We start from the raw sequence: 72,089 nt of genomic DNA on the forward strand, positions 1-72,089 counted from the left end.
TCATTGCCCTTCCTACTTTTTGCTAATTATTTCCCAAAGCTATTTATTTGTTATTTTCCCATTAACATTTTCAGTGTCATGCTCCACGAGAAACTTTTCTATAATTAGTGTATAAATCAGACAGGATCACTCACCTGGTCCTTGTGCCTCTCTCCCTTTTTTAGTTATCAAATTTAAAAAGTGAAATGAAATTTCTTCTTTCTCAAAGCCAAGTTGAAGGCTCTATGAGCTTTACAAAATTGTAGCAGTTTGGAAAAAAGTATCCAACATATATTCCTATTCTACAAACTTGGAGAAAATATAGAAATCTTCCCTTAGTTCTCTACCAAAGAAAAATTGCACGGAACAGAATTAATCAGGCAAGAAAAGACTCTATTCAAGACAATTTCCACAGGGGTTAAGACTATTGCAGTAAAGAAGACAGATTAAACTCCAGCTAAAGCAAAGCAGGGAAATTTTTAGTTGCTGGGCTGAGCTAGTGGAAAGTACTGGAGGACATTAGGAGTGAAGTTGGTCAATGTGTTTAGACCATCTGTGTATGCTAATTGGATGTATCTAAGGTAAGTTCTTACACTCCACAGAGCTTGGGAGATAGGAGTGCTATTTTTTTCTTTTTTCTTCTTTTTAGCTTTACTGAGGTATGATGGACAAATTATATATATATATAAGATGTGCAATTTCACATTTTGATAAATGTATACATTGTGAAATGATTCCCATAGTCAAGCTAATTAACATACCCATCATCTCACATAACTGCCTTTTTTTGTAGTGAGAACACTTGAGATCTGTTCTCTCAGCAAATTTCAAGACATTACATTATATTAATGACAATACATTATCATTAAGTGTAGCCACCATGCTGTATATTAAGTCTCCAGAACGCATTCACTGTATAACTGAAAGGTTGTATGTTTTGACCAATATCTTCCTTTTTCACCATATCCAGCCCCTAGTAACCACCATTCTACTCTCTGTTACTAGGAGTTGGACTTTTTTTTAAGATTCTACATATAAGTCTGATTATGCAGTATTTGTCTTTCTATGCCTGGCTTATTTCCCTTAACACAATGTTCTCCAAGCTCATCCTTGTTGTTGCAAATGAAAAGATATCCTTTTTAAAAAAAGATGGAATAATATTCCATTGTGTGTGTGCATACACACATACATATCCAAATAGCCATATAGCTATACACTGTTTTCACACATGGGATTTTATATATACATATATATCACATTATTTAATCCATTCACCTGTTAGGCTGTTCTTTATCTTGGCTATGTGAATAATGGTGCAACGCACATGGGAGTGCAACCATTTTTGGGGGATATGATTTTATTACCTCTGGATATGTACCCAGAAATGGGATTGCTGAGTCAGATGGTAGTTCTATTTTTTTAATTTTTGAGGAACTTCCATACTGTTTTCCATAGTGGAGCAGTGTATTCTTGATGTTACATTTCAAAGAGTTGGCTTCCAGGTAGTTGAGAAAGACATCTCTGGATTGTACAACTGGCAAGGGATGAGAAGAAGCTTAACATCTCAAAAAGGCAAAGAAATAATTGGATTTGCAACTGCAAGTTTCCCAAGGTAAAAGCTCTGAGAAAAGATAAATTAGGGGCCTATAGTCAGAGGAAAAAAAAATCTATCTAAAGTTTAGTCAACCTGAAGGGAATATCAGTTCCTCTTTATTTCTATCCTTTCCTCTATTTTGGTATGGGGAAAGATGAAAAAATCCCATAGAAAGTATATTTCTTACAAGTATAAAAAAAATGGAGTCGGTTTTCATTTTCCTGAAGGTAGAGTACTTGATTATAGGAGTGGTTGGGAGACAGGGCTTCAGCCATAGCCAGAGAATCCCTTGAACTACTTCTTTGTAAAAAATGATTTGCAAATTACAAATTACACTTTAGACCTACTGAATCTGTAATTCGGAGGGAAGCGACTGTTACGTTATATTTTTAAAAAGCTGCTCTTGTGTTCTGAAGCATCATAATGATGACAGCAATTGCACTATCAATTTTGAACATCTTTCTATAAAAAAGTAAACAGTTGAGAAGATGTTTGTTATTTTTTCCAAAGTGAATGCAAAATGTAGTAGGAAAATCTATGAAATAAGAGTAAGGAGGTTTAAGCTTCAGAGGGCTGGCATATCTTGCCTTTCTTTTCATAAATAGACATACACTTATGGATACATGGTAGTATCTTTATTTTTCAGCAATTATAGTTAAGGAACTACTGCCACAGATGACCACATTTGTGAATGCTATCGATGTAAATGTAAGTGAATTAAAGTAGGCACAAAGAAGTATATACAGTACCATTTCATTAATAACATTTCATAAGCAAACAAAACTAATCTATGCTAGTTACCTTTGGGGATTGATAACTGAAAGTGGGCAGGGTAGAGGCTTTTGAAGTTCTTTGTAATTGTCTATATTTTTATCTTGGTGGTGATTACATGATGTGATTACATTGTAAAATTTCCGAGTTGCTATAAGCTTTAGTATAAGCTTAATATATGTGTACTTTATATGAGTAAGTTATCAATAAATTAGAACACACACACACACACACACACACACACACACACACACACACGCAGGTAAGCTTTAGAGGTTCTTTTCTCAGAGCTCTTTCAAGATCATGCTTGTGTAACTGTGAAGACAACAGATACTTATATGCTTCCAGCTGTAGCACCATTCGGTTCTGCCACAAAATTTGAATGGAGACTGACTGCATTTTTTTCTGGACAGTTCTGAACCAATGACTGAGCATGCTGGAGCTGCTAGGGCCTGGCCATTTCTGCCTGATACGGAAGTCCTATAATGAACAATCTTGATTCTGAAGCTCTCCTCTTGGCTACCCAAAACCTTGTCAAATCTGTATTGCAGTCTGAAGGTCTCCCTGGAAAATTCCACTTCATGCCCCCTTTGTTTTCCCAGCTGTCACATTTGCATTGTGGTCTGAAGACTTTCCTTGATCAATTCGACTTCCTCCTCTTTCCTCTTTCACAGGTACTTCCTTCAGCTGCCCTACCTACCCAATAAAAAATTTGCATTCCCAACTGGTTCTCAATATTTGCTTCCCAAAGAACCCTAACTGATACAATATATATCCACCGGAAGCTCACAGTGCAATAGTTCATTTTTCTAATTATTATCAATTATGTATTCATTCATCCAATCAGTTAATAAATATGTATTGAGCTATTAGTACATTCTAGGCATTGCTATGTTTTCTAGAATATAGCAAGAAAGAAAAGGAAGAAAGCAAGGAAGAAAGGCAGGAGGGCAGGAAAGTAGGAAGGTAGGAAGGAAGAAAGGGAAGAAGGGGAAAAAAAGAATAAAAGATGAAATCAAAGATTAGTAGGGATTTTTGGCCTGAATATCAGTGTGTTATTTACTAAAATGGAGAAGAATGAAATAGAAAAATTTGGGCACAAGAAAAAAAAAACAGAATTTCTTTCTAAATTAGACATGTTGATTTTTAGGTAGCTATTGACCACTAGAGTAGAAGGCAGTTGAATATGCAGTATGAAGGCCAAGTGAGAGAAATGAGATCAGTGCTGGAGCAGGAATTCTAAGTATCATCAGCATGAATTATTTAAACATGTGACGTTGACTTAAAAATAGTCAAAGTCTCTAATTGTGTGTTTTTTAACCCATACCATAATAGTTTCTATAAGAAAAAGTTTGAAATCATATTTATGGTTGGTTATGGTTTTTTTGTTAAATCATATTACCATGATTCTTTTGATACAAATGCAGGATTCTAACTTCCATATGTTAGTTCATAACCTTCAGACTCCAACTACCATTGAAGGACCTCTAATTTCTTTAAAACAAATGTAGCAAACTATTTCTTAGAGTTCCCATGGGTCATATATGCACTCAAAAAGTATGTTGGAGCCAGGTGTGGTGTAATGTGCCTGTAATTCCAGCTACTTAGGAGGCTGAGGATGGAGAATGGCTGGAGCCCAGGAGTGCAAGACCAGCCTGAGCACTATTAAAATATTTCTGTCACTAAAGAAAAAAAGAAGTACACTGGAATATTTTGTGATCTTTGCAATCTTCTGTTCCTACTTTACGTTCTCTTCCATTGCATGATTTTCTTTATTCCTGAATAAAGCATATTATGTTCCGTGAAGTAATCCAGTTCTTACTGTGTCTGCTATCCTTGTAATGACATCTGCCATTGCTATCTGACATCACGGTGCCATGTGATTGGCAAGGCACTTCAAGAAGGGGGAAAAGAGAGTCATAATATTTTTCTTTCTAAAGGCAAAGCCATGCAAACTTCTATATTAATGCAAAAAGTCTGTTTTTCAAATACTGTATAATTGATAGTCTTTTGCTCTGACCATTCGAATGGAATTCTGACAAAGTCTAATTTAAGAGGCAAGAATATTGCTTTTATAATTCTGAATGCAAAAACATAATATGCCTTTTGAAAAATAATTTAGGAGATTTATAAAGATTTATTCATTGAATTTTAATCTGAAACAAGAAATGACAATGGATAGAAAAATAGTGTAGATTAATTAAAAATCAAATAATGTTATATACTGATTAATGTTTTATGTGTCAATTACTATGCTTTATGTAGTTTGCCTCATTTAGTCTTCCCAGTGACTAAAAGATAAGTATTATTATCCTCATTCACACATGAGATAACTGGAAATCATGATGGATATTATTCAGGATTCAAATCCATATTTTTTTACTCAAAGAGCCCCTCTTTCAATAATATGCACCATTCTACTAGAAAATTCAGATATTGGTGTTTAAATATAGAAAAATATAGCAAAGTCTGTATTATTCACAACATAATGAGCTAAAATATGCTATTCTAACTCAATGTGTTAGAAATAATAAGAAGGAATATTAACTTGAACGTTTACCTGACATCACATAGTAGGAGAAATCCACACTGCACTGGAGAGTATCAGGAAATTAATAAAATAGTCAAACTAACCAAGAACAAAAGAGAAGACACAAATTGCCAATATTATATGTAGTAAGAGAAGTGACACTGCTCCAGAATCGATAGATAACTAAAGGAAAATAAGCAATATTATTAACAACTTAATGCGAATAAATTCTATAGCACTTATAAAGTAGGAAAAATTCCTTGAAACACACAATCTATTAAAGTTCACCTAAAAAGAAAAAGATAGCAAGAGAAGTTCTATATCTATTCAAGAAATTGAATTTTAGTTAAAAACCTCCCCATAAAGAAAACTCCAGGCCCATATAGCTTCACTGATTAATTCTATCATATATTGCAGTGAAAAGAAATAGTAATTGTCTAATATTTCTAAAAACTGAAGAGACAATATCAACAGTTTGTTTTTTTAAATGTGCAAAGTATTTGAACAGAGCCCTCATTAACCAAAGATAAATGGATGACAATCGGATAAAATGATGTTCAACCTCATAGTCATTAGGGAAATGCAAAATAAAATTAGATGTCATTATACAACCAATATAATGGCAGATCACACCAAGTCTTGGAGAGAATGAGAAACAACTAGAAATTGTATAATTGTTGGTGAGAATGAAAAATAGTATTAATATAATTAGGTTTTTAAAAGTTTGGCAGGACTAGGTGCAGTGGTTCAAGCCTATAATCCCAGCACTTTGGGAGGCCAAAGTGGGGCAGATCGCTTGAGCTCAGATCCAGACCAGCTTTGGTAACATGGCAAAACCCTATCTCTACCAAAAATTCAGAAATTAGTTGGGCATTGTGGTACACACCTGTAGTTCCAGCTACTCAGAAGGCTGAGAGGATGGCTTGAGCCTGGGAGTTGGAGGTTGCAGTGAGCCACAATCAAGTCCCTGTACTCTAGTCTGGGCAACAGAGCCAGACCTTGTCTCCAAAAGAAAAAAATAAAAGTTTGGCACCTTTTTTCCACCTAGCATACGATGATCATACCACCCATAGGTATTTACCCATGAGAAACGAAAACATACACCCATATAAACATATTACCTGAAAGTTTACAGCAGATTAATTTGTAATAGCCAAAAACTAGAGATAATCCAAATGTCCATCAACAGGTGAATTGAAAAGGTAATTATGATACATTCATAGAATGGAATCTTATTTAGCATTAAAAATAAATGAACTCTTGATATATGCAGCAAGGATAAATCCCAAAAAAAGTACTGAAGGAATGAGCAAGATTAAAATGTGAGCATATGGTATAACATTTATATACAACTCTAGAAAATGTAAATTAATCTAGAGTGACACAAAGCAGTTCAATGGTTGTCTACAGCTGAGGGTAGGGGGTACCTGAGGGGAATTACACAAGGGCAGGAGACAATTTTAAGGGGGCAGACGGTTGTGTTCATTTTCTTGATTCTGGTGATGGTTGCTGACTTAGCAACATGTCAAAACTTGTCCAATTGTATATTTTAAATATGTACAGTTTATGGTATATACATTATATCTGGATAGGATCATTTATATAAAATTCATTTGAAGGAAAACCAGATAGTGTTTAAGACAAATTAGAAAAGACTATAACTTGAAACAATGGCTACCTATAGAAAGATGAACGATAAAAAGTAAAAATAATATCTATCCTTCCATATATTAATGAAAAGACTGACATAAGTTTTGTTTCTAGAAATTTAAATGAAGAAAATGATAAAACTCTTGGAGAAGTTTTATTTCTGGAAGGGGAAGGACTAGAGTCTACTATAATGGGATAGTTTATCTTTCCACCATATATGTAAAAATGCACTACATATACATACTATACACTACAACATTTATCATATCAGTGATCCTCTATACCTGCTGTACTACTCTGACTCCTTTTCCTGTTTAAAAAATGGTTTCCACTTAACATCTGGCTGGCTTTAATTGGTTCCAGGAGTGCTGAAAATGCAGCTAGAATAGCACCTGCTGTGTTCCTTTGGAAACTAGTATATAATAATACCTAATACAATGCCTACACGTTACTTTATTCTCATGGATTCAACATAGTACTTGGCATGTAGCAAATGTAAGTTTTTCTTTTTGTAACTTTGTGAAAAAAATTTTTTGAATACTTACAATCTACATACAGTTGGTTGAATCCATTGATATGGAACTGATGGATACAGAAGGCCAACTACAGTTGAGAAAGAAATGAAAGATTGCTTTAGAAGCCTATGAATGGCATACACATCAGTGAGTAGGACTAGAAGACAAATAAAGAGCAAACATATATGTGCCTAGTGGATCAAAAGTAGATTGTGTTTTGTTTGCACTGTGCCCTCATACTCTGGCAAGTCGTATGTAAGATTTGTGCTTGGTGAACTAAAAAGAAACTGCATGAATTTCCCACTGCTGCTGTAACAAAATTACCACAAACTCAGTGGCTTAAAATAACACGTGTATTTTCTTACATTTTTGGAGGTCAGAAGTACAAAGCATCACAATCAAGCTGGTGACAAAACTGTGTTCCTGCTGCAGGTGCTAGAGAAGAATCCATTTATTTCACGTGTTTTCCAGCTTCCAGAGTAAGCCCCCATTTCTAGGCTCATGGCTACATCACTCAGCCTCCGCTTCTGTCATCACATCACCTGCTCCCTCTTGTAAGAACTCTGCTGATTATGTTGGGCCTATCTGGATGATCCAGGATAATCTCCCTATTGCAGGAGCCTTAATTTAATCACATCTGTACAGTTTCCTTCACCACACAGGGTAACATGTTCTGGGGATTAGGGCTTGAATCTCTTTTTTTTTAAGACAAAGTCTTGCTCTGTTGCCCAGGCTGGAGTGCAGTAGCATTATCTCGCCTCCCTGCAACCTCACCTCCTAGGTTCAAGTGATTCTCTTGCCTCAGCATCCCAGGTAGCTGGGATTATAGGCGTGCCTCACCATGCCCAGCTAATTTTTGTACTTTTAGTAGAGATGGGGTTTCACTATATTGGTCAGGCTGGTCTCAAACTCCTGACCTCAAAGGATCTGACTGCCTCAGCCTCCCAAAGTGGTGGGATTACAGGCATGAGCCACCAAGTCTGGTAGGGCTTAAATATATTTGGGGAGGTCATTAATTTGGCTACTACAGGAGCCATCTGTTTCTCAATTATAACACTGTATTTCTCCCATCTGTTTCTCACTAAGGAGAATACATGACTTCATGTGAAGAAGGTAAGTACATTTTGTATTAAATCATAAGATAAAGGACTACCTTTTATTTCACTTTCAGAATGATGAAATGTCTTGAGCAACTAATCACAGGTCCATTAGAATGGAGGTGGTGAATGGTGGTTGATTAAGCACTGCACTTGAAGTCAGATGACATGGACTCAACTCCTATCTCTATGAGAATTCCTTAACATTGTGCCTGGGAAATGCTAAATAATCAATGAGTATCTGTCGCATGAGATTGAAGGGCAGTATAAAAACCAGCCAGTTTGAGTTCTTAAAAAGGGTGAACACAGTGGGTAGAAAAAGAGATAATGCAAAGTCACAATTTATCTTGTGGCTTTATTAAGACACTGTGTTTCCTAAATTGAGCTCTTCCCCAGTTTATATATTTTCCCAATTATTATTAACTATAATGAGACATTAAGACATAAAATATGAAAATTAGTCTTGTTTTATTATTCAGCATCTGATGAACCATACAAGTTACAGAAAATATTTTTAGAAGTAATTTTCTGTGTATATCAGATAACAGAATAAGATGTGGATCTTAAAGCAAAGCGAGCCGATTTGGAAGGACAATAAAAAGAGATTAACCAATTTATATCATGGACATTTTTCAAACAGAAACATATAAATAGGTTGTCCATATGCTCTTAGATTGGCGTTTGGAGAAAAAATGCAGAAGTAGGTTGAGGATTACTACTCAGGGTAAACTAAATGCGTACAATACAATGTAAGGAATCAAGACAGTGTCAGTATTGATCTACTATGATCAGCATTGCCATCCTCCTTCCCTGACCTCATCCTAACCTGTTCTTGTAAACTACTGCTTTCAGAGATTATTATGGCAGCCTCTTGTAGCTGTTTTTGCCAGTGGCCCAATAGACATTCGAATTTGCATTTTTTTCAAATTACCTGTAAGTGCTTGTACAGGTAGACAGGTCAGCACTGCACTTTCATCGTCATTAAGGTCAGCTAAAGGTAGGTTTCCTGATAAGGCTACTGTAGTAGCTCAAATATATTATATTTGCAATAATTCCTTAAGAATATTGTACAAAGCCTCGGGTTTTCTTCTTTAATATTGAAAAATGCAAATTGTCACATTATCAGTGTCTGTTCCCTCTACATTTTGCAGTACCTGAGGCAAGGTCCATGTCCTTGGGTGTATTTTTTTTTTTGGTGGAGGGGGGATGTAGGTAGGCTCTCTCATTTTTTCCCAGGTCTGTGTGTGTGTGTGTGTGCACATATTCGGGTGTAGGGGTGCATGCCAGTCAGTTGAGGGTGGACTGGGAAGGATACCAGGGTTTTACAATATAAAGTCCCTTAATATCTTCAAGTAATGTCTGATTTCAGCAATCTTGACAGGATCCTCAGCCATGCTCATGTCCACCTGCACCACCAGAGCACAGAGGTAAGTCTAAAAATGAGTTTCCAGGAACAGACCAAGTCTCAATTCTCTGGAACAAATATTCAAGCTTGTATCTATTATATTGGGCAAGTATACATGCATTTATTCTAAATATATTTTAACTGTCAGCTGCCTAATATGTCAATGGTTAAGATTTTATCATGCTTAAAATGAAAAAGTAAACATAGGTTATACAACGGACTATTTCGATTTAAATTTTGAATTTATTCATTAATTCTGTTCAGGTGAGAGGTCAAGCCTGGAAGGGGGACACTTGTTAGTGCAAGAGAGAGTCAGAAAGCAGGAGGGATTAAGGTAAATACTTTTATCTTCCTCTCCTCCTGCCCTTTGATATTTAAATTTCCTCTTAGTACATCCCACTGGACAAACCCAGCTGCAAGTCAGAGGGCAAAGGAGTCTGGGTATTGTAAACCATAGAGGGCAGCCTTCCAGAAAGCCTGAGGTGGACAGGCAAGGATGGATAAGGATCAATAGGATATGGATAAGGATCAACCAGGAAATAAGGAAAAGTTCCTTGTCTTCCCTTTCCCTCAGGTTGTTCCCTAAAAGCAACTACTTGAAACTCTTTAGCTTATTCTTTAGATATTTACTTTCACATCTCTACTAAGCTCACTTATATTACTAATTCCTGGTTTTTTAATACTAGACATTTTCTACTGATGTCCCAATTTCGACCCCAAATCTAATATCATACCAACACACACCAAATACATTTTTTTTTTACCTTCTCAATATTTTATATGATAAGTTTGGTTATATCAGTTTTCTGTTTGTATTACCAAAATTACACATATGCTATGCACAACTAAACATATTTTGCACCATGACTAGTTTTCCTTTCTTGCACAAATCTTTTGGCTGTTGTTCCCTAGGTCTATTAGTATCCATGTTGCTTTTTTTTTTTTTCCCCATTTGTTCAGTATACTAAATATTACTTGTTACTTCCAACACTGGCTTTCCAATAATTATCTAAATTTGCTTTTAAGCCACGCAAATGCAGTAGGTATTGCATCAATGTCTTCTTTTTGGAATCATCCCTCCCAGAGGTTCTGACATATTCCAGTTTTGTCTGGTTGCTCTGTGAGATAGGTGCATATTTGCTTCCCTGGGATATCCCTTCACCTTATCCATAATGTTTGTTTGTATCCCCTGTTTGGTGCAGCTTATATTTCTCTTTTTATTATGTCGATGCAAATGTTATTGCAGTTTTGCCATTACTTTCAACGGCAAAAAAAGCAATTACTTTTGTAGCAACCTAATAATTTACTTCCTTGTTATGGCAGAATATAGAAGGAATGCATAAAAAGTTAAATTTCTGAGGAGATATATATATATATATATGTATGTATGTATGTATGTATGTCATCTTTCTATTGTCATTCTTGCCTAATATTAGCTTAGTATAGTACTCGAGGTTGGAAATGTTTTTAACCTCGGATTTTTGAAACCATGTCTCCACTGTCTTCCAGCTGTCAGTGCTTCTATTAAAAGCACCCAGTCATCTGGGCACCTAACCATTTTTGTGGACCTGTTTTTCCTCTGACTTATAGCTTCTTTTGTCCTCAATATTTGGAAGTTTTACAAACATATGCCTTGGCAGTTGTAAAAAATTAACCATTTGTATTTTTCCATATCATCTCACCCAAAGTTAAGTGCTGGCTAAGTTATGCTAGAGGTTCTTGGGAAAGTACTTCAGTGACTGTCAGTCATTATCTTTCTATAGCTACACCTGAGAGAAGGTTCACATGTGTCATATTTCCATTAGTTAGCTTCAGACACTAAGAGCTACTATACAGGTAAGATTGGCTAAAAATATATGCAATTACTGACTATATACTGTTCATGCAATGTTTTTCTCAGCCCCCCAAATCATTGTCACTACACTGTATTTTTTAAAAACAGCTTCACTAGAAACATTTCTTAATGTTAAGAATTGGTAAGTCTGTTAGTCATTGGGACTGATTTGCCAAAATCCATGCAATTATAATATGGTAGAGTTGAGATTCCACACATACATTAAAATTGTGTGATCCTTAACCATTTGGAGCATGGAGGTGATGGTAGCTACCAATGATTTCTCAGGACTTGTGAATTATTTGAATCTTTGGTGTCATAAATTTCTCATGTGTTTTAGTGTTTTTATTACATATTCTCAGCTTTTAACATCAGTTGATGTGGTTTTCACATATAATTATAATTGAAGCAAAATTATACATTTGGGTAAATGAATGTATTTACCAGCACATTCTTTAGATATCAATATATGACCTTCAAAGTGAATTCATTTTGATGTTTTTCTCCTGAATGAGCTGTATTTTTGCTATAAGACTACCTCTCAAAGAAGCACCGAACTACCTGCATTGGGTTTCAGCTCCATAATTAATGATGTCTGTTTTTTGGTAACAAAGGAGAATAAGAAATGTTTATGCAATAGTTATCTAATGCCAGAGAGCAGATGATTACTTAACCCAAGGCTAAAAATTATCATTTTATTGTCTGCAGGTGTTCAAAGAGTGTCTCTATGGTTGAGAATTCCTACTGAATATTGTCGTCTTATGATGCACGATGGACATAGGATTTACTTTAAAGATTTGTCTTCTTCCCCTGAGATGGGAGTAGAGTGATCAGAAAGGGAATGCATAAAATGAAAATAAATCTGTTCTAAATTCACAAAAAACTCATTGTATTCAGATTATTCAGAGTGTTTATGAATGTGTGTGTGTTTGTGTGTGTATATATGTTTCTTTGTGAGAAAATACAGATGAGTCATCGACAGACTTTTGACCGGGTAGTTTAAAATGGAATGGTCTGATGCTTGTGTTAAAAACTATTGAATGTGCCTAGTTGCCTGAGCTGAAAATTCAAACTCTGTTGCAAATATCCTTTGGTCAAGCTTAGCATTCCCATAAACTCAACATATTTTTACACCTTACTATTAAGAATAAACTATACTGATTTTTTTAAAAAAAATTAAATACTGTACTTAAATGAAAAAGAATACAAGAGGGGCAACATGTGAGGACAATATATTTTTCTGAATTCAACACATACTAGGTAATAACATAAAATAGAAATTTAAAATGATTTTGATATAGGGAAACTCTTGTAATGACTACATAAAGCCTTGTAGCCATTTTTAAAAGCAACAAAGAAGATGATCAAGTGGCTAATCTGATGTCAGACATTTCAAAGTTACTGTTAATCTTGAAGGAAGAAGAGATAGACTTAAAGGAACAGAGAACACTAACTTCATGTTTAGGTCTAGAAATATGATATTAAATATTATTCTTATTGACTCAGCATCTTGGTTAAAGATCTCAAAAGTCCGCAGCAACACAGCTGATTCAAGTAACCCCATATTCTAAAGCAAGTTGCTAGACCATGTGTCCAAGTTATCTGTAAGACTGAGAAACAGGTTGCACTAGCATTAGCCCATCATCTACTCTCCGGGAGACCTTTGCTTCATGAGCTGAGTATTCTGTCCCCCACTTCCTTGGTGAGGGGAAGAAGTGGATGCCTCCTCTTCATTAAGTCAAATGAAACATCTTCAGAAAGAACTTAGAGGGAGCTTAGCATTCGTTTTTAGACTTTGAATATTATAAGAACAGGTATCTGCCTCCTACCTATTAGAATTTAAATGTGAGATGGCTTGGTAATAGCTGGCCCTACTGGCATCAGAGAAGGGATAATTTTTCTGTACCTCAAGGCACAATGACCAAGAGGTTTGGTTTTCCCAGGGCTAAGGGAGTTTCCAGGAGATGGGACTTTCAGCTATGAAAATGGGTAAGTCTCCTGGGCAAACAGGGCTACTAATTGATGAGCCCAGTCTAAGACTTTAGAGGGTGCCAGAATATATGGAAATTTCCTGTGGCCAGACATGGATCTTATCCAAGAACCAAAATTAAGTAGTCTTGAGAAAGCTTCATTCAAGAGGCCTACCTGGAAATGTGAAATGACCCAGAAGATGCAAACATTTAAGAAAAACAAGGGGGGTAAACCAGAGTTGTACATGGCCAGTCAGATGCAGAATTTCCCAGGTTGAAAATAATATAATTGAGAGATACCCAGGAATCGTCTCCTGAGAACCCACCAAAGCTCCAACAGGAGAAAGAGTGAGAGTTTTGTCACCTGATTGACAGAATGCAACATGCTAAATTATACATGCACAGACAAGTAACAGCTTTTCTTTCCCTTATCACTTCTCCTTTCTTCCACTAGGACCCTGGAGGGGCTCCAAACAGCAGGTGGTGACATGCAGTGACAGAGTTGATGCAATAATTAGGAAGAAGCCAACTATAGCTCCCTTTCACCTACAGTTTGTAGTCACAAACCAGGAAAGAAGGGAAGTTTTACATTTATGTGATCATTAAACTACAATGGACATTGTACTACCTAAAAGTAACTGAGAATCACCAGGAAAATCTATGGGTCCTGTGATTTTTACCAAGACACAGGCAAGAACAACTTGAGAGAATGGGCTTGAAGGGGCAGTATGAGAAAGAATAAAGTGACATTTAATAATTAGAGTCTCAAGTCACATTAAATAAATAGAATGTATTTAACCCCATCAAGACCTTGAGGTACAGAAAGTGAAAAATCATAAATCTCGACTTGAAGAGTGTGAAGGGAAAGTACACTCATTTGTGGGGCAGGAGGTTTTCAAAACATAGAGAACGCTCACGGCAGAGTCGGAGGATGTAGGAGAGTTTTAGGGTGAGAAAACTGAAGTTTGAGATGACACAGGCGAAGGGTTTTAATAAGGTAGGAAAGAATAAGAGTCCACGTACAGATGGATCCTCTGGAAGTCTTGGAAATACTGCGCTGCCTAAGGTAAATATCCATGTGAACCCTGATGTGATCAATGCAGTTAGAATCCCAGAGAATGGTGGGCCATTCAGGACAGTCTTCTCTATTTAGCTGGAAGTTAGAGGTACAGGGACTGTATCTAGGGATCAGCTTATCAAATGACCTCATCAGATGTCCATATTCCAATGCAATTCTTAGTTTGGTTATGTGGAAGCTGATGCCTCAGGAGAATCTGTCCTATGAAACCTACTTAATTCTACTTTGAATTAAGGAAAACTAAGGAAATTCTGAGGCAGAAGAATCAGCACTTGGAGTGAAGCTGCTTGAGTTCTCACCTGTAACTAGATTAACTGTTGTGCTTTTTATCAGATGAGCATGTCATTGGTTCCAAATAAGTTCACTGCGTACAACAGCCCTGCAGGATGGTGCCTGATGGAGAGGGTAAGCGGAGTCTGAAATGCAGCCTGTAATATGCTTGTCAAGCTACATGCCCATTATGTTGCAGTTGCCAGAAGCAATGGTTTTTTTCTCATTCATACAAAAGTGCTTTATGGGGTACTGAACAGGACTGGAAGCAGAAATTTAAGTCGCCTTACAAACAAGGGCAAGAACCCAAGCCTTAACACTGAGGCCAAATGGAAGATTTTCTCTCCATCAATTCATACCCCTGTTGAATTATATTCATTGGAATTAATACATGCTTTGGAATTTTAGCTTAAATTTGGATTACTCTTTCTTAAAATGTCTTCAAAAACATTACAAAAAGATACAATATTAACCAAAAAGTAATTCGTATGCAAAAGGTTGCCTTTGATAGAAAATTTAATTAAAGGTAGTAGATAACAGGAAGTCTTTTAGATTAGTTGTAGAAAATGTCACAGCCAGCAGAGGTGGATGTGATTGATTTCTGCCCTGAGTACTATCAGTTAATGTGGCACAGCTATCTATGTAAAGTTGCTGAGTGATTTTTAGTAGAAACCGTTTATAATCCATCTGATGAAAGTAGTTAAGGAAGAAATTTAGGAAGAAATAAAATCTAAGTAGTACTTAAAAAGAAATACTATTTCACATACCTCAGTATTTTATAGGATACCTCAAAAGGGCTAACGTGTCTGACAGGATGAACTTGGGTTAAAAAGATCAAACAGTTACTCTGCTACTGGGCAGCACCCGAAGACTGTGCATCTGGAATGAGAAGAAAACTCTAATTCTTCAGTTCAACTAAACTTTTTTTTTTTCGAAACTAACTTCTTGATATACTGTACCTTCCTCATTCATGTTTTATTTAATATTTTAGACCAATCACAAATAGAGTAAGTTCTAGTTTTCTTCAGGTTTTACCATCATAGATATTACATAGCGTGTTATACATCCTTTAAATATACTTTAAGATCACCAGCACTACAAAATGGGTTTCGACTCATAGCTGCTTTAGGAAGATATGAGGGAAGGGTGTGTACGATTTCCCATTTTCCAGAAAAGAAATATATATATAACAGTTCCAAATATAATACAATTGCCAAACTACATGAAAGCAGCTATTAGTTAAAAACATTAATAAAAGGGCAAAAAATTTAAAAAGACAGAATGTAAGAAAAGTAACTTTAGGCTAGGCACGGTGGCTCACTCCTATAATCCTAGCACTTTGGGTGGCCGAGGCGGGCAGATTATCTGAGGTCAGGAATTCGAGACCAGCCTGGCCAACATGGTGAAACCCTGTGTCTACTAAAATACAAAAATTAGCTGGGTGTGGTGGTGCATGCCTGTAATCCCAGCTACTCTGGAGGCTTAGACAGGGGAATCGCTTGAACCCGGGAGGTGGAGGCTGCAGTGAGCTGAGATAGCGCTACTGCACTCCAGCCTGGGCAACAGAGTGAGACTCCGTCGAAAGGAAAGGGAAGGGAACGGGAAGGGGAAGGGGAAGGGGAAGGGAACGAAGTAATTTTAGTGCAGGAAGACACTGGATGAGAGGAAATAACCATTTACCCACCTTTTGTAGTGAACGAAGTTCAATATTAATGACATTGGGATTTGTGTCATTTCCCTCCTCCTTCAATATTTGTGTCAAATTTTAACTATGATTTGATCCCCGTGGTTAGTTGTTTATAAACTTTCTAAACATCTCTCTTAGGTATGATTGCCAGATTTTCTGCTAATTTTGACAATTTGGTGATTTATATATTTTTGAAAAATCATCCCACTGAAACTTTAAAATACATCAATAAATATTTTTATCAGTGATTACACCTTTTATTTTATATCCTTATTTCTTCCCCAATCTCCTGGTGTCTAAAAATAGACCATCTGTATGCACATATTAAAATAAGTGTAATTTTGTTTTGTCATCTGTAATGTAACGTTCAACCACAAACAACATTTGTTCATCTGTGATGCACCATTCAAAATGTCCCTCAAATCCATTTTCCCTGAAAAAAAAGCATAAAGAATTCCATAGGAGTCTGCTGTGATAATGGAAGGGAAGCTCCTTGCTCATAACCCCAATACACAGTAAACAGACTGAGAGAAAAATGTATTCTTTCTGCTCCCGGAATTCTAAAACTATCAGAATCACAGAACTAAAAGGATACTTTGACATAGTCCTATATTCACCAACTTATTTCCCAGTTTATGCCAACTTACGAATGAGAGTTTTTCAATTCTTCATGTGGGGCTATACTCGGATGTGACCCTCAATGACTCATATCACAAGAAAGACATTTATGCTTAAATAAGAAAACTCTTTAATTGTGCTTTGAATCTGGTTTATATACTACAACATGGATGGGAATATTTGTAGAAATGTCTACGTTGCTTTAAAATACGCATAAAACTTCTTTTAAGTTTCAGGAAGCACTCTTGCTGGTTTAGTCCCAGGAAGCATTCTTGCTGGTTCCCATCTTTGAGGGGAATCTTGAAGATAATTAATTGGTGCAAAATATGAAAGTAAAGTGACTTTGTGAGAGAGTCTATGAAGCCAATTCAAAAAAGGTGAGCACAAAAAAGACAACAACAGAGCTGAACAGTTACTGTAAATTAAATGTGTGATGTGTATTTCTTACATTTCTCTACTGTCTTTTATGCACGTACTAAAAATGTAAAATACATACAAACTTTAGGTATATATACATAAGAAAAAACATTGCATGTTTGCTCCTTTTCAGATTCTCTTCCTTATTGAAATGTGAAAGGAGGTTTCTGAAGAAAGTCCTAAAATATTGCAAAAGAATATTCTTTTGGCATAGAATGTGTCATCGCTGGACAATTCTAATCCCAACTTGATAATCATGAGTAACTCGTGAAAATATACAATATGTGGTTTGTATCTGTGCCCCACAGCCCAGTGTGTGAGCAGACTCCCTTAAGAAAAAATTTTCAAAGGCAACAAAAATACATTTTCTTTTATTATGTTTGTTTTGAGGATAATCAGAATATATATTAACTTATTAGAGATAATGCTTATAATGTTTGTAGGATAGTAACAATGCCTTATGTATTTTAAGGGTTTCTAGATACTAGTTCCTTATGCCTGTTTCTCCTTCTGCCACATCCATCCATATGTCACAATCTCATATGAAATCATTTTTTCATTCTCACACTTCAAAATCAAATGTATTCTGTGTGATAATTTTATTTCCTTATCCTTACTATATTTATAGTTGTATAATATTAATATACTTATATTTCATTTATGAAACTTTAAAACATAAATGAGAGACTTCTCTATCTGGGTAGGATAGGGCAATTTGTGGCAGAACAATGTTGCTATAAAAACCAGAAAAGTTCATAAAAATTTGTTTTAAAAATATGTTTAAAGGAATCAGGGGGCTTCAGAAACAACAATAACTACAGGCACTAAAATTCTAGAGTAGATAGAACCTCTCATAGGTGAGGTGATCATCTGTGACTGCTTTTCTTCTGAAGTCGCAAGTCCTGGGTAAGTGAGAATCTGGGCCTATGGGACAGGGCAACTTGTGGGGAGCAGGAAGCCAGCAAAGTCCTTGGCAGCTAGAAGGAGCAGTAGGAAAATGAAGGAAGGAAGGATTGAGACTTGAGGGGCTTCAATGGTTGGTGTTCTTTTCAAGACACTTGTCTGTCCACATTTGAAGTGGTATGAAATGGAAAGCCAAGAAATTGACCTGAAAGCATGTGGTGAACATATCAGAATATTTCTTACAGAATTCCTGTGTTATAAACAAAGAGGTACCAGTAAGAGGGGACAAATAACACAGATTGGATTGAACGTTGTTTAGGGAGAGCTAAGTTGACACTCTGTAGTCAAACTCTCTCCTGGGAGTACTTGGTAAAGATAAAAATCAAGGAAGAGTTGCTGCTGAACTCTGGGGCCAAGAGTGAAGTGTACGTGGCCAGAGCCTTACTCAAACCACAGCCCAGTGTAGACACAGCTCAGCCCTGATGAGATGAAGGTAATCAGCCTCCCTATACCCCTCTGTATCTGCCAAGTTGTGGAATGGGTGAATCATCTCTTCAGTGGAAGCTAAAATTATAAAGTCTCTCCACAATTCTTACTGACTGTATCAAGCAGTCAATAAACAATTACCAAGCATTCCAAGAAAGAGGACCATCATATAACAGAAACCAGAAAAAAAAAAAGACGTAAAATAGATCCAGAGTTGATCAAAATATTGAAGTTAGTAGATAAGGTATTTAAAATTGGTATTTTACGATTGATTAACATGATTAAAATTTTAATACAATTATGGGGGTGATAGGACAAATTGATGAAAAAAATAGAGGCTTTCACCAGAGAAGTAAACTTGTAAGAATCAATAGGAAGTTTTAGAAATATATAGTGCATTTCAAGTTAAGTCATATATGAGTTCAATAGATGATTAGAAATTAGGTATGAAAGAAGACAAAATTAGTAAACTGAAAAACAGATTAATAGAAAATGTCAAAACTGAAGTACGATGTGAGTAAAGGATGAAAAATGCTGAAAAATGCAGAAAGGATGTATAGAATCCAGTCAAAAATTCTAACACACATGCAATGGGAGTACCACATGGAGAAGAGCAAGACAAGGGGACAAAAGCAATCAATGGAAAAATAATGGCTAGAAATTTTCTTAAATGGTTGAAATAAATCAACCATTTATTTGAAGAAGCTCTAGAAATCCCAAATCAAATAAATATAAAGATAGCCCACCAAGGTAAGTCATAGTTAAATTGATTTTTTAAAAAATGAGGAGGCCAGGTATGGTGGCTCACGCCTGTAATCCCAGCACTTTGGGAGGCCAAGACGGGTGGATCACGAGGTCAAGAGATCGAGACCATCCTGGCTAACACGGTGAAACCCCCGTCTCTACTAAAAATACAAAGAAAATTAGCCGGGCGTAGTGGCGCGCACCTGTAGTCCCAGCTACTAGGGAGGCTGAGGCAGGAGAATGGCGTGAACCTTGGAAGTGGAGCTTGCAGTGAGCCGAGATCGCGCCACTGCACTCCAACCTGGGCGACCCAGGGAGACTCTGTCTCAAAAAACAAAAAAACAAAAAAAAAACCCCACGAGACTGAAATGATTTCAAACACCAAATATCAAAGACGGAAAGCAAATAATACTATGAAAGTGCTGAAGGAGAATAACTGCCAATCTATAATTCATTGTCTACCAAAAGTATGCTCCATACATGAAAACAAAAATATATCTCTCAACCAAACGTAAACTTATTGCCAGCATATAATCATAAAGACAATCTTGTAAGGACTTTTTTCAGACTGAAGAAAAATGATTTCAGTCACAAACAGTATTGCAGAATGGAATGAAGAATACTGGAAAAGACAAATATGTTGGCACATAGAGATAAATATAAAATAATGTAAAAGTTAAAACATTTTGGAATTAATATGCATGACAAAAATAAGTCTGGAAGGGATAAATGAAGTTATTCTAACGTCTGAACATGAGTGGGGAAGCTGTAAAAGTAATTGTTTTAATTAGACTGTGTAACTCAAGAATACATGTTTTAATCTCATCAGTAACTTCTGAAAGTACAGTTAGAGTGTGTTTGTGTGTATGTGTGTGTATGTGTGTGCATGTGTGTGTATGGTGTGTGTATTCAGCAAGGTCATATAATAGCATTATGTAAGAGGTCTATATATCAGAGGTTAAACAGAAAGATTTTATTAATACAAAAGCTACAAAAGGAAAGGGAAGTGCCATAAAACATGCAGGTTAATTGAAACAAATTATAGAATGGTAGTTTTCAACCAAAATACATTTTTAAGTAGAATAAATGTAAATGAACTGTCTCAAAGGAGTAAGACTGTCTGATTACATATAGAGAAAAAAAAATAAAAGGCTGCTTACAAAATGGATCCAGAGCCAATTTTATGTCTTTTTCTATGGCTCTCAATTCCATGAGCCCACCCTGATTTTCAACTCTGCTGAAGATGTTCTCAGTTCCCCACTACCTCAATGCAGTAATGCTGCTGTTCTCTGTTACCGGAAATGGAAAAGATGGGGAGTGCTCTAATATTTTTTGTAAGCAGGAACTTGCAATTCTTACCTCTCACAGTTGCTGCCTTTTGGGAGTAACCTTTCCTGCAGTTTATTCCAGCTTTAGTCACTTATCAGTCAGTGTGCTTAAATAGTTTTACAGTAAATATTTTGTTATATTTTATAACTGTTGTTTCCAGGAAGGGTTTCCTGGCTGAGACATGACAATATCATTATTGTGTAGTTTTTAAATAATAGTTTTTAAAAAGCAACTTTTTTATAGTGGGAACTGCTACTATGAAGAAAAAGAAACATAATAATAATAAAAAATAAATAAAAACAACTTTTTCAGGCAAAACCCAATTTATATTCTGATTTTATAATTCTCTGTAAATCTTAGTGAACATTTCTTTTTATTCAAACTCCATTATTGTTTCTTCTGTAAATATTCAACTAATATTCTTTGTTACTTTTTAGATATTTCACTTATTTATTTCTAAACCATATAAAATATTTAGGATTTACCATACTTGTTTTGTATTTTATTCTTTATCATGTTTATTTCATCTTTATTTTGATAAGAATAAATTGTGTATTTTTAGTTAGCTTTCATCAAGATATTTTTGTCATATTTCCTCCACACAATATCTGAATGTTATATTTATAAGCTATTAATCAATTCAGCCATGGCATAATTTCACTTTATATGCATTTGTCCTAAGGAATTGTTATATATTTTAACATTTAAACAATTATATTAGTAATAGTAAGTTAGACTTAACACTGTTTTCCTGGTTTGTTTTATCACTTCCATTTGTTAAATAAGCATTTCCTATTTGTATTGAAATTTTTTTGAGAATTTTTGGTTGACTAGAGTACTTCTTTAAGTAATACATTTTCAACAAAGTACATATGTAGAAAGGCTGTTGGATATCTGATAATTTTCCATTCAATTTCAACACGAATTAGATGCTTACCTAGATATGAATTTTTATGTTCACTATATTTTTCCCTCAGAAATCCTAGGAGCGTATTCATTTCTTTTACTTAAAGTTTACAAAGAAAAACTTGGTTTTTGCTTATGTGTTTGGATATCAATGCTTTTCTTGCCAAATACTTTCAAGAAATTTTTAAAAATTTTTTCTTGACCCCACTATATGTACACCTGCTATGTACCCATAAACATTTAAAATAAAAATGTAAATAAATAAATAAAATTTACATTAAAAATAAAAATATTTTCTTGAAAAGCAAATAATTTACCTTGTTATGTTCAGATATTTGTGCAATATATTTATAATATTTGGTGATCTCTTTTACAGATACCACCTCCTGATAAAAATTAAAAGCAACAAAATACCTTCCTAATAATCTCTGACATATAGAGTTGAAAGGAATCAGAAACAATGAGCAACATGGTTGAGAAGTACATAATAAGCTTCTCAATTTTAGATGTTACTCACCCTATTAAAGAGTCAATAAGCCCAAAGGTGCCAAATGTATCAAAGGAAGGTCAGTTAATAGAGATATATATCAAATAAAGATCAACTAACACCTCTTCAGTATCTTTTAGAATGTTGTCAAACATGTAATATAACTTTTCTCCATTCCTCACTGTTGATCATTCTCATTACAATTTTGTGTTAAGAAATGCATCGATATTTCTACCTTCATTTTGTTATGTACCCAGTAGTCATGCAGGAGCAGGTTGTTCAGTTTCCATGTAGTTGAGCGGTTTTGAGTGAGTTTCTTAGTCCTGAGTTCTAGTTTGATTGCACTGTGGTCTGAGAGACAGTTTGTTATAATTTCTGTTCTTGTACATTTGCTGAGGAGTGCTTTACTTCCAATTATGTGGTCAATTTTGGCATAAGTGTGATGTGGTGCTGAGAAGAATGTATATTCTGTTGATTTGGGGTGGAGAGTTCTGCAGATGTCTATTAGGTCTGCTTGCTGCAGAGATGAGTTCAATTCCTGGATATCCTTGTTAACTTTCTGTCTCATTGATCTGTCTAATGTTGACAGTGGAGTGTTGAAGTCTCCCATTATTATTGTATGGGAGTCTAAGTCTCTTTGTAAGTCTCTAAGGACTTGCTTGATGAATTTGGGTGCTCCTGTATTGGGTGCATATATAATTAGGATAGTTAGCTCTTCCTGTTGAATTGATCCTTTTACCATTATGTAATGGCCTTCTTTGTCTCTTTTGATCTTTGATGGTTTAAAGTCTGTTTTATCAGAGACTAGTATTGCAACCCCTGCTTTTTTTTGTTCTCCATTTGCTTGGTAAATCTTCCTCCATCCCTTTATTTTGAGCCTATGTATGTCTCTGCGTGTGAGATGGGTCTCCTGAATACAGCAGACTGATGGGTCTTGACTCTTTATCCAGTTTGCCAGTCTGTGTCTTTTATGTGGAGCATTTAGTCCATTTACATTTAAGGTTAATATTGTTATGTGTGAACTTGATCCTGCCATTATGATATTAACTGGTTATTTTGCTCGTTAGTTGATGCAGTTTCTTCCTAGCCTCGATGGTCTTTACATTTTGGCATGTTTTTGCAATGGCTGGTACCGGTTGTTCCTTTCCATGTTTAGTGCTTCCTTCAGGGTCAAAGGTCATATGGAACCAAAAAAGAGCCCGCATCTCCAAGACAATCCTAAGTCAAAAGAACAAAGCTGGAGGCATCACGCTACCTGACTTCAAACTATACTACAAGGCTACAGTAACCAAAACAGCATGGTACTGGTACCAAAACAGAGATATAGACCAATGGAACAGAACAGAGTCCTCAGAAATAATACCACACAGCTACAGCCATCTGATCTTTGACAAACCTGAGAGAAACAAGAAATGGGGAAAGGATTCCCTATTTAATAAATGGTGCTGGGAAAATAGGCTAGCCATAAGTAGAAAGCTGAAACTGGATCCTTTCCTTACTCCTTATACGAAAATTAATTCAAGATGGATTAGAGACTTAAATGTTAGACCTAATACCATAAAAACCCTAGAGGAAAACCTAGGTAGTACCATTCAGGACATAGGCATGGGCAAAGACTTCATGTCTAAAACACCAAAAGCAACGGCAGCAAAAGCCAAAATTGACAAATGGGATCTCATTAAACTAAAGAGCTTCTGCACAGCAAAAGAAACTACCATCAGAGTGAACAGGCAACCTACAGAATGGGAGAAAATTTTTGCAATCTACTCATCTGACAAAGGGCTAATATCCAGAACCTACAAAGAACTCAAACAAATTTACAAGAAAAAAACAAACAACCCCATCAAAAAGTGGGCAAAGGATATGAACAGACATTTCTCAAAAGAAGACATTCATACAGCCAACAGACACATGAAAAAATGCTCATCATCACTGGCCATCAGAGAAATGCAAATCAAAACCACAATGAGATACCATCTCACACCAGTTAGAATGGCGATCATTAAAAAGTCAGGAAACAACAGGTGCTGGAGAGGATGTGGAGAAATAGGAACACTTTTACACTGTTGGTGGGATTGTAAACTGGTTCAACCATTATGGAAAACAGTATGGCGATTCCTCAAGGATCTAGAACTAGATGTACCATAGGACCCAGCCATCTCATTACTGGGTATATACCCAAAGGATTCTAAATCATGCTGCTATAAAGACACATGCACACATATGTTTATTGTGGCACTATTCACAATAGCAAAGACTTGGAATCAACCCAAATGTCCATCAGTGACAGACTGGATGAAGAAAATGTGGCACATATACACCATGGAATACTATGCAGCCATCAAAAAGGATGAGTTTGTGTCCTTTGTAGGGACATGGATGCAGCTGGAAACCATCATTCTTAGCAAACTATCACAAGAACAGAAAACCAAACACTGCATGTTCTCACTCATAGGTGGGAACTGAACAATGAGATCACTTGGACACAGGAAGGGGAACATCACACACCGGGGCCTATCACGGGGAGGGGGGAGAGGGGAGGGATTGCATTGGGAGTTATACCTGATGTAAATGACGAGTTGATGGGTGCTGACGAGTTGATGGGTGCAGCACAGCAACACGGCACAAGTATACATATGTAACAAACCTGCACGTTATGCATATGTACCCTAGAACTTAAAGTGCAATAATAATAATAAATAAAAATAAAAATAAAAAAAAAGAAATGCATCGAATGTGTTGCTTAGTAAAAAGCTTACTAAAATTCTTAGAGACAGTGAAATTACAATAAAATAGCAACCATGGTTAAAAGCAAGATCTATATTTTCAATGACTGTATTTCTTTAGCTAAGTTTTCAATTTTAGGAAAGACTTTTCAGGTAAATTCCAAGTCAAATAACTTTAAATGACAATATTTATTGTGAATCCATGAAGTTGAGCACTTATATTATTTATATTTTGAAATATCTACAAATATCTCTCAAAAAGTGTAATAAATACATTCAAACTTCCTTGTAGGGTTAATCAAAAGTCATATAGAGTGGCACAAATGCTAAGGCAATAATGTAACTACAATCTGAAGATAAGCATAAGAAACACAGGTTGCTTTCTCTCTGGCCTGTAATGTTTCACAGTTTTATTAAACCTCTCTTTAGTAATGCATCAAGAACTGGAGATAAAAAACAAGAACAGAAAATGTATCTCCATGAGATTTTTGTGTGCAGTACCAATAATGTGCAGGTATTCCTAATTTCTCTAAGGCCACAGAATTCACCATCAAAACTGCTGTGACTTCATAAGCACTGTGCTACTAACAGACTGTTGTGTCATAGTCATCATTTCTGCATTCGAAGTATGACACCTGTTTCTCAACAGCAGGACAATTATACCCAATTAAATAAGATATATTTTTAAATATAACATAGCTAATATTGCCTTGGTTGCAGAGCTGTTTTGCCCATTTATATCCTGGCAGAAAAGAAGACTGATTGGTACTGAATCTATGTAAAATAATTTTTTAAAAAAGGTTGTGAAAACACTCAATATAATATCTGGCCATCATCCCATATAGTTATGTTTCTAACATCAATTGCTATCATTCCTCTTTGTTGTATAATAATCCTAGATTCCACCAGCAAGACTATTAAGAAATTGACTTATGTATAAATATCAGAATTAGCAAAATTCAAATTTAGGGTCCTTAGTTAAATGAGTTGTGATGTCTCCGTTTAACCTATTGCAAAAAGTACTGATTTAAATCTGTTTCTAGAGTCATCATCTGTAAATGTCCCTGATGATGTATTAAGCTTGTGAGAAGCCACAAGACATAATCTATTAAGATCACTTACATAATGCTTGTATTATTTTCTATGCTGAATAACAAATTACCACAAACTTAATGACTTAAAACAAAACATATTTATTATCTCACAGTTTTTGTGGACCAAGAGTCTACGTGCAACTCATCTGTATCTGGTGGCTCCTGTGCTTGAGGAGGCTGGAGTCAAAGAGCCAGCCAGGATGAGATTTCATTACAGGCTCAACTGGGGAAAGATCTGTTTCCCAGTTCCCTCTGGTTGTTTGTAGTGTTTATTTCCTTGTGGATATTTGTAGGATTTATGCAAGCTTGCTTCTTCAAAGTCAGCAAAGGAGAGAGACGGAGAGAGACAGAGAGAGAGTGCACGGGGAGAAAGAGAGAGCTAGTGCAGCTCCAGCAAGATAAGCACTATATGTATTCAAGCACACTTAATCACACATTCCATTACCTTTGCCACAATCTACTGCTTATAAAGAAGTCAAAGGTCCCACCCACACACAAGGGGAAGGCATTACATAGAAGAGTGCCCACTGAAAGGTAAGACTCAAGTGGACCACCTTAAAGGCCACCATGGTGCTCAAGTGGGAAATTATTCTGAACATTTTATTTCTTTGCTGCCTAAATTGGAATATCTCTAGTTTGCCATATGATTCTTTTAACAAAATTAGAGAGATCAGCTGGAACGGCATATTATTTAAAGAATTTGTTCTGGTTTGCATAATTATGACCTACTAACTTGAGAATTATAGATAGTGCAACAGTTCTCTGAACCAAGTGGCACAGAAAATAGTACATAATGAAATAGAAAGATCCTTCACTGCTTGTCGTAGATTTTGATAATTTTATGCCACAAGAAATTAAGTAATAAATTGGTTAACTAATAATTATACTATTAAATTGCAAAATTAATTCAATGTAATTATTAATTGTCTTTGGAGGTAAGCACATGTATTTCCTTCATTATCGGATTATTTCTGTATTTTATAAATTAATTTAAAGCAAACTGTGTTGTTACTTAATGCCAGCATAAAACAATTTCTAAGACTCTTAATTAATTTTGAAATATTAGAGGTAATCAACAAGTGACATCGGTTACATTTAATGGAAGTAATAATAACATACCTGACCACTAAACTAGTGTAGGGAAAAATTGAAGTTAAAATTAATTAAGCTTTCTATGAGAAAATTAACTCGTCTCACATAAGCTTAATGTTATGCTTTTATTATATTCCGGTCTGAGATAAAAATCAAGGAGAAATAATGTAGTTGTCTTTCAAACAAAAATAAATAAAGTAATCTAACATGTCCAAGGATTTATCTTGATTTGAGATATTAACTGACTTAGGTCTGTATATTATTCTTTCACACAGGATTAGTATTAAAAGTCTTGAAATAGTTTTATAGGCTTTTACTGAAACTTTGTTACTACCTTTTTATGACTAGTAACTGCTAGCAGCTAGACTGAAAATATTTGCATTTCTCTGCTTCCTATCATAAACCTAGGAATTAGTCTATACCACGACACAGCTTGATTTGCTGAGGCAAAGTTTGGCTAGATGGTGCTAAATTTGCTGAAAACAGCAAGCACAATAAGAAAGGCACAAGAGGGCCGGGCGCGGTGGCTCAGGCCTGTAATCCCAGCACTTTGGGAGGGCGAGGCAGGCAGATCACGAGGTCAGGAGATCGAGACCATCCTGACCAACATGATGAAACCCTGCCTCTATTAAAATACACACAAAAATTTAGCTGGATGTGGTGGTACGTGCCTGTAGTCCCAGCTACTTGGGAGGCTGAGGCAGGGGAATCCCTTGGACCAGGAGGTGGAGGTTGCAGTGAGCCAATACCACGCCACTGCCCTCCAGCCTAGGTGACAGAGCGAGACTCTGTCTCAAAATACACACACACACAAAGAAAAGAAAGGCATAAGAGGCCGGGCGCAGTGGCTCACACCTGTAATCCCAACACTTTGGGAGGCCGAGGCAGGCAGATCATGAGGTGAGGAGTTCGTGACCACCCTGGCCAACATGGTGAAACCCCATCTCTACTAAAGATACAAAAAATTAGCTGGGCGTGGTGGCACACCTATAATCCCAGCTACTTGGGAGGCTGAGGCAGGAGAATCACTTGAACCTGGGAGGCACAGGTTGCAGTGAGCCAAGATCATGCCATTGCACTCCAGCCTGGGCAACAGGGTGAGACTCCATCTCAAGAAAAAAAAAGAAAAGAAAAGAAAGAAAGGCATAAGAAAGGCATAAGTTCCTTCTCTCTTAAAGTCTCCCTCTAGTTCTCTTCATTAGAACATAACGGGAAACCATATGACAAGGAAAAACACATGGTTTTCTAGCCCCAGCTTCACAAACTGAGTATAAAGGTAGTGGAGGGTGATGTGGCCACACTGCTCAGACCAGCAGCTTGGAGTGTTATGAGCAGTCTCATCTGTAGTTCCTTCAGAGCTGAACTTGGCTGCTGAAAGCTGCTTCATTCAAGAACATGGCCATTCCTGGATAACTCATATCTGATGACTGTTCACCAGCTTATAAAGGTCTCACCATTTTGGCTTACTGTGAGACAACTGTGATGAGCTCTATACAACTCAGAGCTCCACAGGGCTGTAGGCAGAGTTTGATCATTTCTGTGTCATAATTATTGCGGCTCAACTTCTCCATCGTACCAGTCCTGCCTCCCACCCTTCCTTCTACCAGTGTTTCTAATATGCCCTGCTTGTTACATTCAGTCTCAGTGTCTGCTTCTGGAGCACCCAACCTGGGGAAGGCAGGTGTAGAGCCAAGACAATAGCTTAGTAAGCAGTAGCATCCACCTCTTTGGCTAGTCAGTATCCCATCTAAATATATCCAAAGTTCTATATGGCAGTAACAAATGTATACTTTCAACCAACAATTTCTCCTAATAATTATTCTTTGAACACATTAAGACATATTCACCCTCTCCTCCTAAGGGGGAGACCCAAAGTCCCAGGTCATTTCGCTCATTGCTAGATGATAGTCACAAGGTATGTGTCTGGAAGGTGTGAATTATTCCCCAAATTCAGTAACAGTCCCACCTGAATGTTCTGAAACTAAACACAAAATTATAATGTTAACCACTAGAACAACTCTATTTATGATAATAAATGGCAGAAGGGAGAGAAAAGAAATATATTCATTAATAAAAACAAAAGTATATATATAATACTACAAGAAACTATTCATAACTGATACTGCCTTCATTCCTATAACTAATCATGAGTCTCTAAATGAGATGAATAATTTCAATTTCTACTTCTATTTCCATCTGCATTACCCATTCCATGATTTCTTTACCTCAGTGGGGACCTCAGCTTTTCCTAAGATTCTTTATCTTGTGAAGTGACTCAAACCTTCATTTTCGAACTGTCTGATTCCACAATGATTATGCCTTTTCTTATTGCTACATGACAAGAAGTAGCAAAAGGCACCCACCCCAGAGAATGCATAGGTCCTCTATTCTATTACACATTACTTAAAAGCAGCCCAATTTCTCCTTGGTAATTAGGATCAGTCACCTCAACCAGTATGTTAATGCTCTTCTTTATATATTGGCTCAATGTCATGTGGAGAACCAAATGGCTAGGAAGCAGTCTCAACTTCCAATTCAGTGGAATCCCTGTTGGATTCCTTGATGGAAATATTCCTCTCTTGGCAAGTAGGACCTGCAAATCAACAGCTTTCAAAGCTGTGGAAACAGAAACCAAAAAATTCTGTGAATAGGTTGTTAGGGAGATTAATAAGGGTCAACCCTTCCATTTCCCTTTCTTGATTTCCAGAACCTCATATTCTGGCTATGGGGGAAATAAATTGGTCACTTTTAAGACAAGAACAAATCTTCTCTGTAGACTCATAAAGCCGTAAAGCCCTATCTGTTGGTTACTCTCTTTACCATTGTTTTCTTGATTTCCCTTTCTTGATTTCCAGAACGTCATATTCTGGCTATGGGAGAAATAAATTGGTCACTTTTAAGATAAGAACAAATCTCTGTAGACTCATAAAGCCCCATGTGTTGGTTACTCTCTTTACCATTGTTGTAGCTACCAAGGTGCTTACACAGACAAGAAGGCATCTTCAGAAAGCGGTTTGAAAATGAGTGCTTTAGGAGTTTTGTAAATTGCACTCTACATGACAGAAACCATTGTTTCAAAGTACTGTTTCCCAACTTTTGTCATAATGGTGTCTTAAATGACTATTCTACTAAACTACCAGTTCAGCCAGCAAAATAGTAATGTAATTAGCACAGTCCTATCCCCAGCTTTATAAGGCAGAATATAAAAGAGTGGGTCTAAAGCCAAGAAATAGCATATTGACCAGCAAAACACCCCTGCAGGAAGGATTCGTGCGTACCTTACATGTCTGTAGATTACAAGTAGGGTTTGAACTTATTCTAAGTGTTAGGATATTAGAAAGTTTTAAGTAGAGCAATGACACAATTTGGTTTCCCTTTTGAAATGCTACCTGGGCTACTCTGTGGGCAAGAGCTGCTCTCTTTGGATGTGTTACATAAGATGGAGAAAGTTAAAGATATTGTGAGGCAATTATCGCTGTGATGGTTAATATTGAGTGTCAACTTGATCGGATTGGAGGATGAAAAGTATTAATCCTGGGTGTGTCTGTGAGGGTGTTGCTAAAGGAGATTAACGTTTGAGTCAGTGGATTGGGAGAGGCAGACTCATTCTCAATCTAGGTGGGCGTCATCTAATCAGCTGTCAACGCGGCTAGAATAAAGCAGGCAGAAGAAAGTGGAATGAGCAGACATGCTGTCTTCCAGTCTTCATCTTGCTTTCTGTGCTGGATGCTTCCTGCTTTCGAACATCAGACTCTAAGTTCTTCAGGTTTTGGACTCTTGGACCTACACCAGTGATTTGCCAGGGGCTCTCCGGACTTCAGCCACAGACTGAAGGCTGCACTGTCAGCTTCCCTACTTTTGAGGTTTTGGGACTCGGACTGGCTTCCTTGCTCCTCAGCGTGCAGATGACCTACTATGGGACTTCACTTTGTGATCGTGTGAGTCAGTACTCCTTAATAAGCTCCCCTTCATATATACATTCATCCTATTAGTTCTGTCCCTCTAGAGAACCCTGACTAACATATTAGCCATCCAAGAGAAGATTATGAATAGGCAGTAGGATGACCTGGTGCTCAGTAAAGTGGCCTGCATTACTCATATAAATTTGAAAGTCATCAACATATTGAGACTATATATGTAGTATGATTTAAGCCAGAGAATGGTTAAGATCACCCAGGGAAAAAGTGTAGCTAGACAAATCGAATGACATAAAGATTAGGTAATGGAGCTTTCCAATCTTTTTTTTTTTTTTTGAGACGGAGTCTCGCTCTGTCGCCCAGGCTGGAGTGCAGTGGCCGGATCTCAGCTCACTGCAAGCTCCGCCTCCCGGGTTCGGGCCATTCTCCTGTCTCAGCCTCCTGAGTAGCTGGGACTACAGGCGACCGCCACCTCGCCCGGCTAGTTTTTTGTATTTTTTAGTAGAGACGGGGTTTCACCGTGTTAGCCAGGATGGTCTCGATCTCCTGACCTAGTGATCCGCCCATCTCGGCCTCCCAAAGTGCTGGGATTACAGGCTTGAGCCACCGCGCCCGGCCTCCAATCTTTTTAAGTCAGGTAGGAATGTACACTTCTTGGGAGTCTGATTAGGTAAAGACTCTGGAGGCTAATTGTTCTAGAACATTGTTTTCAAATACTTATTTTTAAAACTTGCCTAACATAAAATCTGGTAAGAATAGATTGTCTCTGGATTAAGTTGTGGGCAGTGGGCTCAGTTGTGGGCTCAGTTTCCCATCTATGTGACACTTCTCAATGTTAACTATGGCTCTGAGGCACTCATGTAGACTTGCAGCCACCTGCAGAAAACAGTTTGAAAATTCTTGTTGTAACAGGCAACTAAAAGTTTAAGTTTGACCCTTTGTGTAGACTGGACACCTGCCTCCAACAATGTGGATGTTGAGGCCCAGTAATCATTACAGAGTTAATTAACACTTCTGAAATGTCTGTACAATGGAAGGCTCAAATTTATTCACTGTAAGGGTCTTTTACCTGCTCTGCCCAACTTTTCTCCCTGAATTATTCCAAACAAGTACATTGTCAGGACTCAGATAAGAAGCAAAATCTTAGGCAATGGAATTTTCTTCCAAGTGTCAATGAAACAGTGTATCAAAATTCCAGGCTATAAAGAGTTTCTTTTTTTTTATCTATAGTATATTTTGACAAATTCTATTGATCATCATAAAATACCTTTTCCTGAGAGCCTCTCCAAAGAATTAAGTATGTCTGAAGCAGTGCCCAAGATTTGGTATTTTCAAAAACTTCACTGATGATTCTGGAGATCAGCCACATTTGGGACCATTTGAGTGTCACTAAGAGGAATCTTAATGATAGTAAATGCATAGCAGTGCCTCACAGCTGAATTATCTGGTAAGTGAAGGGTTTTGGTATATGGTCATAACAAAGAAAATGTCACGATTATTTTACAGTGTGAAATTTTGTATCAGATGAACAACCGAAGAGACCGTTTAATTAATAGTAATGCTTAACTAACTGATCATCACCATACCCAGAAGAAGGCCCATTGCACTTAGTAGATGTGTCAATCTTCATCTAGAGCAGCTTGGTTGTCTGTGATGACTGCCCACCTGACGAGCCAGCCAACTACTATGAACGTTAGAATGTTTTACGGACATCCTTTGCTGGAGGCATCCAGGACCCAGAAGACTATCTGACATCTGGACATCAGAGTGGGAAATTGTCAAGGGCTTTCAGTTTGGTCACTGTGACATGATTCCTTTCATGATCCATGTCATTTCCCTTTTATTGCCCAGACAATTCAGCTGCAAGGTTTTGTAATGAACAAACTCTCATTAATGTCTTTCTTATGGAAATTTAGAGAACAAGGATATTTGTTAAGTGGTATTTAGATGCAATTTTCCCCCAGTTGGCAATTCCGCTAAATAAATAAATGTGTTCTACAAACAAGTGGTGGATGTATATGCATTTGTTATTGCTTAAATAAAACAGGTGTTTGTTAAGCACTTAATCATATTTTTACCACAAGTAAGTTTATACTTTCTGGGAGAATATAGTTTATAGAATCTTGTCTATTATTTTGATTGTTTATGAATATAAGAATTATCATGAAAGTCTTTATACACTAATACCTTTGGTAGAATAGTTGATACCCCTTTCAAATCCTCATGTAATAAGAGAGGGGTAATAAAAGATTTTGTAATACCTCCTAGAGTCATATGCAGTCAGTGAGGGATCAGAGTTACAATGCAAAGCATTATTATATGTGTAGAGCACCTACTGGAAACAATCCCCCACATCACACAAAATGTTAATGCCCCATACTCAAAATTGCTGTGAAATGGTGAGAAACATTTATATTATGAAGAACCGTGGATCTTATTCATACCAATACAGAATCAAACAGAGCAGACTAACTCTTTCCCCTTCCTCTATGTTGGGACAGATGCTTTTAGGAATAGTAAATCAGGAATTTGACTGTAAAATAACAAGAATACAATAACAACAAAATAACCACCAATAGTGGCATTCATCATTATAATGAACATTATTGTAGCTCCTGCTTAATAAGAATCTATAAAACATGAGGCAGAGTGTTAACACATTCTCTTTAAATTTTAATTACATATAATCATCTCAATGGTTCCATAAAGAAGATATTATCATCCCTGTTTAACAAATGGAACACTGGGAAAATAAGTAGTTTGCCTAAGGCAATGCAGCTAGAAAGTGATGGAGTTAGGATCCTAACCCAAGCTTTTCTTAAACTGGATTAGACTTGAAGATGACTTTGGTTTGGCTGGTACAGCACTGCAATGGACTTTTACTTTCATGTGTTTAGGGAACTATTCTACCATCTTCGTGTTCCATTGCTCCTCCTTGACTGCCTTGTTTCATGCTAAGTGCATATTTTACAGTGCTCATTTTCATTCCTTTGCTCAATTTTTGGCTCATGTATTAACTATATATTTCCAAATTATTTTCTCAGTAGTTGCTGTAAGGATTAAAATGTGCATCTTATCATAATCTACTTCAGAATAATGCATTAATTCCACTAGAATATATAACTGCAGCATCATTCCCTCCTCTATTCTATATGCTATTATTGTCACATGTAGGACATCTATATTTAAGTCCAGGCTGGGTACCGTGACTCATGTCTGTAATTCCAGCACTTTACGAGGTCAAGAGGATCGCTTATGGCCAAGAGTTCAAGACTATCCTGGGCAACATAGTGATACCCTTTCTCTTCAAAAATTAAAAAAATAAGCTGGGCATGGTAGCACGTATCTGTAGTCCCAGTAACTATGGAAGTTGAGGCAGAAGGATTGCTTGAGCCCAGGAGTTCCAGGTTGTAGTGAGTTGATATTGCACCATTGCAGAGTGTGGACTTGTCTCAAAATAAATAAATAAATAAGTCCAGTAACACAGGGCCATAATGATTATTTTATGCAATTTCACATTTTAAAGGTAGCTTAAAGAAAAAATGAAAAACACATTTATATAGTTTTTTATATTTGCATCCAAGTTTACTGTTTAGGGTATTCTTCATTTCCCTCTGCATGTTTTAGTTACCAGCTAGAATTGTTCCCTTTCAATCTGAAGGTCTCCTTTTAGTACATTTTTTAAGGTGTGTCCCTAGCAACAGATCCTTCTAGTTCTGTTTTTCTGGGAATATCTTCATTTGTTTTCATTAAAAACAAAATTATGGAGGTGTATTTTGCTTATCATATAATTCAACCATTATAATTGCACAACATATAGTATTTAATGTAAACCTACATTATTATACAATTATTACCGGAAAACAATTTTAGAACATTTTCACCTCACCAATAAGATCTATTGTGTTCCTTAATTACCTCACCTCTCAACCCAAGCTAAACACTAATTTGCTCTCCATCTCCATAGAAATTCATCTACACATTTTATGAAAATGGAATTCTACAACTGTCCTCTGTCTTCTCCACCAAGCACAATGCTTGTGAGCTTTATCTGTGTTATATACACACCAACAATTTGTTTCGCAACCTGCAGGGGATTAGCATTGCAGAGATACCCATACTCTGTCCATCAACCCACCAGTCAACGACAGCTAGGATTAGGATCCCTTCTCACCATTAACAATGCTATTGAGAACATTTGTACACAAATCTTTATGTTGGTGTATATTTTAATTTCTCCTGACTAAACACACCCAGGAATGACATTGCTGGGTTACATGATAAATTTATTTTTAGCTCTCTACGAAAAATGTCAAACAAATTTCTAAAGTGTGCATGTCTGTCCACTTTTCCATCAGAAGTGCATGAAGATTTTCACTTCTCCACATCCCCACAAATAGTTGTGATAATTTTTTTTTTAATTCATGTCATTCACGTGAGTACAAAATAGTATTCTGGTGTGGTTCCAACTTGCACATTCCCAATGACTAATAAAGATGAGCATATTTTCACATGCCCATTAGCTACTCATCTACCTGCTTTGGTGATATGTCTATACAAATTCACTGCCCAGTTTTTATTGGGCTGTTTCCCCATTTTGAAATGTCTTGAAGCTTATTTTGAAGTGTTTCTTTGTATATTCTGGATGTGAATATTTTATCAGATATGAATTTTACAAAATTTCTTTTTCCAGCCTGTTCCTTAATTTTTTGTTTTGTTAGCAGTGTCTTTTGAAGGGCAAAAGTGTTGACTTTTTATAAGATTCAATGTATTTATATTTATGACCCAGGCGTTTAGATTTATATCTAAAAAATATCTGCCTAATGTAAAACGTTGAAGATTTTCTCCTATATTGCCTTCTAAATGTAATATCATTTATTTTTAAGTCTATGATCCATTCTGAGTTAATTTTTGTACAAGGGTCTTTTTCCATATGGCATCCAGTTGTTCCATCACCCTTTATTAAATTGGTGTCATTCTGGAAGGATATTTTTGTTGAGTAGAGAAGTCTTGATTGACAGATTGCCTAGGTTCATTAGGCTGCTATAACAAAAATATCAGAGCGGAAAACATCAACAACAAACACTTAGTTCTTACAGTTCTGGAGGCTGATAAGTCTAAGGTCAAAACACCAGCATATTTGGTGCCTGGTGAGGGCTCCCTACCTGGTTCATAAACAACCCTCTTCTCACTGTGTCCTCACAGGGCAGTAGGGCTGAAAGAGCTCTCTGGGGTCTCTTTTATAAGGGAACCAATCCCATTTACAAGGGTTTCACTTTAATGACATAATCCCCTCCTAAAGATCCCACCTCTTTATAGAATTTCAACATATGAATTTTGGAGGCACACAAATATTCAGTCCATAACACAGGTTATAATAATTTTCTCTTGTTGATGTAACAAATCACCACAAATTTAGTGATTTAAGCTACATAAATGCATTATCTTACAGTTGCATAGGTAAGAAGTTTCATACAGGTCTCACTGGCCTAAAATCAAGGTTGTCAGCAGGGCCAAGTTCCTTCTGTAGACTCCAGCAAAGAATCTATTTTTATGACCACTCCAGCTCCTAGAGCGCTTGGCTCATTTTCCCCTTTCTCCATCTTCTGAGTCAAAACTGCCAGGTGACTTTTTCCAAGACCACATTGTTCTGATATTAATTTCTGTCATCTTTTCCTTTTTTTTGAGACAGAGTCTCACTCTGTTGTCCAGGCTAGAGTGCAGTGGCATGATTGGCTCACCATAACCTTCACCTCCCAGGTTCAAACGATTCTCCTGCCTCAGCCTCCCAAGTAGCTGGGACTATAGGCACATGCCACCATGCCCAGCTAATTTTTGTATTTTTATCAGAGACAAGGTTTCACTATGTTGTCCAGGATGGTCTTGAACTCCTGACCTCGTAATCTGCCCATCTCGCCCTCCCAAAGTGCTGAGATTACAGGCATGAGCCACCACACCTGGCCATCTTTTCCACTTTTAAGGACCTTTATGGTTACATGAGCTCACTGTTTATATCCAAGATAATTTCACTATTTTAAGGCCAGTTGATAAACTTAATTTCATTTGTAGTTTCAGTTCTGTTTCTCCATGTGACATTATATATAAGGATCCAAGGATTAGAATATGCACATTAGAGATAATCAAACATGCACAGATTTTTTTTCTTTCAGCACTTTGATTATGTCATGTCACCGGCTTTTGACCTCCACTGTTACTGATGAGAAATCAGGCACTAATCATATTGATGCTTGCCTGTATGTTGTGAGACTGTTTTTTTTTTTCCTTGCTACTTTCAAAGTTTTCTGTTAGTCTTTGGATTTCAACAGAATGATTGTAATATATCTAAGTGTACATGTCTTTGCATATAATCTACCTTGGTTTCTCAATGCTTTGTGGATTTGTAAATTGATGCTTCCATGAGCTTTGGAAAGTCTTAATCCATTATGCCTCAAATTTTTTTTCATTCTCTTTTCTTTTGAGTATCTCATTATACATGTGTTGGCAAGTTTGATGTTATCTCAAAGATCTTTGAGACTCTGTTTATTGTTCTTTAATAGTTTTCGTTAGTTCTTTTGACTGAATAATTTTACTCTTTTCTTTCCCCAAATCAAAGCTGCACTGAATTCCTCTAGTGAATATTTTATTTTGGTTATTATAATTTTCAAATCTGACATTTTCATTTTTTCTTTTACATAATGTTTATCTGCTACTTGTGAATCTCTATTATTTTGTTTTTCTTTAATTCTTTGAGCATGATTCTTTTATTTCTTTGAACATTTTTAAAACAGCCATTTTAAGCTCTTTTTCTACTAAATCTAATATATTTAAATAGAATATTAAAATGTAGTTTATATTGACTTTTTCTACTTTCTCATGCAGTGTAAAAATTTTTTTTAATTGATTTTTTTCTTTTTATATTGGTCACACTTTTTTTTTTTAAATCTCTTTTTGGTTTTGTTGAAAACTAGATATTTTAAACATTATACTCTTGCAATTCCAGTTTCTAATCTTTTCTCATAAAGATTGTTGCTGTTTTTTTTTCCTTTTTGCTTTTTAGTTTGTATGTTTTCTTGTTTTTTTGCTTTATAACTTGCCTAGATTAATTCTTTGAAATCTGTTTCCACTGTGGTGTGCAACCACTAATATTATCTCTGCGTGCGCTCTTTCTCTCTTCATATATATATATATATATATATATATATATAGTTGTTTTTATTTTTAGACCTGGGTTCCTAGAGGTCACTGCTGTGCTTCCAATGTCATCCAATGACTGTATAGAGGATATGCACAAACAACACAAGGCAAGATTTATTCCTTCTGTTGATCAGTATGTTGGTAGGAGAGCACATTAAAAATTCAGACCATTTTTAAGTCTTCCCTTTCAGTTCATGCTGGTATTTTGTACACATGCCTGCAAAACTGGCCAGGAACTCCTTGTCTCAACCACAACCTCAGAATAAAGATTTTTTGGCCCTCCATGTGTACCCTATCTGAGATCATAACTTTGAGCAGCATCATTCCTGGTCATTGGTCTATGCTCCAAAATTAGTTATCTTCTTTCAATGATGGCAGAGAAGCTAATGGGACTCATGGCCTGCCCCATGCAGGCAGGCATTAAAAGAAAAACTTTAGACAAATTAAATTTAGCATTTACTTAATGTGGACATGTCTGAGAATTTGGCAGCCTGTAATTGGCTGAAAGCTCAGCTGCTATGATTGACTGAGACTCAGTCGCTTGTTACTCTCAAGTTAGGTTCCAGTATGTTTACCTATTAAGTTAGGCTACAGTTCACTACAAATGGAGGCAGCATTAAGCCAAAATTTAGTCGAACAACTTTCATGCTTTCCCTTTTTTAGGCAACCTTTCAATTTTGCAAGATTAACCAAAACCTTGGGCACTGACATCACTTTCTGTCACTATCATAATTAACTTGCTTAAGCTCAGTATGAAATTCACAATTCAAATTTGAAAATTTTATTAAATGATATTTTATGCTTTATTCATGTTATTCTAACCATAATGAGACCATGTGATGCACAAAGGATGACTGCGTACAAGCATTTAGGATTCTTGAGAGGATATGACACATCAGGGAGACTATTACGATGACATCTAGAAGATAATACCCAGAAACTAAAGTGCATCCCTTAACAAAAGTCTCCATGACCCAAACTGGAAAAAAAAATTCAAAATTTAGAAAATAAAGATAGTTCAATAATATATACATCCAATTGATGACACTCTTTGTTTGGGGCCTGATGGCAATTAAGGACTATACTTTGCTGTAAAATGGCCTGATTTTAAAAGGTACCAATTTTTTGTCATTAGCCTGGTAACACAAGGCATAGTAACCTGGAGACCCAGTAAAAGGGATGAAAATTTAAAAACTTTGGAAGGGCCAACCTTGCCATCCACCATTTAGGATGCTTGCAAGGCAGCTGCCATCAGTTCTCATAAACACATCATGTGTTTCTTTCCCCTGAGAAATTTCCTGATGTATTTGATGACAGTATTTAGAGAAACAACAGTAGCAGCCATCTTTGAAATAAAACTTCTCGTAGTAGTAAAATCAAGGGAAAGGTAAGTGCAAATTCAGTTTTGTTCAAAACCATACACAAAAGCCCAACATGGGCACAGAAGATATCTAAAGCTGTGTAATGTTCTATTAAGTGATTTTGTTGAGCACAAATGTTCTCATGCACCTTTCAGAGGGGCTTCTACCCATCTGAACCCTGGAAGATCTGATTTGCTATAAAATCCAAGATTTTCCCCAGTTTATAGATTAGTTTGAAATTCCATTGCAGCCATCACCTCACTTTCACTAAGAGTGAGCCCCCAGAATCTCCACTGAAATCTTTACTCAGTGGACACTAACTTATCTTAATCTATTTCAAGGTTTATACTAATTTTGGTTATTGACTACTTTCACCTCTGATTATCAGAGGTATTATTAAGACTTTCAGAGAAAGCTCTTCAGAAGGCAGGAGTGAACCAGGTCAAATAGGAAGATCCAAGCCAGTGAGGAGGCATAAAAGAATAAGCAGATTCTCTACAGACTTGATATAGGCCCGTGAGAGCTGGAAAAGAGGGCCATCTAGTGGGGTCTGAACAGAGGTCAGTTAAATTCATCCATCCATATGTCTGCATAGCTTCTGAACAAGGTCCAATGGGGACTTACTTTTTTGTGGTCTCCTTGTAGCGGAGTGGAAGGGTGAATAGCCATATCTAGAGACCTTACTAGATTTAAATAAGTTATACATTATACAACCAATTATGCATAATCTCATAGGTAATCTTCAAGTCTTGATTACATGATGTCTGGAAGACAATATACATTTTGCTGGCATCACTTGTACAAGTTTTCTATGTTTGATGGCAATTAGAATATTAATTGGAAAGGTAAGGGTGTGATTTTCAGTGAATTTAAAAAAACAATTAGCAGTAATATCTAGAATATCAAGGATAACTTTCCACTCTACTTTTGTGGATTCAGGGTGACTCTCATTGGGAACACAGAGCAGTAATGGTATACATCAGTACATTTTTTCCTGATTTGAGGGGATTAACCCACAAACTTAAGTCTCCAGTTTACTGTTAGAGTATAAGGCTTAGCTGAGTAAATTTAGAACAGTCTACCAATTTTTCCATAACTTAGGTCATTGTATCTCTACCATGATGAGTCACTGAGTGCAGAACATTTGTTACTAGAAAGTTTAAGAATTCAGGAAGGACAAAATAGACATTCCTGCTCTCCATGAATCCATGTTTAACATTGGAATTACGGCCTCTTAAACACCAATTTTGCTTCTCCATTTCAGGTGTATAGCACAGTTTGTTATAATGTTATTATAAGTAATTTGGTTTGATGTATTCTTATGGAGTTTCAAATTTCATAACTTAACAATTTCAGTAGTAACTGACCTATGAAAATCCGTGAAATTATTTCTTCGGTATTTCATTAATTCTTATTGTGCTTGATGTTTGGTTAGCAATTTTATGAATAATCAGTTTCCTCTTTAGAGATCTAGAAATTCTTATTCAATATAATGATAAGACCTTAAAGTTATCAGACACTCATACTTGTCATCATTCCTTCCATGAATCTTTTTGAATCTAAAGCATTTTAGGCTTATAGCTACTCAGAAAAGTATTAGAATAAGCAGATAAGCATCTGTTAATGACAATACTTAAAATAGCTATAATTTAAGATTAGATGAGAGTTTATTATTATTATAATAATGATGCACCTGACAAGGAAATATGGTTATTTCTGCACATACAACATTTTAAGATAATCACTGGAATTATGACTGATGGTGTTACACCAGGACTATTAGATTTCTAAGAATTTCTTACAATTTCTGAAACACATATTAATAACACATCCAAACAAATATAACTTAAAGGTTTAGCATTACTTATTTTAACAATGTTTCCCATATAATTTAATATATCAAATAAGCCCAATCAGTTTAATATCTCTCTTTTTATAAGGAAATATATCAAAAAGCCCATCTAAAACATCCTAAAGTTAATTTGAGGTCAAGAAAAATACCTAATTTATAATTTGATTTTTGGAAAGTTTTTCAAAAAGATAAAACATTTAAAACACTTGACAAAATAGAATCCCACATCACTGTGAACAGTAGTAATTAGTTTAACCAAGGTCATTAAAAGTCTTCAAAGGGAAATACAGTTGTAGAAAACTTAGCTCTTTTAATGAGGAGGACTCAGCTTTTTTAAGTGAACAAAAATATAATAAAAACAACATGAAACACAGGAAGTTAACTTGGTAAAACACAAAATCTTTGTTTTCTAGGTCAATTATCTAGAAAGTAAAGACCTTTTATAATTTTCTATTAAGGATAGACCAATACTCTAAGAAGCCTTGCTGTTTTAATACAGAGGATCAAATTCTAATTTGCATCAGTATACTTTTAATATTGACGTTCATTTTTTAGAAAAGCTTATAATTCCCATCTTGATCATGCATAAAATTTCTTTCACAAGACTGATCTTCTACATACCTTCTACAATTTTCCCATCCATTCAGTTTTTGTCCTATATGTTTTCTCTTCTCATTTTGGAACAATATGTCATTCTATTTTAGAATAAAAATTACTCTTTTTTTTTCGTTACCAAAACAAAACATCCTATACTTTACAGCTTGTCCTTACTATGAACACATCTTAGCTTTCTTATATATTTGTGTATAGAATTGTTTTCCTTATCATTTCTAGTAATTTTAGGTATGTATAGTAGTTAGAATTCATATCTCTTAGTGACCTTACTTTCCAGGAAACACTAGGAAGCAAGCAATTGGGAACTCTCTGTCATGCCAACAACCTCTAGATTGGCAAATATATGAATAATTATTTCTAGAAACATGTGGTTTTTCATGGTGCAGTTTGTCAATGTAGCAAATAATCTATTTATTAATGGTTCCAAACATTTCTAGTCTCTCTGTAATAAGGAACTGAAGATGAGGCAAAATTTCATCTCTATTCTCTTATGTGCTTTTGGTTTGCTTGTTGGTTTGTTGGTTTTGGCTAGGACTGAGAATTAAAATTTTGTTTGTAAAGATTTCCCTCAGCTTCAGTTTTTCATTCTTGATGATAAGAATGTTAAAACCTTCTGATATAGAAAAGACATATTTTACATGGGAAGATTAAATCTCCTTAACTCACTCACTTTTAGCAATTATGTTTGGATTTCTTATAAAAATAAGGTGCTAAGTAGCTGGTCATCACCTTCTTTTTCTTGTTGACAAATTTCATAATATAGAGATAATATGTTTATTTTGCCAATTAACCTAGGTAGGAAAAGTTATGCATGTGTATTATATACTGCTGAAAACTCTGAAGACATGCCTGTTTTAATCAACTCAATAATATTCTTATTTACCAAACATTGCTCAGCTCATATGAACTTAAAATTATTTGTGTTACTTATAACTTTTCTGAGATAATGCTTTATTTATATAAGCACTTATTTTACATGAAGCCAATTAAGTAAAGCTCTTTTACAATTAAATTTTGCAGTATCATCAGAAGACAAACACACATACGTATCATACATACAAACATACATGAACAAATAGACACAGATCTTATAACTTTCTCTCTAATGTTTTAGCCATGTGCTAGTTACAATAATACAAGCTGCTAATTTATAAAAGGTTATCTGGATCCAAATTGTTTTTCTGGCTAGTGAAACAAGATTTCATATTCAAATGGGTGAAGCTTTTCATGAATATTTGTGAAAAATAGTTGAGTTTTTAAAATTTGTTTTCTGTAAGTCTTTTAAATAGGCAATTTTTGATCACTTACTCTCTTAGTTGTCTCTGCACAGCTAAATAATGCATTCTTTAGCTTTTTTTTTTTTTTTTGTAATTTTGGATACTTCCTTTTTTTTTGTACTTTGCAAGTGAACCATTTTATCTAGGTAAAATTTCCCCCACTGTGGCCACTAGCTGCTGTAATTCTAAGTTGTCCTTGTTAAGGTTAACTCATTTTTCTCCAGAAATACACAGGTTCTGGGCCTATAATTTTTGTACATAAAGTTATCCAATGTCCCAGAAAGTGGCATCCCAGACTCTTTAGATTTCAAGGAACTCATTCCCAAACTGGACAAACCTGAGGCCTCTAACTGGACCCAATCTAGTTAGTTCTTGAATCCAGTTCAATCCTGGACCAAGTCCAGTAAATATTGCTCAAATAAAGTCAGAGAGATCAAAACACAAATTTATGGATCTCAAATCCAGGAGAGAACTCACCCATTACCTCAGTTTCTATGGGTGATAAATGGGAACAATGAACCCTAATGAATACCTTTTGGTCACTTGGTGCTCCTAGGAGTCACTGGAGTTCTACTTTGGATCCCACTCTGACACCAATCTGTTAAAAAGAAACCTTTACATTTGTTGGTTTAAAGTCTGTTTTGTCAGAAACTGGGATTGCAACCCCTGCTTTTTTCTGTTTTCTATTTGCTTCTTAAATTTCCTCCATCACTTTATTTTGAGCCTATGTATGTCTTTGCACATGAGATGGATTTCTTAAAGATAGTGTACTGATGGGTCTTGGCTCTTTATCCAGCTTGCCATTCTGTGTCTTTTAATTGGGGCATTTAGCACATTTTCATTTAAGGTTAGTATTGTTATGTGTGGTTTTGATCCTGTCATCTTGATGCTAGCTGGTTATTTTCTAATTTCCTAAGTGGTAGAAGCAACACAGGTGAAAGGACCATTTTTCATTATTCATAAGACGCCCATTCAACCACACCTGAGTTTGTGTTAATGAGGTGATATTTGAAATTCCCTAGATAATCACAGGTTGCAGGGGCTTGGTTGCCAGAGAAATCAACTATGTGACTAGATAACTGAAACCTTCAGTATCAACCAGGTCTTTGTGGAAAGGAGATGGGCTAACAGTGAGTAGATAATCAGTAGCCAATTATTTAATGAATCAAGTATGCCTACATAATAAAGCTTCCAAAATGCCCTAAAATAACAGGTTTTCTGAAACTTCTGGGTTACTAAATACATAGAAGATGGTGTACCCAGAAAGGGCATGGAACCTCTGTGTTCCTTTCTTCATACCTGATCTATGCTTCTTTTCCATATGGCTGTCCCCTAAATTGTATCCTTTTATAATATATGGGTAATAGTAAGTAAGGCACTTTTCTGAGTTCTGTGAGCCACTCTAGCCAATGATTAAACCTGAAGAGGGGACTGTGAAAACCTCTGATTTATACCCATTCATTCAGAAACACAAGTAACAAACTGGACTTGTGATTGGCATCTGAAGTTGGGGCAATCTTGTAGGGCTGAAGCCTCAACCTGTGGGATCTGAGCCTATCTCAAAAGAGAGAATGTCAGAACTCAGTTAAATCGTAGGGCATCTGGTGTCATAAAATTGGTCCATGTGAGGGAAAATACCTACATATCTGGTCACAGAAATATCCTGCATTGAATGTGAATATAGAAAAAAACAGTGTTTTTTTCCTATACAATCATAGTTATCAAGAATTGTCTAAGTAATTGAATTATAAAATTATTAAACACATGAGATTAGCAGAGAACAAAAGCCACAATATTTTATAAATAGATGCAGATAAATATTTGATGATAACAATCACTCATTATGGTTTAATGAGTCTGAACTAATCAGGAGTAGTAAAAAATCTCCTTGCCTAATATTTATGAAATACCTACAAAAACATTAAGCATAGTAACCATCACAGTTTCCTTTAAACTTGTTCTAAAAATCTTAGCCCACATATTAAGTGACACAAAATGGAAGAAAAAATTCAAAAATTTGAGAGAAACATAAACTATCATTATTTCAAAATAATACTACTCTTCACAAAGAAAATCCAGCAGGCTTAAAATAAAAATCTTTAGAATTTATGACAAATTTTAGGATACACGTTTGCTAGACATAAGGTTGCTACACAATGAAACGTTTACACTGAAATCAATAGTGTTCCTTTATACCAACAACAATCAATGAGAAACAATAATTTATTGAAGATAACATTTATAGTAGTAACAAACTTGTTAGAAATATAGTAATAAATCTTAAGACCAAAGTACTATTGTTACAGGAGATAAAAACAAAGAAGGAGCTTAAAAGAGACTCTCTTTCAAAACATGTCAGAATATTAACCTGGTAGACAGGATAAAGAAAATGTGGTCCATATACATCATGGAAAACTATGCAGCCATAAAAGAATGAGATCATGTTCTTTGAAGCAACATGGTTGGAGCTAGAGGCCAACATCCTTAGAAAACTAATGCAGAAACAGAAAACCAAATGCCGTGTGTTCTCACTTATAAGAGGGAACTAAATAATGAGAACACATGGACATAAAGCGGGGAACAAAAGACACTGGGGCCTTCTTGAAGAGGGTGTAGGGTAGGAGGAAGGAGAGGATCAGAAAAAAGTATAAGTTGGCTACTATGCTTATTACCTGGGTGATAGAATAATCTGTACACTAAACCCCTAGGACACAAGTCAACCTACAAACAAACCTGCACATATAGCCCTGAACCTGAAAGTTAAAATAAATAAATAAATCTTATTTGATTCAGAAAAATATGTCAGAACAGTGTATGTAATCGGTGTATAAATCAGTAGAAAGATAGCTGCTTATTAACAAAGCATGGGGAGTTATCATTAATAGACAAATAGATAACTTAGTTCATGTTATTAATAAAAAATCTGTTCCAAATATGTAATGTTATTAAGTTTAAAATCAAATTGTCAACAATTTTAAGGGAAAATCTGAGACAATTTTTATAATGTCATATTAGAAAATATTTCTTGATTTGAATTTAAAAAGTACAGATCACAAAGAAAACTGTCTATATTACTTTGGAGAGCAAAGACACCATCACACATGTTTAAAACGTTAGAAGTTGGAGGGAGGGGCAAAGATGGCTGATTAGAAGCAGCCACAGTTCATGGAATTCATGAAGAGGAATGAAAGGGTGAATGAATTCAGCACCTTCAACCAAAATATCCAGGTTCTCACATTTGGACTGATTAGGCAACTTACTCGACCCATGGAGAATGAAGCAAAGCAGGGTGGGGCAACAGCCCACCTGTGAGTGGTGTGGAGCCAAATGAACCTCCAGCCTTAGCCAAGGGAAGTGGTGAGTGATTGTGCCACTCAGCCTGGGAAACCATGCTTCTCCCATGGATCTTTGCAACCCATGAATCAGGAGATTCCCTTGTGAGCCCATGCCACAAAGACCTTGGGTTTGATACCCAGAGCTGTGTGGAGTTTTGCAGAGTAACCACTCAGGTACACACAGAGACCCAGGAATCTTACATACACTGGCTCCAGTATCTCCAGCAAGCCAGGAAATCCATTTGCACATATTCCAAGGAAAGGGGCCAAATCCAGTGAGCCAAGCAAGCACCATTCTGCAGGCCCCACATCCACAGCACCTCACAAGTTAAGATACACTGGTTCGGAATTCCAGCCAGCCAATGGCAACAGGCTGAAGTCTACCTGAGACAGAGAGAGCTCCTGGGGGGAAGGGTGGCCATCATCTCTGCCATTCAGTAGACTCAGCCTTTTCATACTGCCAGCTTTGGAGAATCCAACAGTCCAGATGAGGAAGGGTCTTCCACAACAAAGCACAGCTGCCTTGGCAGATTGTGGTCAGACTGCTTATTTAAGTGGAATCCTGATCCATTCCTCCTCACTAGGGAGGACCTCCCTGCCTGGGCTTCAGCAAATTTAACCAGGATTCTTTGGACCAGATGAGGAAGGGCTCCCCGCAATACAGTATACCTACGCTACCAAAAAGCAGCTAGACTACTTCTTTAAGAGGGTCCCTGATTCCATTCCTCCTGACTGGATGAGACCTCCCAAAAGGGGTCTCCAGCCACCTCCTACAGGCATGTTCAGACTGGCAATGAGTCAGTACCACCCTGGTACAGAGCTTCCAGAGAAAGGAGCTGGCTGCCATATTTGCTGTTTTGCAGCCTTCACTGGTGATACCTCCAGGCACAGGAAAACCCGAGGCAACTAGGGTCTGGAGTGGACCCCAAGAAAACCACAGCAGCCCTATTGAAGAATGTCCTGACTGTTGAAAGAAAAAAAAAAAAAAAAAAAAAAAAAAAAAAAAACAAGTAGAAACAACAAGAACAACATTAACAAATACCCAGCAAAAACCCCATTCAATGTTCAGCAACCTCAAAGACTGAAAGTATATAATCCCACAAAGATGAAAAAGAATCAATGCAAAAACGCTGAAAACTCAAAAAGCCAGAGTGCCTCTTATCCTTCAAATGACCATAACACCTCTCCAGCAAGGGCACGGAACTGAGGCTGAGATGGCTGAATTGACAGAAGTAAGCTTAAGAAGGAAAATAATAACAAACTCCATGAAGCTAAAGGAGCATGTTGTAACCCAATGCAAAGAAGCTATTCTTTGACCTCCCAGCTCACAGCTCTGTGAACTCATCTATCTATAGAAGATAATAACAGAAATAGATGATAAAACAATACAGGAGCTGATAGGCAGAATAGCCAGTTCAGAGAGGAACATAACTGACCTAATGGAGCTGAAAAACACAACACAAGAACCTCACAATGCAATCACAAGTATCGATAGCAGAATAGAACAAGCAAAGCAAAGAATATCAGAGCTTGAAGATGATCTGTCTGAAATAAGACAAGTAGACAAGAATGGGGAAAAAAGAATGAAAAGGAATAAACAAAACCTCCAAGAATTGTAAGATTATATAAAGAGACTGAACCTACAACTCATTTGGGTACCTGAATGAGATGGGGAGAATGAAACCAAGTTGGAAAACATACTTCAGGATATCATCCAGGAGAACTTCCCCAAACTAGCAAGACAGGCCAACATTCAAATTCAGGAATTGCAGAGAACTCTAGAAAGATACTCCATAAGAAGATCAATCCCAGGACAGATAATTATTCATCAGATTCTCCAAAGTCAAAATAGAAAAAATGTTAAGGGCAGCCAGAGACAAAAGCCAGGTCACCTACAAAGGCAAGCCCATCAGACTAACTGCAGACTTCTCAGCAGAAATTCTACAAGCCAGAAGAGATTGGGGGAGAATATTCAACATTCTTAAATAAAATAATTTCTAAACCAGAATTTTATATCTGGCCAAATTAAGTTTCATAACTGAAGAAGAAATAAAATCCTTTTCAGACAAGCACATGCGAAGGTAATTCATTACCACCAGGCCTGCCTTGCAAGAGTTCCTGAAGGAAGCACTAAGTATGAAAGGAAAAACTGATACCAGCCACTACAAAAACACACTGAAGTACACAGAGCAGTGACACTATGAAGCAATCACATAAACAAGGCTATAAAATAACCAACTAGCATCATGATGACAGAATCAAATTCACACTTAACAATAGTGACCTTTAAGAGACCCATCTCATGTGCAAAGACACATATAGGCTCGAAATTAAAGTGATGAAGGAAAATTTACCGAGCAAATGGAAAACAGAAAAAAGCAGGAGTTGCAATACTAGTTTCTAACAAAACAGATTTTAAACCAACAAAAGTAAAAAAACACAAAGGGCATTACTTAATGGTAAAAGGTTCAATTTAATAAGAAGAACTAACTATCTTAAATATATATGCACCCAAGATAGGAGCACCCAGATTCATAAAGCAAGTTCTTAGAGACCTACAAAGAGACTTAGACTCCAGTACAATATTAGTGGGCAACTTTAACACCCCACTGACAATATTAGATCATCGAAATAGAAAACTAACAAAGATATTTAGAATTTGAACTCATCTCTGGATCAAGTGGATCTGATAGATATCTACATAACTCTATACCCAGAACAGCAGAATATACATTCTGCTCATTGCCATATGGCACTTACTCTAATATTGATCACATAATTAGGAGTAAAATATGCATCAGCAAATGCAAAAGAACTGAAATCATAACAAATAGTATCTCGAATTACAGCACCATCAAATTGAAACCCAAGATTGAGAAATTCACTCAAAATCATACACCTACATGGAAATGGAACAACCTGCTCCTGAATGACTCTTGGGTAAATAATGAAATTATTTGAAACTAATAGGAAGAAAGAGACAATATACCAGAATCTCTGGGACACAGATAAAGCAGTGTTAAGAGAGAAATTTATAGCACTAAATGTCCACATCAAATAGCTAGAAAGATCTCGAGTTAACAGCCTAGCATCACAACTAAAGAAAACTACAGAACTCTGAGAAAACAAACCCCAGAGCTAGCAGAAGACAAGAAATAACCAAGATTAGAGTGAAACTGAAGCAGATAAAAAAGAAAAACCCTTCAAAAAATCAACTAACGCAGGAGCAGGTTTTTTTGAACAAATTAATAAAATAGAGTGCTAGCTAGATTAATAAAGAAAAGAGAGAAGATTCAAATAAACACAACTAGAAATGATAAGGGGGATATTACCATTGACCCCACAGAAACACAGACAACAATCAGAGACTACTATAAACACTTCTATGCTCCTAAAATGGAAAATCTAGAAGAAATGGATAAATTCTTGGACATATACAGGCTCCCAAGATTGAACTAGGAAGAAACAGAATCCCCAAATAGACCAATAATGAGTTCTGAAATTGAGGCAGTAATGAGTAGCCTACCAAGCAAACAGAAGCCCGGGACCAGACATATTCACGGCTGAATTCTACCAGAGGTACAAATACAAACTGGTACAATTCCTGCTGAAATTATTCCAAAAAATTGAAAAAGAGGGACTATTCTCTAACTCATTCTATGGGGACAGCATCATCCTGATTCCAAAAACTGGCAGAGACACAACAAAAAAGAAAAAGAAAATTTCAGGACAATATCCTTGATAAACATTGATGCAAAAATCCTCAACAAAATACAGCAAACTGAATCCAGCAGCACATCAAAAAGCTTATCCACCATGATCAAGTAGGCTTCATTTCTGGGATACAAGGATGGTTCAACATACAAAAATCAATAAATGTGATTCATCACATAAACAGAACTAAACTCAAAAACCACATGATTATATATGCAGAAAAGGCCTTCAATAAAATTCAAGATCTCTTTATGTTAAAAACTCTTTAAAAATGAGGTACTGGTGGAATAAACCTCAAAATAATAAGAGCCATTTCTGAAAAAACCACAGCCAGTATCATACTAAATTTGCAAAAGCTAGAAGTAATGAAAACTGAAAACTGGCACAAGAAAAGGATGCCTTCTCTCACCACTCTTATTCAACATAGTATTGGAAGTTCTGGTCAGGGCAATCAAGCAAGATAAAGAAATAAAAGGTACTCAAACATGAATAGAGGAAGTCAAACTGTTTGCAGTTGACATGATCCTATATCTAGAAAATCCCATCGTCTCAGCCCAAAAACTTCTTAAGCTGATAAGCAACTTCAACGAAGGCTCAGGATACAAAATCAGTGTTCAAAAATCACAAGCATTCCTATACACCAACAATAGACACAAAGCCAAATCATCAATGAACTCCCATTCACAATTGCTACAAAGAGAATAAAATACCTAGGAATACAGCTAACAAGGGAAGTGAAAGACCTCTTCAAGAAGAAATATAAAACACTGTTCAAGAAAATAAGACAGGACACAAACAGATGAAAAAGCATCCATGCCCATGGACAGGAGGAATCAATGTCATGAAAATGTTCATACTGCCCAAAGCAACTTATAGATACAATGCTATTCCCATTAAACAACCATTTACATTCTTCACAGAATTAGAAAAAACTACTTGAAAATTTATACGGAACCAAAAAGAGCCAAGACAATCCTAAGGAAAAAGAACAAAGCTGGAAGCATCATGCTACCTGACTTCAAACTATATTATGAGGCTACAGTAACAGAAACAGCATGATACTGGTACAAAAACAGACACATAGACCAATGGGACAGAATAGAGAACCCAGAAATAAGATCACACACCCACAATGATCTGATCTTTGATAAACCGGACAAAAACAAGTAATGGGGAATGAATTCTCTATTTAATAAATGGTGCTGGGAGAACTGGCTAGCTATAAGCAGAAAATTGAAACTCGACTCCTTCCCTACACCATATACAAAAATCAACTCAAGATTGATTAAAGACTTTAATGTAAAACCCAAAACTATAAAAACCCTAGAGGAAAATTTAGGCAATACCATTAGGACATAGGGATGGCAAAGATTTCATGATGAAAATGCCAAAAGCAATTGCAACGAAAGCAAAAATTGTCAAATGAGATCTAACTAAACGAAAGAGCTTCTGCACAGAAAAAGAAACTATCATCAGAGTGAACAGGCAACCTACAGAATGGGAGAAATTGTTTGCAATCTATCTGAAAAAGGTCTAATATTCAGAGTCTACAAGAAAAAAGAAACTTAAAGAAAAAAAAACGACCCTATAAAAATTGAGCAAAGGACATGAACAGATACTTCTCAAAATAAGACATATAAATGACCAAGAAGCATATGGAGAAAGCTCAGCATCACTGATCATTAGAGAAATGCAAATTGAAATCACAATGAGATACTATCTCATGCCAGTCAGAATGGCTATTATAAAAAAGTCAAAAAACAGCAGATGCTGGCAAGGTTGCAGAGAAAAACGAACACTTTTACACTGTTGGTTGGAGTGTAAGTTAGTTCAACCATTGTGGAAGACAGTGTGGTGATTCCTCAAAGTCCTAGAGGCAGAAATACCATTTGACTTAGCATTCCTATTACTGGGTATATACCCAATGGAATATAAATCATTCTTTTCTAAAGGTACATTCATGTGTCTGTTCATTGCAGCACTGTTCATAATAGCAAAGACATGGAATCAAGCTAAATGACCATCCATGACAGACTGGATAAAGAAAATGTGTTACATATACCATGGAATACTATGCAGCCATAAAAAGGAATGAGGTCATGTTCTTTGCAGGGACGTGGATGGAGTTGGAAGCCACTATCCTCAGCAAAGTAACACAGGAACAGAACAACAAACACCACATGTTCTCACTTTAGGTGGTTGCTGAATGATAAGAACACATGGTGGGGAACAACACACACTGGGGCCTGTGGGTGGTGGAGGGTGCAAGGAGGGACAGCACCAGGAAGAACAGCTAATGGATTCTGGGATGAATACCTAGGTGATGGTATGATTTATGCAGCAAACTACCATGGCACACGTTTACTTATGTAACAAACCTGCACATCCTGCACATGTATCCCTGAACTTAAAGGAAACATTGAAGAAAAAAAGTTTTTAAAAAAGTAATCTGATAATCAAACCTAAAAAACATGAAATAAAACAAAATGTAATTAAAAAAATACACCTGTAAGCATTAAAAAAGGCTAGAGGGTGATACAGAAATAGTGTAAATAAAATTTATCTTTCATTCTCTAATTAATTATATATTTAAATGTAGATTTCTCACCAGTTTCCATAATAAACGATTAATAAAGCAAAAGTCTTTGTAATCCATAAAACTGGTCTTTATCCTTAATTCTAAATGAAAAATCATAGAGAAATAAAAAGAAATAAGGAAAAAAATTACAGCTACTTTACAAATATCAAAAAATTTAAAGCTAAAAATAATGCCAAAGGATTTCTTAACCTTGGTCACAAAATAATAAGCTGTTTGGAATATATTTACTAATTTTGTAATAATCTTTTCTTTAAAAGTTCACACTGAGGCTGGGCGCGGTGACTGACGCCTATAATCCCAGCACTTTGGGAGACCAAGGAGGGCAGATGACCTGAGGTTGGGAGTTCAAGACCAGCCTGACCAACATGGAGAAACCCTGTCTGTACTAAAAATACAAAAATTTAGCTGGGCGTGGTGTCTCATACTTGTAATCCCATCTACTTGGGAGGCTGATGTAGGAGAATCACTTGAACCCGGGAGGCAGAGGTTGTAGTGAGTTGAGATCACCCCATTGTACTCCAGCCTGGGCAACAAGAGCGAAACTCCATTTCAAAAAAAAAAAAAAAAATTCACACTGAGCATCAAGAAATTAAATATTACTGATAATTTAGTATATCTCAAAAAATTCTCACTATAATGTAACTTTTAGTATTATTTTGGAGTAGAACGTACATGCAAACATGTTTAAAAGAGTCTAAGTTCCATTTTTATTCTTCAAATAATAGGTAATATAAACTTGTTTAAGACAAATTTTATTCTATACTTCTTTATTTTTAACAAACTGGTTCATTTCTTAAAATATAATAGGAAAATGAGGCAGTTTTTAATAAGTTAGCAAATGAAGCTTCCTTCCAAAACTGAGTACATGTGACAAAGAAAAATTAAAAATGTACCCCTAGCTTTTGCTCTGTAAATGAAAAGAGTAATTGAAAGAAAATACTGCTTACAAACTAATTACATCCTTTTCTAAGATACCATTTTTTTAAAAGTGTAAGACCCATCTGGCTTGACATTTGCAAAATTCCTATAATTAAAAGAGAAGGAAATAAACAGAGTGGAAGTTATTTGAGGTTTTTGTACACTTTACTAACTTTTCTATGCTTTAACTATGATTATTACTGAGGATTCTATAGAAATTATACTTTGCTGAAACTTAAGGTGCAAAATTTTGTGGGCAAAATGATGAGTCTCTGATTTTTAGCCTCTCTATCATAACTTTGGCTTCATCCATTGCTCATTATAAACCTGACTGTATAGTTAATTTTATCTCTCTTTTAGTTCAATGAGTCAAACATGGCTAAAGGCAGACAATTGTACGTCTTTGACCATTAAACTGCTAATGGAACTATTTTAGCTAACTTAATTTGAATCATTACTATTTCATTTGAAATATGTTTTAATTGATAAAATATGTGTTTTATGTACTACTCTAGGTGCTAATACATAGCATTGATGGAGACAGTGAGATTCTTGCTTTCGTGAAGTATATTTGATAGTTCTTATAAAGTTGTGGCACCAAGCACAGAAAGAGAAACTCAAATTTCAGGATCAAGCCAAAACAGAGATTTGAGCACCTTCCTTCTGTCTCAGAAGGGATATATAATGGTCTTCCTAATTTTTTATTTAGTTTAAGCCACTTAATGATCTGAAATAGTTTTAAAAAGACAAGTTCACAGCCGGGCGCGGTGGTTCACACCTGTAGTCCCAGCTCCTCAGGAAGCTGAGGCAGGAGAATCGCTTGAACCTGGGAGGCTGAGGCTGTAGTGAGCCGAGATCACGCTACTGCACTCCAGCCTGGGAGACAGAGACTCCGTCTTAAAAAAACAATAAAAAAAAAAAAATGAGTTCACATCTTCCTTGTCATTGGAATTAAAATAATGACAAACAGGCCAAAGATCTTTGTCTGCTTCTGGCAAACCATAGAAATCCATGTGTAGGCTGGGCGCAGTGGTTCACGCCTGTAATCCCAGCACTTTGGGAGGCCGAGGCAGGTGGATCATGATGTCAAGAGATTGAGACCATCCTAGCCAACATGGTGAAACCCCATGTCTACTACAAATACGAAACTTAGCTGGACGTGGTGGCGTGCGCCTGTAGTCCCAGCTACTAGGGAGGCTGAGTCAGGAGAATCACTTGAACCCAGGAGGCAGAGGTTGCAGTGAGCCGAGATGGCGCCACTTCACTCCAACCTGGCAGCAGAGTGAAGCTCCATCTCAAAAAAAAGGAAAAGAAATCCATGTGTGTAGTTTATGAATCACATATAGCATTATTTTAAGTTTTAGGTAAAAGATGCTTATGCAGTTTGTATATAGGCTAGACAATATTTTAGATATACTGAAAACACTGGCCTATTTAATTCTTTTAAAAACACTATAAAGTAGATGTGGCTATTATACGAATTTTACAACAAAAATACCCGGGCACAGAGATGTTAAGTGCTTTGGCTGAGGACAAACTGCTAGCATGTACCAGAGCCAGGATTTGAATCTACACAGTTGGACTCCAGAGTCCATGTTCTTGACTACTACAGATGCTACCTATTTAAATGCTACATATTCAAGGAGTTATTCCTTGGGACCTCATGTGAACTTTGTGGGGAAATATCAAAAACATTTTTTTTAAAGTTACTGGGAAATAGCCAATATTTATAATACCTCAAAATTTGCCAAACTGGTAGACAAACCATATTGAGCAAAACTAATTCTGCAACTTTACTTTCTAACCAAAAAACTCCATGTGATTCTTTCTTCTGTAAGCCATGGGAGTATGTGTTTAATAGTTTACTGAGCCTTAACAGGCCTTGAAAGACTGTCAAAAACCAATTTGTACATTCAGAAAGGCAGAGTAAGAACCGCTGCAAATAAGTCCTTACATAAAATCAACAAGAACACTGGTGATGGTCAAATTTAACTTTCTGAAACTCTTGAAATTAACCAATCACTTGCAGCAACCTTAGGGATACTTACTCAAGAAAAGTTGCTGAACCAAGGTAAGAACAGCAGAGTTTATGATGTTCTGATTTGACCTATTCCCATTCCCAACTCCCTAATTCTATAGTTGCCTTGAAAACTGGTGGTTGCTAATTAAAAACAAAACAAAACAAAACAAAACAAAACAAAAAAAAAGAAGATTGCAAACAATATTCTGAAAAACAGCAGTATTATAGGCACCGGAAGGAGTAGATGAGTTTGGACCTCCTAAAGAAGGCCTGTTCCCAGAGTATTTTTATTATTTGACCAGTCTCACAGCTCCTTGGGAAACCTTCATTTGCAAGATGTTGTTATTATTTGACCTGATTTGGAGCTTGCTCTGTGGGGAAACCCTATTCTCAGGTAATTTGATGAAAGATTCAAAGGCAGTTGTTTAACATCACAACTTCCTAAAGCTGAAAATATGAGTTGGTACAAACAAGAGCATGGCCAAGACATAAAAGGAAGATCTGTGGAAAAAGATGTCCATGAGAGGCTTTGAAGAGTTCTGACATATTTCTAGTGTTCCGGAAGACAGTATACACATGCAGGGATGTGTACATACGAAAAAGGGAAGGCCTGAATCTATTATTGCTGGCCAAAATTGAGACTTTGCAGAGGCAGGCAAAAAAGACTAAGTCAGAACCTGGAACTTCTTTATTATAGAAGGTATGTCCCAACACAAACATACAGAATCCCTCAACAAGGGAGGTTAATGCTTTAATGCTTCTAAGAATCTAATGAAATTTCTGACCATCTCACTAGATGATCACTAAAGTAATTGAGCAGATATTTCAGCAACTACACCATACAAGGAACATAGGACTTTACAGGGTTAGCCTAGGAAAGTATCAAGAAAAGAAACAGTAGCAACAAAAACAATGACAAGAAAAAAAATCAATAGTGATAAACCATAAAAAATTGAGGAAATCTGATGTATAGTACCTAAAACCACCCTATAGCACCTAAAACATCCGGTTTTTAGTAACAATAAAATATGAGGCAGGAAAAGAAAAAGATTGCCAATACACAAGGCAAAAAACAGCAACCAATAGGAACCATTCCTAAGGGGTTCCAGGTGTTAGGCTTACTAAACAACAACTTTTAAATCAGCGATTAGAGAGATTTAAAAATGATATCTAAAAAAGTAAGGAGGAATATAACAATGATGTCTCACCAAGCAAATAATGTCAATAAAGATAAAGAAAATATATATTTAAAAAATAAGGAACAATTCTAATGTTGAAAAATGAAATAGCTAAAGTGAAAAATTCACTAGCAGGATTTAACAGAAGTCTACACTGGGAGAATAAACAACCAATGAACTTGAAGCTGGGTTAGTTGAGAATGGTCTGCAGAACAAAGATAAAAGCAATGAAGAAGAGGACACAGAGCCTCAGAGACATGTGAGCTAACACTAAGCATCCCCATGTACACACTGCATGAGTCCAAAAAAAAGAAGAGAATAAGGTAAAAATACAGAATAATATTTGAAAAAAAATGGATGAAAAATTCTTAAATTTGATTAAAAAGAAATTAGCTGGGCATGTTGGTGCATGCATGTAGTCCCAGCTACTTGGGTGGCTGATCTGAGAAAATCACTTGAGCCCAGCAGGGAGAGGCTACAGTGAGCTATGATAATGCCACTGCCTTCCAGCCTAGGTGACAGAGACAATCCTAACGTTTTTATTAACTTTTTTGTAGAGATAGGGTCTCAGTATGTTGACCAGTCTGGTCTCGAACTCCTGGGCTTAAAGGAGTCTTCCACCTCAGCCTCTCAAAGTGCTGGGATTACAGGCATAAGGCACTGTGCCTGGCTGGAAGCACTTTCTAACTCAACTCATGCTGTAAGCTCAGGATTATCCTGATAGTAAAATTATTAAAGATACTATAAAAAGAGAAAGCTATTGACCAATATGTCCCCTATGAACATAGATACAAAAATCTTCAACAAAATACTAGCAACTAAGTTTTACAGTATATTAAAAGCACTATACACCATGACCAGGTAGAATTTATTTCAGAAAAGCAAGGATGGTTAAACTTATAGAAAGTCAAAACAATACACTGCATTAAGAGGATTTGTGTACCAAAATCTTTAAAATACTGCTGCAAGAAATTAAACAAAACATAAATAAACGAAAAGACATCCCATGTTCATGGATGAAAAGAAAATTTTAAAGATGGCAGTGCTACCCAAAATGATCAAAAAATTTAGTGAAATCCTTATCAAAATCACAATAACTTATTTTTGCAGAAATGAAAAAGTTTATTATAAAATTCATATGGGTTCTAAACTACTGATTGATTTCTAAACAATCTTGAAAAAGGAAAATAAATTTGGAAGAGTCACACTTAAACTTTCTATAAAGATACAGTCATTAAAACAATGTGCAACTGAGATTAATATCAACATATAGATCAATGGAATAACATTAAAAGCTTAGGGGGAAAGTATATATTGATGGTTGATTGATTTCTGACAAGAATACAAAGACCATTCTGTGAGGGAAAATTATCTTGTCAATAAATAGTATTGGGAAAATTAGATAAACACACAAAAATGAGTTATTCTGGACCTCTGTCTCACACTATGTCCAAATATTAATTAAAAATGGATCAACACTAAATATAAAAGCCCATATTATAAAACTGATAAGGAATTTTTATTTAAACCATATAAATAACTCTTAACCATAATAAAAAACAAAAATACCCCAATTATAAAATGGGCAAAGGATTCGAATAGTTACCTAGAAAAGATATAAGGAGTCAAGAGGTCAGGCTCAGTGTCTCACACCTGTTATCTCAGCACTCTGAGAAGCCCACGTAGGAGCATCACTTGAGACCAAGAGATTGAGGCCAGCCTGAGCAGCAACATGGCTAACCCATATCTCTCTCTCTTAAAAAACAAACAAACAAACAACAACAACAAAAAAAGCCAGATGTGGTAGTGTGTGGCTGTAGTCCCAGTTATGCAGAAGGCTGAGGTGGAAGGTTGCTTGAGTCTGGGAGGTCAAGGCTGCAGTAACCATGATTGGACCACTGCACGCCAGCCCAGGCAACAGAGTAAAATCTTGTCAAAAGAAAAAAAAAAACCACCACCAAACGGTGACCTAGAAGCACGTTAAAATATGGACAACATCAGTTTATTTGGGAAATGTAAATCTAAACCAAAAAGAAATGTCACTTCATCCCTAGTAGAAAGGCTAATATTAATAAGTGAGACAGTACCAAGTCTAGATGATGATGTGGAGAACTTAACACCCTCATATACTGTATGTGGAAATGTAAAATGGTGCAATCACTTTAGAAAACAATTTCCATAATTTTGACATCAAGTTATTCTATGACCTGGCAATTTCACTAATAGATATATACATAAGAGAATTTAAAAATATGTCCATGCAAAAACTTGCACATGAAAGCCCATGTGAGCATTGAAAAGAATCATCATAATAAAACAACTCAAATGCTTATCAATTGATGAATGAGTAAACAAATGTGGTATAGTATATCCATAGACTGCAATATTCTTCTACGATAAAAAAGTACTGATACATGTTACAATAGGGATGAAACCCCAGAGAAGCTAGTCAGCTGGGTGCAGTAGCCCACACCTGTAACCCCAGGAGACTGAGATCAGCTTGGGCAACACTTTGAGACCCCATCTCTATTTAAAAAAAAAAGAAAAAAAAAAAGGAAAAAGAAAAAGCTAGTCACAAAATACCACATATTTTATGATTACATTTATGTAAAATGTCCAACAGATGAAAATCTAAAGACAGAAAATAGATGAGTGGTTCCCTAAGGCTGAGGAGAGGGTATAATGGATGGCTATTAATGGGAGTGAGTTTTCTTTAGGGGATGACAAAAATGTTCTAATATCAGATTGTGGTGAGGGTTGCATAACTCTGTGAATATGTTGAAAATCATTGAATTTTACACTTTAAATGAGTGAACTTTATAGTACTTAAATTATATCTCAAAAAAGCTATTTTTAAAAGCTTCAGCTTTTGTATTTTATTGTTGTCAGAATGTATCTTACTGTAAGAAAAGCCCCTGGAAAGGGATGAATACCCAGAATATATAAAGAACTTTCACAACTCAACAACACCAACAACAATCCAATTAAGAAGTGGTAAAGGATTTAAACGACCCAAATAGGATATACAAATGACCAATAAACACACAAAGAAATGCTCAACATCACTAATCATTAGGAAAATGCCAACTCAAAACCACAATAAGATGTCACTTTACCTCCATTATAATGGCTACTATCAAGGAAAATATTAAATTAAAATTTCAATAAAAACAAAATACAAAGTGTTGTTGAAGAGGTAGAAAAATTCTAACTATGTAATTGCAGATGGGAATATAAAATGGTACGCCACTATGAAAAACAGTTTAGCAGTTCCTCACAAAGCTAAACACAGAATTGCTATATAATCCAGTAATTCCACTTCTAGGTATGTACCCAAAATAATTACAAGCAGAAACTGAAAAACATACTTGTACACCAATGTTCATAACAGCATTACTCACAATAGCCAATGTTGGAAACAACCCAATTGTCCTCAACAATTGAATGAGTAAATAAAACGTGGCACATACATACAGTGGAATATTATTCAGCAATAAAAACAAATGAGGTTCTAATACATGCTACAACATAGTAGACCCTTGAAGAGATTACACTAAGTGAAATAAGCCAGACACAAAAAAGCAAATATTGTATGATTTCACTTACATGACGTATCTAGAACAGACAAATTCACAGAGACAGAATATACATTAGAAATTACCGGGGATGGCTGGGTGCAGTGGCTCATGCCTGTAATCGTAGCACTTTGGGAGGCTGAGGTGGGTGGATCACAAGACCAGGAGTTCGACACCAGCCTGGCCAACATGGTGAAAGCCCATCTCTACTAAAAATAGCTGGGCGTGATGGTGGGTGCCCGTAATCCCAGCTACTCGGGAGACTGAGGCAGGAGAATCGCTTGAATCCAGGAGGTGGAGGTTGCAGTGAACCAAGATTATGCCACTGCACTCCAGTCTGGGTGACAAAGCAAGACTCCATCTCAAAAAAAAAAACAAAAAACAAAAAAAGAAATTACCAGGGATTTAGGGGTCAGGATATGAGAAGTTATTACTTAATGGTTACAGAGCTTCTATTTGGGGTAATGAAAAAATTTTTAGAAGTAGTTAGTTGGTGATGGTTATACAATATGGTGAATGTAATTAACACCACAGAATTATAAACCACTAAAAAAATTTTAATGTAGTAAATTTCATGTTATGTATATCTTACCACAATAGGAAAAACGATAATAAATTCTCCTCCCAGCTCTTCCGAGCTTTTACACCATCATTCACATAGTAATATTTAAAAGTTCTCCCATCTGTCTTGAATAACTCCAGTTGCCCTTTAAAGTTGTTTACATTTATTTGACCTTTGTGAAGGATGAAATTATAAAGTCTCCAATTTTTACAATCTTTCTCATACTTAAAATTTATTATAAATATCCATGTTTGTGGCCGGGCGCGGTGCCTCAAGCCTGTAATCCCAGCACTTTGGGAGGCCGAGACGGGCGGATCACGAGGTCAGGAGATCAAGACCATCCTGGCTGACACAGTGAAACACCGTCTCTACTAAAAAAATACAAAAAATTAGCCGGGCCCGGTGGCGGGCGCCTGTAGTCCCAGCTACTTGGGAGGCGAGGCTGAGGCAGGAGAATGGCATGAACCCGGGAGGCGGAGCTTGCAGTGAGCTGAGATCTGGCCATTGCACTCCAGCCTGGGCGACAGAGCAAGACTCCATCTCAAAATAAATAAATAAATAAATAAATAAATAAATAAATAAATAAATAAATATCCATGTTTGTCTGCCATCCAAAATCAGTACAAAGCATTTTAATCTCCTCTAAAATATCCTGTACTTCAGCATTTTTCCTACATCAGAAACGTTTCTTTGTGTTTGGACTTTTCTTTGTTTTTCTCAGGTTGGAGACAAACTAAAAAATGTATTTCAGGGAGAATGGGACACTGAATATATTGGGAAAGCTATTTTTTCATGAAAATTAGATATTTGTATGTATTTTTTACAATATAGTGTGTATGGCTTTTTTTGTCTTTACTTACAACTTCCAATTCTCATTTTATTTTTGTTCCTAATTTGCAGTTCACATTTATTCTCGGTAAATTATTGCAGAGAAGTAATCTGTCTCAAATTCTATTCTGTAACATCTAGTCACTGCTCTAAAGTTTCTTTTAATTTTTAATTTCGTCTTGCTGAGTGCTGGCCACTTTCCTTGGTGTCTGCCATGCACTTAATAAAAATGCCCTCAATCCGTCTCTCAGGTCAGGCTTGCCATTTACCTCTCAGGGATGTAGTAGAAATTAATGAGATCACTGTTCCAATGTTCTTTAAAGACTTGCATTTTGGAAAAGCTATGTCAAAAGTCACAAAAGATTTGTACTATTAATTGCTCATGAAAAATAACTTTTATAATTTTTAGTAAATGTGAAGAACATTAGATATTCAGAAGAATGAATCCAGTTGTTGAAAAAATGACAGTAGTCAAGGCTGGAATTCCCTTACTGTACAGAAAATTGCAGGGCTGATGAAGAATTGAAATTAAAGGATTTGAAATGGATAAATATCTCAAAAACAAGTTTTCACTATCACTTATGATATATAATGAAAAACAAAAATGAAAATTATACAGGGGTGATAATATCCAGATCAATAGTAATTTTCTGTTTTTGAATATTTTTATGATAATACTACCTAAATATTCTTAGAATATTTTGAAAACACATATTAAGAAGAGAAAATTATCTATAACTTACAAAACAGTTTCACCAACATTCTGTCATTTTCTTTGATTTTTAAGCTATATATATTTTAAGTGATGCTGAATAAATGCTATATTTTAAGTACTATATGCTAATTTTCAAGGTATTTTTAAATGATATACAACAGTATTCCATACTATATAGAAATATCAAACCAAAAGATAAACATACAAATGAAGTTATATAGATTTCTACCATTGTTAAATATTTTGATACAGTTCAGTAAAAGGTTTTTTATATATTTCAAAGTTTTCTGTTATTTTTTAAACATAATTATTTATTTTAATGACTTTATTACATAAGAACAAATGTTCATTATATAAAAATCAGATAATCAAATGTATAAAAATAAATTAAAAATTATAAATGCCACCAGACATCACTGCTAATACTTTGTGTATATATGTACGTGTGACATATAAATACACAGATATAGACATAGGTATATGTCTCTTTCTCTCGCTATATAGGTATACACAGACATACACACAATATTTTTAATCACATATATATCAGTATATAAATCAATTCATATTATACAATTAAACAATTCAAATGTAAAATAATTCAAACTTAAAGCTCTTGGAACTTTAAGTTATTTTGAGCCTTGAGAGGAGTATGTTTATTCAGCCTGAGTTACATGGCATGTGACTTCAATGTCTGCCTTTTTGGTCCTTGTAAATTAAGAAGGCTAAGAGCCACCAGAGATAAGACCTCCCCAGATCATTGCCCTTCTTCACAAAGTAGTAATCTTCCTTGCAATGTAGCAATCTGTGATTAATCAAATCACTGTGGCATAGACACTGGTCCTCTATGGAAAATATAATCCTGCTGAAACAGCTCTGACTCTGTTTGTATAAGTGAAATCTTAACTTCTCCACTTTGAAATGCGTACCTCATTCATTTGGAGTCTGTTTCTGGATGGCTAGTCTCAAGATTTGTGGTCAAATGAACTTCATACGTAATCATACACCCTGAATCTTATTATTTAATGTTGACATTTTGGCAACCAAGAAGGGACCTGACATGAACGTCTGATAATTCTTGTTACTTTGCCAACAGCCAGAGACTTGGTACCAGCATAAATAACTTCTGTTTATCCAAACTTGCTGAGGTCAACAGAGATCTTTGGCAAGACCCCTCTCAAATCCCCATCCTCCCAGGCTTAGCTGAGGATTCGAACGTTACCCAAACTGCACACATTTCTAACTCAATGGAGTTGGAACTGAAGCACTACTACAAGGTAGTAGCTTCATTTGCTGTTCTCTAGAGATTCTGCTAATTGAGGATTTGTGATTTTCCCTTTCCTCTGATGTTAAGGTTTTGTTTGGAATCACTCCATAGAGTTTTTAAACCTTTTCTCACATTTGAAATGTTGGTCAGGGAAACAAAACAGTTTCTCTCTGAAAAGAGGGAGTGAATCTTTGTGGCTTAAACAAAGATGAGTAATCTTTAAAATTGGCTACATTCTGAAGCTCAGTTCAACTGAAAAACCTAAACTTTCTTTTTAAGTGTCCAAAATAGTAAGAGGTTTTCTACAAGGATAAGTTCTGAAGAGACACTGTTTCTCCCAGCTGAAGGGCACCTTAGGTGACTGAGGCCTTATGGAAGTGTTGGAGCTTATACTCACAATAAAACGGTCTTACCGGGAGTCCATTAAGAACAGGAAACCTTGCTTAATCTGGTAGGCACACCTAAAGGCTGATCACTTGGTACCTTAAGCATCCAAGTTTCCTGGGACTATCAAGACACATAAAAAGGAAGAACTTACTCAAAGGTGAAATATTGAGCAGCTATTATGATAAGCAGAAAACTTAATCCAAAGCAACTCCCAAACAGAGACAGAGTTGTTTCAGCAGGATTACATTTTCCATAGCAGACCAGTGTATATGCCACAGTGATTTGATTAATTACAGATTGCTACATTTCGAGAAAGATTACTACTTTTTGGTCATTCAAAAGGAAAGTCTAAATTATGGGTGATCATACTCTAAAACAGAATCTTCCTCTTTAAGGAGGGAGCCATCATTGGAAACACCAGCTGAATTTCTGCTAAATATTCACGGCACCTTGTCATGCATATAAGACCAGAAAAATGGTCTCATATGAATTTCAAAGACCCCAAATTACATTGGCCAAAAGGGGTACTTTTAAATAAGTGAATTAGTTTATCTGTGTGCTAAGTGAGAATAAAAACAGCGCTAAAATAAAATAACATAACTGGAGGAGCTATTGTCAATGATACTTGAAAGCATTTAAAAGAGGTTCTGATAAAGTCATTTCTTTGCAAGAGGAAAAGATTGTCTGAAACAATTTCTGAATTGAAAAAGGCTGCCAGAATTCCTCCTCCTCCTTTGTCTTCTCCTTCTCTTCTGTTAGAATTTCCTTGTCTGCATCTACCTCCCTTTCCTCTTCCTCCTTCTTCTGCTGTTCTGGCTCCATTTCAGGAACATCCTGTGTCCAGTAGAGGAGAACTTACCTTGGTTTATCAACTATGGCTAAAAGTAGAACCCAAAGGCATAATTAAAGAATTCTTGGATCCTTTTTAGAACCTTATTGGATTTTCTAGAGAATTCAAATTAAACATTCAAACTTGTTACCCTGATTCTCTTATCAGTTGGTTCACGTGTTAACGTCAGACAACGAAGCCAAGGATTGGATAGCAAAAGTAAACTGCAGGAATATTATGGAGGACTTCCATGAATTTTCTGAACCAGATTGTGAATGGGCCCACAATATTTCCCAATCTTGACTAGATGTTATTCCCTTAGTCTTCCAAAGACCAGTTTTTTAGAATAAAATACAACAATGCCAACATGATCTTAATGAGCCTGTAATGTCACATTGTGAAAGATTTGAAAAATTATTTAAACAACATTCAGGCCTATTAGAAGAAAGGTATGCTAATCATTAAATCATATTCTCAACTCAAACTTTATAAGTAGATTAGATTAAGAGTTTTAATTAGATTAGCTTGACAATAATTAAGAGACAGAGCCTCAGTTGAGCTACCTCTTAAGCTCATGATCTAGTTAATTTTGCTGATCAATGTCCTGTACTCTGATCAAGCAAGAAAAAGAAAAAGGAAAACTAAACAGAAAGGAAAAGCAAATAAGATCATGAGCTTACCACTAAAACAATTGGTCCACCCATTTGTAAACCCTAAACATCCTAGTAAGTTCTAAAACCAACCCAATCTCCCACTTTGCAATTACTGCAAAAGGTCTTGGCATTTTTAAAAAGAATTATAGAAAATTAAAATGTAAAGAACAGTTAGAGGCCAAAGTAAAAGAATAATAGAGATACTCTGAGAACTTTAAAGGGATTAATACCTTAGAGGAAATGAAAATTAATTTAAATGAAGAGAAAACATATGCTCTTATTGACACTGAAGCTACATTATCAGTGGTAAATCCCACTTTATTCTAAGGTCCCATTCCTCAGAGTAAGAAAACAATACAAATGATAAGTATAACAAATTATCCTATATCAGTATATAAATCTGAACCTATTGTTTTACAGTTAGGTCCTCTACAAGGAACACCTGTTTTCCTTTTGGTTCCCTCAGCTTCCATTCACTTGATAGGGAAAGACTTTTTATAATTATACAATATCCACATATCTTTCTCTCAAAATGGGAAATGTATTTAGAATTAAAAGATAAAACAGAATTATTAGGATCAAAAACTTTTTCAAAATGTGATCTTTTTATTTCACAAATTGCAATTCATATTGTCATGGAGGAAATAAAATTGCTAAATAATGAACTGCAAGAGTGGTTAAATATAGTACCTGATTAGTCATGGTCAAAATCCTCCACCGATATTGGGAAAATTATCTTGATCACACCAAGTAATATTTAAATAATCTGTCGAAATCTCTTTCAAATCTTAAGCAAAACTTTCTAAGATTAGAGACCTCAAAAGGAATAAGATCTATAATTTTGAATATAAAAAGAGGCTTGACTGTTCCTTATACAAGACCATGTAACACTCCAATCCTCCTCATAAGAAAACCAAATTGTAGGTAACAGAGTTTTGTACAGGATTTGAGGGCAATTAGTAACATAGTTATTCCTTGACATCTAGTGGTATGAAACCCCCATGTGTTGTTAACTGCTATCCTACTTGAAGGTGAGACCTATGTAGTGCATTCTTTGGCATTCGTGTGAATAAAAATAGACAATTTCTCTTTGCCTTTACTTGGGAAGACAAACAATACACATGGACAGTCATGCCTCAGGGAAACACTGACGGCTCAACTTCTTTTTTACAAATATTAAAAAAGCAGTCCTTTCACGTGTTGACACCCCTAAGAAATCCACTTTGATGCAGTACGTAGATATTTTACTTCTCTTCTCAGGGAATAAACAAGCCTTCAAAGAGGATGACATTTATTTGCTACAACAATTAGCTTCAAAATGACACAAGATCTCAAAAGAAAAACTTCAGTTCTGTCAAAAACAATTAAGATATTTAGGTAATCTAATACCAAAGGAAGGACTTTTTATCAATCTAAATGGAATAGAAGGAATATTCACCTTCCCTACCCCAAAAACTAAGAAACAACTGAGAAGATTTTGGAGTTGGCAGGATACTGCAGAAATTGAATTCCAAACTTCTAAGTTCAACCTTGCTGTATCCAAGTATGTTCTAGTGATGGTTTGTATGTTCTCTTACTTGACAGAGAATTTCCATGCAGAAGACTAGCCTTAGCAGTAAGTAAAATTATTTTAGAGAAAATTATTCTAACTTGGAAAGTTTCTCTAGAACTTTATAACAGAGATAATCATTTCATTGGACAAATAATCTTGTCAGTATGCAAAATTTGGCCCACTCTCCAACATCTCCATTATGCCTGTCACCTCCAGTCTTATGGGTTAGTGGAAAGCATAAACAGAGTAATCAAAACTCAGTTTGGTAAAATTAACTGAAGTTTTTAAAATCCTTGGTCAAAGGCTCTTCCACCAGTTTTGCTTAACCTAAGATTGACCCCTTTTAGTAAATACCCACTGTCTCCGTTTGAAATTGTACCATACAGAAATGTGAAATTGTCTCTAAGAAAGTGTGAATCTATGATATTAAAAAGGGACAGGTTGTATTAGTTTAGTGGCCTTATAAAAACTAATTCAGTAAAATACTTTCCACAGTGAGTTCCTGGAAGACAAAAAACTCAAGGACCACAGACTTTAGCCAGGAGATTGTGTCTATGGTAAATGGCATCTTTTAAAGGACTCTTTCCAATCAAGGTGAAAGGGACCTTATCAGGTGCTCCTAACTAACCCTTGTGCCAATAAACTAAATGGATTGTTTCCATATATACATCATTCACTTAAAGAAAGCTACTTTGGCTTTGCCAACTTAGACTTCATGTCAAACTGGTGATCTACAATTGAAATTCTCCATAATCAACAAAGATCAAAAGAAGATGGCATCTGAGGTAATCGGCCTTCTGAAGACACCAGACCAGCCCTGTATCCAAATGAACACTTTACATTAATAATAATTAATACTTGAGGAAGGTCTTCCTTTATAAATTTCCACTAAATTCCTTCCTTTTCATCTCAAATTCTTATATTTTGTTGCTACTGTCACCAGCTGTTGACTATACAGCAAACATCTTCTTGCAATGGCTCAGGACTATGGTAATAGATTACAAAAAACAAGAAACATTTGTAGGGTATGTAGTCTACTGCCTCTTTCTGATGGTTCTGGACTACCCTGGTGGTATCACCTCTCCAAGGAGAAGATTGGATAGAATATCAGAAATATGTCCATATTTCTCAAGAACAATCATCTGTACTTAGCGCTAGTATGACTAAGGATGGTGTGCATCACTGGTCTATTAATATTGCTTCACAAAGCAAAAAGCATAGAAAAAGAGTTTTGAGGAAAAAAACCCCAGAAAAACAAAAAGCCCCCAATTCATTAATTGTAACACTGGAACTGCCCCAAATGAGGAATGAAACAATGACACTGTCCCAAGTGAGAGATAAGACAACTCAATTTCAGGATGGCATAACACAAATTTGGGACAGTTTTATCTGACTAACCCACTCCTTTGGCTAATTTAGTCAGCTTCTCCATTTATGTTGGGAACAGATAAATCATACTGAGGATACCCCATTCAATAGCACCAGAGATACGAGATGGACACCCAAGGAACAGTGTATCCCCATCATTATATATAAAGTACTAATTGGCATGCCACTGAACGGGCACGAAAACTGGATTTTTATTGGTTAGCTCCAAATAAAATGTCTTGGCTATGCGGCACTAATGTATGACCATGGTTACCACCAGGATGGTTAGGATGATGTTCTTTGGGTTATGTTAGATACAAGGTTAAGGAGGTCATACCCTGTCAACATCTGCAAATTTTCCTCATTCACAATCTCATCGGGCTAATTCTATATTTCATTGGTATGATCATTCAGCTTCCATCCTCATACTATGACTAGGTATTGATAATGTCATTTAGCATAAAGAAGCCCTAACCAATTATACACAAATGATAGATACATGGGTATTTTGTTATTAAACAATAAAGTTATCTTATGAAAAAAAGCTATATTACAGAACCATCTGGCTTCAGACATACAGCAGCGCAAGGGGAAACTTGTAGGATCATTAAACCTGAGTGCTATGTCTATATACCAGATAAATCAGATAATATTATTCAACTAATGGCTGATATGAAAACCCAAATAAATAACCTTTCAAATCCAATACCCTTTCTAAACAATTGGCTAAGCAGATGGCTTGGACCTTGGGGAACTTGGTGGCAAAAACTGTTACTTACTCTAGGAATTATAATCATTTGTTGTGTTTTATTGTTTTTGTCTTCATTTGTGCTGCAACATCTCTGCAATGGAGTAAATAAATGCACGACCAAAAAAACTAAAATAACGGTTGTTCAAATAATTGCATTAATTGAAGATGTAACTGTTTAGCCTGTCTTAAGTCACAAATTCACTTTCTTTATGTTGTCTTAAATTTGGTCTGTATTCTATTAACTTGTAGCCTAATTCCCCCTCATTACAGGACAATATATTTTTAGGAATGAGCCCTCCTAGTGATGTTGGACTAAACTCTTGAACATAAAAGAAGACAAAATTACTGAGTTTTGACTTGGGAAGTTAAAAATAAATAAACTTTAAAAGTTTTTACAAACTTCCAAACACTTTAAGCCTTGAGAGAGATGTGACTGTGATCTCAGCCACGTCACATGTAGTTGTAACTTCTGTTTCTTAGAATATAGGTTGGCTCCCTTCCTCTTCATTCTTGTTCTGTAAATGAGAGACCAGAGACCAGATACCCTCCCCTTTCAATCACTAATATTTGTTACAGATTAACTGTCTCCTTTACTGTCCTGTACCTAACTCAGATTGATGGCACAGAAGACCCCATGATGGTTATATCTTCACTGTGGAATGTTAAATATACCTTTCCCAAAATAAAAAAAAAGACGACTCTGACTAATAGATTACTGTAACTATGTATTATGCCTTATATAGAAAGATGCCGACATTCTGTTAAGCTTCCCAAACCTTATGTGTATAAACGACCCCAAACTCCTACACTTGAGAGCACTGATTTTCATACTTTGGAATCTGTGCTTCCTGGGCAGACATTCTCAAACTTTGTGTTTGATAAACTAACTATCTTTAAACTAGATTCTGACCCTTTTGACTATTTTTGGTTGACAGAACTTCTAGAACCGTATCTCCAACCCTAGAATGACTTTGGTTATATTAAATTCCTTGAATGCTAAACTTTATCCTGTAGAAAATCTAGGAGTAAATACAAATACTTTTTAAAAAATATTGTATATTCAGGCCGGGCGCGGTGGCTCAAGCCTGTAATCCCAGCACTTTGGGAGGCCGAGACGGGCGGATCACGAGGTCAGGAGATCGAGACCATCCTGGCTAACACGGTGAAACCCCGTCTCTACTAAAAATACAAAAAAAAAACTAGCCGGGCGAGGTGGCGGGCGCCTGTAGTCCCAGCTACTCAGGAGGCTGAGGCAGGAGAATGGCGTAAACCTGGGAGGTGGAGCTTGCAGTGAGCTGAGATCCGGCCACTGCACTCCAACCTGGGCGACAGAGCGAGACTCCGTCTCAAAAAAAAAAAAAAAAAAAAAAAAAATATTGTATATTCAAAGGATCAATCTGTTTAAAGATGTTTAGTGTGAACACATATTAGGCACAATGATACAGTAATAAATTAGCCTACTTTTCCTATTTCTTGCCCTTCAGTAAATCACAATCTGGTGGGGGAGACTCATACATACACAAATCACTATAACAGAGTAAGAAACATTAAGCACATGCACAGATAGATTCCTAAACATTGGTACTTGTCCAAATTGTTATACTACATTGAAGAGCATCATTACAGAGTCGTAAACAGTAAGTTATAGCAACTGAGGGAATGATTAATCCTCTCTGTGTGAAGGGCTATGAACGCTTCATAGAAGTGTTGATTTGTAATGATGGCCTTGAAAATTCATAGAATTCTGTCAACTAGTGAGGAAGGACAAAAACTAATGTTTCCTTTTTATTTTTTCATTATTTTCTTACCTTAATTTTTAAATGTTTTGAAGATGCTCAGCACATTGAAGTTTTCATATAAAGAAAACCCAAAATATTTTACCCCAAAATATACTTCTTCGACATACTTCCAAGATGGCTATTTGAAGGGCCTGCAGACAAAAATAGCCCCGAAAAGCTGCCTTTTGTGGAGGAGATTTGCATCTGTGGAGAAAAATCTACTCTAGTGAAATAAATAGCCAGGCTTTCTCTGAGGTCTTCCCCCTTATCTAGATCTAGGAAATATGAACACAACCACAGGTTCCTATCTATTTTTTCTGAGAGCCGCTACCTGTGAGGTTTCATGTATACAACGAAACCACCTTTGCCACATGCCTTTCTTTCTTTCTCCCTATCACACCCTGTCTTGCCAAGCTCCAAGCCCTTATTCTTTCTCTAACCTTAAATGATATAAAAGCATCAATCATCTGGCCCTTCGTTGAGTTTTCATATCTTATATTATGCCCATGAACACATGTGCATGTTAATAAATTTTGTATGCCTTTTCTTCTATTTATCTGTCTTTTATCAATTGAGTTTCAGTGAACTTTCAGATGGCTAAGGGAAAGTTTTCCTTTGGCTCATACAAATAGAAATAGATTTTTGTACCCTTGAGAGCAGAG

The 72,089-nt window shown here is 36.0% G+C and overlaps 1 long non-coding RNA gene across 1 annotated transcript; it reads left to right on the plus strand.

The window, feature by feature from the left end:
• The first annotated feature begins 8,138 nt into the window (after positions 1-8,138).
• Positions 8,139-12,258, plus strand: LOC114673418 (uncharacterized). The gene is made up of 3 exons (XR_013407793.1): positions 8,139-9,563; positions 9,806-9,875; positions 12,084-12,258. It is a non-coding gene; the product is annotated as an uncharacterized LOC114673418 (long non-coding RNA).
• The last annotated feature ends 59,831 nt before the right edge of the window (positions 12,259-72,089 follow it).

The sequence above is a fragment of the Macaca mulatta genome, chromosome 17 (assembly GCF_049350105.2).
Source record: "Macaca mulatta isolate MMU2019108-1 chromosome 17, T2T-MMU8v2.0, whole genome shotgun sequence".
NCBI lineage: Eukaryota > Metazoa > Chordata > Mammalia > Primates > Cercopithecidae > Macaca > Macaca mulatta.